General features: G+C 39.9%; 3 protein-coding genes across 5 annotated transcripts; 1 reads left to right on the forward strand and 2 right to left on the reverse strand.

Annotated features, from left to right (window-relative positions):
* Positions 1 to 1,939: 1,939 nt before the first annotated feature.
* TCEA1 (transcription elongation factor A1) lies at positions 1,940 to 26,660 on the reverse strand. 3 transcript variants are annotated; one of them, XM_033155211.1, is made up of 11 exons: positions 26,334 to 26,449; positions 23,714 to 23,791; positions 18,327 to 18,389; positions 15,759 to 15,864; positions 14,520 to 14,607; positions 10,427 to 10,575; positions 9,391 to 9,447; positions 7,961 to 8,115; positions 7,073 to 7,219; positions 3,688 to 3,759; positions 1,940 to 2,823 (listed from the first exon to the last, which is right to left on the reverse strand). In XM_033155211.1, exons 3-11 carry the CDS (start codon positions 18,351 to 18,353, stop codon positions 2,815 to 2,817), a joined length of 810 nt encoding a protein of 269 aa, XP_033011102.1. In that variant the 5' UTR covers positions 18,354 to 18,389; positions 23,714 to 23,791; positions 26,334 to 26,449; the 3' UTR covers positions 1,940 to 2,814. The 3 variants fall into 3 exon arrangements, with proteins under 3 accessions (XP_033011102.1, XP_033011101.1, XP_033011100.1); XM_033155210.1 differs by lacking the exon at positions 23,714 to 23,791 and having other exon boundaries at positions 10,427 to 10,572; positions 26,334 to 26,660; XM_033155209.1 differs by lacking the exon at positions 23,714 to 23,791 and having other exon boundaries at positions 26,334 to 26,659.
* Positions 26,661 to 31,042: 4,382 nt separating this feature from the next.
* Positions 31,043 to 43,435, reverse strand: LYPLA1 (lysophospholipase 1). Its single transcript, XM_033155212.1, is given in 10 exon segments — positions 31,043 to 31,170; positions 32,597 to 32,773; positions 33,350 to 33,451; positions 34,632 to 34,651; positions 34,654 to 34,704; positions 36,202 to 36,269; positions 37,897 to 37,944; positions 39,600 to 39,665; positions 40,986 to 41,017; positions 43,240 to 43,435. Coding segments are annotated over 10 exon segments (687 nt in total). The 5' UTR covers positions 43,309 to 43,435; the 3' UTR covers positions 31,043 to 31,116.
* Positions 43,436 to 45,869: 2,434 nt separating this feature from the next.
* Positions 45,870 to 53,267, forward strand: MRPL15 (mitochondrial ribosomal protein L15). The gene is made up of 5 exons (XM_033155213.1): positions 45,870 to 46,021; positions 47,343 to 47,491; positions 49,183 to 49,348; positions 50,438 to 50,561; positions 52,809 to 53,267. Exons 1-5 carry the CDS (start codon positions 45,905 to 45,907, stop codon positions 53,144 to 53,146), a joined length of 894 nt encoding a protein of 297 aa, XP_033011104.1. The 5' UTR covers positions 45,870 to 45,904; the 3' UTR covers positions 53,147 to 53,267.
* The last annotated feature ends 18,822 nt before the right edge of the window (positions 53,268 to 72,089 follow it).

Raw genomic sequence — 72,089 nt, forward strand, 5'->3', positions numbered from 1 at the left:
ACACCCATTAGCAACTTGCAGCATTCTAGTCCCTTGACATTATCAGTTAGAGGTCTGCCCTTTATATATACCAATAACTTCAACAGAACATTTATACACCTATTCTTTTCATTATACAATATTAAAATTGTATGGACACCTCCAACTAGGACAGTCAATTGATCCTGACCTCAGGTGATTACATTCGCTGCCCTTTATTTTTTTGGCTTCATTAGCAAAAACTACAAAGCAGCTAAATAAATCTCTAGAGAGCACCATGGTTTACAAAATGCTTTAAAATTGTTATTATTGTACTGTATATCAAAACATCTCAAGTTCCAAAAAGAAAAAGCTCCAACTGAGGAAATTTAGGACACAATTTTTGCAGCTTCATTAAGCTTCCCACTGTTTCCCAGTCTGCTAGAAACCTTCATTATGGATCAATATGTTTTATAGATATCAGCAAGTTTACTCATGTTTACAACATATAGCATCTCATCCTCCTCTTTATTACTTGAATTAGTATATTCTGTCACTACAAATGAAATCTTCACATTAATAGTGTAATAGCATTCACATTTTAGCATTTATTTTTACTTGCAAACCAGCACATCTGGGTACATTTTATTCAAATCACCAACACTAGTAATTGTATTATGCAAGCTGTATTTAAACACTGACCTGGGTCACTTCAGACAAGATTTTGCAGCTAATGAGGTTTATCCACATTCTTATACCTGTGTTTAGTATGCATGGAACAAAGCTATTTCTACAAAATTTTGGGAGCTCTTGTTTCAAAGTATCCAATTGAGAAGATCCATTTTTACCAATTAGACCCCTGTAAAAGCTTCTTTTGTACCTACAGAAATGGAATTTAAAGATAAATGGATTTTCAGATTCTCATTGAGACATACTGCATAATTGAGATATACACTGCTGTCCAAAGCCAGCTGATCTTTAAATAACTGTAGGCCCAGGAAGCAAGACAGGAAACAATGGCATACAGTTGGAGCTTTAGGAACATAAATTACATGAATTTCTTTAGTAAATCATAGAATTATAGAGTTGGAAGGGGCGCTGAGAATCATGTAGTCCACCCCCTGCATTGCAGACATACACATACAGGGACTGAATCAAACCAAACATTTATATGCTTAAGTACTGTCTAAACAGAACATAACAGAGATAATCAGATATTGGGTACAAACCAATAATGTTTATCAGAGGTATAATATCTTTGAACATGGAGCTTGTCCCTTACCTACCATGAATGTTCCTAATCTTTAACCTAGTAGTCAGTCATTATTATGAAAGATCTTCAAGTTTCTCCAGCAGTTCAGCTGAAGAGAAATAGCTTTTTATGATGAATAGTCAGATGAGTCTTTTCAGCTATTACATATGCTGCTATAAAAGCTACACATGCAATTTCTCACATGTATCAATATAGGTTACTTGTTTGAACGATTATAATTCTTACTCAAAATTAGATTTTAAAAATGTTTAAAGCACAGTTATAATTTGGCATCAAAAAGCAGTCACCAAAATAAAATTAACAGTCTGAGGAGTGTGCTTATATTTAGGGCTATAAAAATGATGAGACAGAAATTAGCACCATGTATATAATAAACATCTGTCAAATGAGCAAGTTAATGAGTTTTGCTACTGAGAAATGTTAACTTTGATTGAGCATCCTATTCTCTTCAGTCCACATGGCAACATAGAATAGTACAGTACCCAAAAACTGAATTGTGCAGTAAATGAAGTCAAAGTTTGTCATGTTGCTCTTATTGTGAATATGAAAATGAAAAATATTCAATTATCCATTCCATGTCAGTTATTTATCTTCTGATTCTAATCGATTTGTATACTATACCAAAATATAAATGATTGTAAGAACTTTGCTTTTCAGTATTTCCTTAACAGTTAGAGAAATATTCTAACAAAACGCCACCCAAACAGGTGGTGAAAAACCATAATTTTATTTTTGACCTCAGGTCTAAGAAATCAGCAACTCTACATGTAAAAAGAGCTGGTCATTAAGAGTTCACAAGAACTAATACCACTATAAATTTGTAAAGATCTGCTTTACATCTTCAGGTAGGCAGCATACTACAGAGCATCTTTGTTCATTTATAGAATATAAAAATGAAACTAAACAGTAAATTCAAATCAACCATTAAGGAATTTCTCTAGAACTAAATACAATATAATAAAGCACATGCATCAAGACTGCACATTAAACTGGATAGAAAAATGCAAGTTTCAAAAACATAAAAAGTTTGATTATCTAATAGGAGGTATGTGTTTGTTACAAATAATCAGATTTTTAAATGAAGAATTGAGGGCCACTGAAAAAATGGTTTATGCAGTCTAGTCACCCACACAAATCATAGTTTATTATGAGAGTACAAAGCAAAACTATTTGATCTAACACACCAAAATGGTTAAAAAGGAATGTACTATTAAATATGAATTTTATTCTACAAGAAAAAAAATTCAGGTGGATATGCCAAATGCAGAGATACACAACTCTTTGTTCACGAAGTTAAGAAAAAAGCAGTTACCCAAATGTCATTGATAAAAGTTTAATGTAGACTTGCTTATAAAAATGGGGGAGGGGATCGAAATTACACCATACAGTTGAGCTTCCTGGCTCTACAGGCTATTAACTACAGGGTGGCTGTGTCAAAATCCAAAATTTAACTTCAGAGATGTCTGCATGAAAGGAAAAGGAAAGCCAAAAACTTTTGCAGGAATCTAGATGCTTGACCTAGTTCTTAAAGCTAATTATAAAATCCTCTTTCATACTGGTCCAGATTTCAAGAATTTCTTCTTCTAGCAGAACTGTCAAAATAAAAGAAATATTTATGAGTTATATGCATATAATATAGCAGAGTTCTAAGTCACCAGTGAGAGAAAGCAAATGAAGATCCTACATTTTGTTCACATTCTTAACAAGCATGGCAGCAGAACTTTCATTCACCCATTTCCACCCCCAAAGTATCAACACTGATCAACAGAAAGTACATGAAAACCCTAATTGTTTGGGTGTTATATGTGAAAAAACCGTGCAGATTGTGCTGGTGTTCAAATGGTGTGTGTGTCACTTCCACCCATATAACTTGAAAAGTTAAGCTAGTAAAAAATAAGGGGGGGGTAGGTGGGGAGAAAGCATAAAACGTGGTGTGTGTACATTCCTCCCCAATCCATATGAAATCCCAACAAGTGCAACTTACTTCTGAGTGAACAAACTTGAGATTCAGCTTCAAACTTACTTGAGAGTAAGTCCTATTGAAGCCAATGGGACTTCTCAGTAAACATGTATAACATCAGGCTGTCATTTCTAGCTTTCTGCTGTTCTCTCTACCTGGGTGCCTCTTTACCTCTCAAGCAATTCAATGTTGACCAGGGCATGGGGTGATTTCTGGGTTAATACAGACCCCCTTCTACAGTCCTACCCCACCTGGTGGCCATTTTATTACAGATTTCAGCATCCCTTTTCCAACAGAGGCCAAGTGAGCCCACTGAGACCATATGACTGGGCAATGGATTGGCATCTCAAGCCTCTCTCTTTTTACGTCTAGGCTGCAACACTGTTAGCTTATAAATAAAGACACATACCCAGAATGAGACAAATATAGTTCTTTCAAAAATCAGGTAATATAACAGAAATTGTTACATAAACAAAACAAACATCACTTTTTTTACCTTCCATCTGTTTCCACATTCATTACATAAAACAAATGTTGTCATAGGTTCATCAGCACTTCGAGTTTGAACCTAAAAGGGGAGAAAAGAACTCCATTTATATTATGCTACACAATTTGTTTATGCATTACTGCTTCAGCATATTTATTTGGAAACAAGACTCACTGTGTTCAATAGGGCTTACTTTCTGTATTTGTGTTAAGACCACAGTCCAATTCTCATTTTTAACCCAATACTTACCTGTGAGCAAAGACTAAGAGGGTGGAATAGAGGGACAATCTCCCTCTTCAACTTCTTTGCCCATCTCTTTTCTCACCCACTCCATTTGTCATTCTCTTCTTCTACTCAGTGCCCTAATATATAATTTCCCACCCTCTATTCATCTTTTGATAGCTGGAAGCAGATGGCACTATTTTCTTGCAGAAGCTCATTTTGAGTGACACATCATATTTGCCCCAATGTGGGTGGAGAAGGAGTAAGGAGATAAGGGGCCACTGAAAGAACAAGAAGCAAAAATGGTATGCTGTAGTATAACCCAGCCTTGTGTAGAGATGGGAAGGCCTGGAAAAAACTGAAAAATTTTTTTTTTGGGGGGGGGGGAACCCAGCTTTTTCCATTTTTTCCCAAAGCTGTTTTTTTCTGGAAAAATTGAAAAAAATAGTTTGATATAGTTTGAATATTCCACATACTTTAAAAAAAAATTCCTTAAAAAAATGGGTTTGGGGGGAAAAACTGAGCCCCCTCCCCAATTTTTCCTTCTTGTTTCAAGGCCTTCCAGCACCCACACTTTGGAGTTCCCTGCTGATTGACACCAGGCAGGTGCTCTCACTATACTCTTTCTAGCAACTGCTCAAAACATTTTTGTTAGGGCCAGCTCATCTGAACACGTAGAAGCTGCATGCGATTTACTTTCTTTTAACCATTACTGATTTTAATCATCGTTTGAATACTCTTCAATATCTGCTTTTAACTGTGTTTTATCAATTGTTTTGTTTTAATGTTCTATTGTATATTTTTGTAAACTGTTTAGAAGCTCTCTTACCATCATGCGGTTTATAATATATAATAACAAATTCAATTTTAAAAACACACACACTCCTTTTCCTTTCAAACAGAGTTTGAGCCTTAGTGCAACATACTATTCAGTAACCGGATGTTGGTTACTTCTGGGCCTGGCATGCAAAAAAAAAAAAAAAACCTGCCTTACGCTTTGCCCCAGCAGTCCTCAAGTAGAGATGGAAGGCCTGGAAAAAACTGGAAAAATCGGGGGGGGGGGGAGTCCCCCCTTTTTTTCCAAAGCTGTTTTTCAGAAGTCCATGAGAAAAATGACGAAGAGGAAGAGGAAGAAAAAATGGAAAATGATAGCAGTAGTTCAGAAAATGAAATAGAATAAACTGCATGTATATGCTGTATCTTCTGTTTCTTTTCTTTTTTTAAGCACTACTCAAAGGGTAGACCTATGGAGCTTAAATATTGAGGTGAACCTTAACTTTATTTGCTGTTGGCGCTAAGGGGCAAATCTGATTATTTTTTATGTTGATGGTTTCTTGCTTTTTCTGTTGCTTTTCAGGAAAAGGGGGGTGGTTACCTGTTTCATTGCAAGAATAATACTTTTATATACACTGTGTTTCAGGCGATTTGTAAAACTACTCCACACTGAACTTTTTTTTCAATTTTTCCAATATTTCTATTTTTTCCGGGGGGAAGACACCAGGGAAAATCTTTTTTTCCTCATGACTTCAAAATTTCCAGAAATTTTACATCTCTATCCTTGGGTGCTGTGTCAGTCCAAATGGCTTTGATTGCACATCATCAGCATATATCTGAGGGATTGCTGTGGTGGTAGTAGGACAAGGCGGGTTTTTACAGAATATATAAACTCCACTCCTAAAATTTAATATCAGAAATACTAAGCCTCTCTAAAAGAATCACTTTCTCCACCTTTGGTCCCCACCATGCATTCAGCTCTCACCTGTGGCACCTAAAAGCTGCCAGCATGCAACAGCAGCCACATCCCGGGAATGGCTTTGACTGGCCGGCTAAACCAGGTGAGGGTAGCCAATGGGTCTCAAACCCTTGGTGAGTTAGAGATTTCCCCTGCATGCATGACAGGCTCCTGCAGATTGAGCGGAGGAGACCAATAGTGGGTCCAATGGTCAAGAAGACTGTTTCTGCATGTGCTGTCATCCTGAGAAGGTAGCCCATCTAGGAGAAGGAAAATTCTGATCCTAAACTTCCACTGCCTCATGGGATATCTTCAGGAGAAGAAAGGGCTAAGGAGTAAACCCTACACAAATCTAGAGTGGAGTCTCTAAGACGGTTGGATGGCACCTAGTATGCCTCCTTCTGGTAACTCCTGCAGCCAAGCTGGTGCCAAATGTATTGCTCTGCCTTCCTTTGGACCAAATCAGTGAGGCCGCAAGAGGTGTCTTCTTGTCTGGACAGCCCAGGACCTCCATATACACTGCCCAAGCTTGTGCCCCAGAGAGGTCACTTTGGTGCTGTTAATGCCGTGGTTTGACCTCACCCCCGGAGGTGCACTCAACAAAAAAATTGATGCAAAAAATTATGGAAGTCTGGCCAATGGTGAGAACTGAAAGGAAGTACAGTCCAACAACATCTGGAGGGCCACAGATGTCCTAACCTTGTTTTAGAGGGACCAACAATTTTCAAGCAGCTTTTGAGAGCAAAGGAGGTGGATGGGTAAGGGGAAGATGAAAAGGCCTAATGCATAGCAAGCAACTAATGCACAGTGAGCGTCTCTACCTAAAATAATACCCTCTTGCTTACCTTACTGATTTCTACTTCCCTCAGCTACTTGATGTATTCAGCTACCCACCCACAAACTAGCCCCAAGGATTCTACTATTCATATTCCATTTTAATGTGAACAGCACTTCATACTCCAAGGCCCAGGCAGCTCCACATATCCATAATATCTCAACCATTTATACTTAATAAATTAAGTAAACCAGTTCCAGTAAAACTGAATCACCAGACAACAGATACTCTGAGTCACACACTTTTACAAAACATAAAATAAAATCCTGACAGCATATCATGAGGAGCCTTAGCTGCTTCTACTATTTAACTATTTCAATAAGATCTAAAAAAAAATTAATAATTTGTAAGGATAAAGAAGTACCACCTGTAAACACATATACATTTATGGCAACAACCAAAATATCAAGATTTACTGCTGTAAACTTTGACCATCATACACTCATGTTGTTATTTACCCAAGTACACACACAGTCTCCACTGTCTAAGCACAATCGGCACTGCTTTCACTGCTCAGATATGCAATCTTTCATAAGCAAGTCCTGTTGATGGTGAATGTGGTGAGGTTATGAAGGCTAAATGTTGGAGAATATCACTTGCCATACCTGGGTGTAAGTACAATTCTTCTTTTTACATTTGCCACATGTAAAGAGATCAGTCGGAGTTCCTCCTGTTTTAGCCATTTGATGCTCTCTTATGGCTTCTTTGGTAAGATTTTTTCTCATCTCTTTCAGTTCATCACTTGCCATCTCCTGTAATAAGGGTACACAGAGAGATGATGAAATAGGCATTAAAATGTTTTTATTGTACTTACAACTTTCAAATACAAATTAAAGGCTACTTATTGTGTTGTGTGTGGTATCCAAAAGTGTCTGTCTGCTGATGGAAGGAATCTGCCATAAGAAAGGAGGGAGGCAATTTTTGGCTAGTCCCCTGTGCCCCATCTGGAGGGCTCAGCTCCATGAGAATTATCCTGTATGTTGTACAAGATCACAAGATGTTTTGGGGGCACCAATATGCAATTGCTAGGACTGATAGTGTATAATTTTGCAGTGCTGTCATTGTTATGCAATGGCATCCAACCTCATTCTTCATCTTTAAAAAATCCATAGAGAGACATGGTACATCTGAGCAAGTGCTTAGCTGTTGTTAGAGGGTGGATTAGGGATGACAGATTTAAGGTAAATCCAGACAGCACACAGGTAGTTGCTAGGGGATCTTACTCCTTCAGGGAGGATTTAACCCATTTGGACAGAACTAAAAACATTAATGCTTTGCGGAAGATAAGCCACACATAAAAGACAACGTACCTTTGCCTACTCAATCCCAACATGCAGACAGTATAGCTAAGGTATTGTATTCAAGCAAACATCACTGTTTGTTGCTAACATTTTTAGTACATCAAAGTATTTTGTTTCCAAAATATCCAGCTCTTAGTTGAATGGAATTACACTCTAATCATAACCATGAAAATCAAAGAATGAGCTACTTACCTCTGCTGTCATTTTAGCAAACCTGTCAGGAGGTATATTCCCACATAAAACGTTTTTCCTTAGATTAGGATTCTTAGTGTCCTTAAGATTTGCTATCCTGCTGCGTACCCTATTTTTGTATTTCATGTCTGTATTTTTTAGTTCTTGAAATATAGGTGCTTATGAGTTAAGGACAACACTGCAGTCCATTCTTTTATGAACATTTCACCAAAGCTAGCCTTACATCTATATGTGTTCCTTTCTTTGAACTGACAAGAGCTTCTTAAAAATACAATACTGGTCTGCTGAGACTGAAGGTGAATGTTAGAACACATGGCAAATATAATTTTAGTCCAGGAATATAATCTTAGCGCAGCAGAGTTTACCACAAATCTGCAGATACTAGGCAAAGGTTCGAAGGATGCTTCTGTACAGCTACTTCACTGAAATGAATGAAATTTGCAGAAGGCGAGTGCTTGGCAAACTGCACCCTTTACAAAGTCACGATTATGGAATGCCCGGCCTGGCACCTAATTAATGTTATTTAGTAAAGGTGAAGGGACCCCTGACCATTAGGTCCAGTCGCAGACGACTCTGGGGTTGCCGAGGGAGCCAGCATACAGCTTCTGGGTCATGTGGCGAACCAGAGCAGCAAACGGAAATGCCATTTACCTTCCTGCCGGAGTGGTACCTACTTATTTATCTACTTGCACTTCGTGCTTTCGAACTGCTAGGTTGGCAGGAGCAGGGACTGAGCAACAGGAGCTCACCCCGTAGCGGGGATTCAAACCGCCAATCTTCTGATCAGCAAGCCCTAGTCTCTGTGGTTTAACCCACAGCACCACCCGCATCCCTAATGTTATTTAGTACCAGGCAAAATCCTTTCTGTTCTCTCATAGATTTTCAGGTTTTTAACATCAATTATTTTAAATTTCTTGATTTAATTCTGCATTCCTTTAGTTTTTATGTGTCGCTATTCTCTTGTTTGCTGCTTGATAATTGGCTTTAGAAGCATTTTATAATTGCTTAATGTTTGTATATTTGTTTTTGCACATCTTATAGTGTTTTTAATGTATCTATTTTTCCTTTTGCCAGTGCCTAGATTTAATAAGTATAAAAATAAGATTTCATTTTAATACATTCATTTTTTATGCAGTGTTATCTTTAGGCTTTATATAATGCTTTGTAAAATTAAAAAGGAGAGGTCATTGTTCCAGCAGGCTTTTACTCAATAGTATAAAAACTGACACAAGAGTTGGCTAACATAGTTAACTATATTGCCTTCTGCATTCAAGGTGGTTCATAAAAAGAATTAAAAGTCTCAATTAACAATAAAGACAATCACAAACAATTAGAGGCCCCTGTGGATCACAAAAGTCAGAAAATATTTTAAAAGGAAGCCTAGTGAACCAAAATAGATGGTAAAAAACTGATTGGACAGATAAGGATATCTTCTTCAATCTGAGAACCCAGCTCTTCCTCATCAGCACCAATAGCAATATAATCATCTGAAAGAGAAAGTGAGTTGTATTACTATTAATATGTAGTAAAACATTTATTCAACACATTTCTCTATCACCCTTTATCAAAATTTCTTCTAGAACACTTAAAGTGCACAGTCGATCCAAGATGGACGCGATGGACAACACCCCTCCCGACCGGAGCCAAAAGGTAAGCTCCCTATATGGCGCGGCGCCGCGTTGTAAGGCTGCAACGAGCGAACAGCAGTGCTGCTGTTCGCTTGCTGCAGCTTTAAAACGCGGCGCGGCGAGGCTCCGGTGCCGGTGGGGGGCGGAGTCGTTTCGCGCCCGCCATTTTGGATGGCCGGGCGCGATCCGACACCGCCTCTCCCCACCGGAGCCGCGCCGCGCCGCGTTTTAAGGCTGCAATGAGCGAACAGCAGTGCTGCTGTTCACTTGCTGCAGTTTTAAAACGCGGCGCGGCAAGGCTCCGGTGCCGGTGGGGGGCGGAGTCGTTTCGCGCCCGCCATTTTGGATGGCCGGCCGCGATCCGACGCCGCCTCTCCCCACCGGAGCCTCGCCGTGCCGCGTTTTAAGGCTGCAACGAGCAAACAGCAGTGCTGCTGCTCGCTCGCTGCAGCTTTAAAACGCGGCGCGGCAAGGCTCCGGTGCTTACAGTGGTATCTCGTCAGACGAATTCGTCTTGCGAAAAAGAGCCATAGACAAATTCGTCTCGTGAGTCAACTAAAAACTCGCAAAACCCTTTCGTTTTGCGAGTTTTTCGTTGTGCGAGGCATTCATCTTGCGGGGTACCACTGTATTATATGAAGGCTTGTCACAAAGCGCATTACCCGCTTCCAATGGACATATATGATAGAGAGGTTAGTTATATTCATCTATCAAAAAACTACCTCACCACTCACTTGGTATTTACATTGCAAAATAGCCGTACAACTACAACTGCAAGTAACACTAGAGAGGAAATGTTAAGCAGGATGACCTGTAAAGGTGGTAGTACAATCCTTACCTCCTGTTTTGAGAGCCGCCGCTAACATTTCTCGGCATTTCATCCGTACAGAATCTGATGTGCTTGGAGCTCGAGGAAAGGAGGAAATAAATGATTCTGACGAAGCATTAGCTTCTTCTTTCTTACTGCTTGAGTTGCTGCTGCAACTACTAAACAAAGAAAAATATTTTGTTTTAATATGGTTTCATTGTATTTCTGCAATGTAACTGGTCTTTGGTCAGTTTCTCTTTCTCTCTTTATTAAAGTATTTTATTGATTAAAGCTGTTTTCATTATATGCAAAAAATATAAAGAGAAAAAAGAGAAAGGGGGGGAACATTAAACATTAAAATGCAAATAGTAATAACAATGGAAATAATAAAAGCCATCAATGCTCAGAGTTGTGTCTAAAATATGAAATAGAGGTTGGGGCATAGCTAAGTACAGATACCAAAAAATAATTTTAAAAAATGCAGTATTACATAAAGCAGTTATTAAGGCAGTTTCATTACCGAGCACCCTTTAGCACTAATTATATGCTAGCCAAAATATTAGAAATGGCTTACATATTTTAATACTCTAATCTGAATAGAAATAAGAGGTGGCATTTGACACAGTTCCACAGAAAATCTTATTTTTAAAGGCCTCAATCAACCTTGTTAAAAGTTACAGTAAGTATTGGCTATGTTTGACTTATCATGAATGAGCAGCGTATGCTAGTATACTCACTTTCGACCCCTCTCCTCCCTGGCACAAGCAACTAACAGAAGCCTTGGCTTCACATCAGTTCAAATCATTGCTCATGGTTTGTTTCTCTCCAAAACATAACTTGAAGGCAATTGCCAATCTGGGCTTCTCAATCACTAGTATTGGTTGAGATGCCATGGAAGGCCAAGGCTTGTGGTTTGTTGATCCTGCTCATGCTAGAAGAGGAGTGCTTCAGCAGCAACTGGTTATTTACCATGTCACCTGAATGCTGCCTGTGTTAAGTCACAAATCAAAATGAAAGACAGTACAGTGGTGCCTCGCAAGACGAAATTAATTCGTTCTGCGAGTGCTGTTGTATAGCGGAAATTTCGTCTTGCGAAGCACAGTCGGAGGAAGCGCGGTTTGACGGGGGGGAATCGCAAAACGTTTTCATTTTGCGAGTCATGTTCATAGGAAACTTCATCTTGCGAGTCACCCTTTCGTTAGCGAATGCCTTTCGTCTAGCGAGTTTTTCATCTAGCGAGGCATTCGTCTTGCGAGGTACCACTGTACTACCTAATGTCTGAGATGTTCTAGTTTGAACTACTGAAAAGAAAATGACACCAAACAGACACACAAATTATAGCTGACATAAGTGCAAAGAACAATGCTAGACTCCACTGCGCTCACACAAGTAGCAGAAAAGTGACTAGATGTATTCATTTTGGAATTTATTCTGTTTTAAATTATAGCACAAGACAAAATCTACATTATTATCTGTATTCCAATAAAAACTCTCAGTTCTCATAGTTGTGTCAAATATCAGGATATTATATTGTGTATTCTAATGCAAGAAGTAAACTAAGGTATAAACAGGGTAGGATCTATGGCAGCCTTTACCTACCTGGTGCTCTCTAAATGTTATGGATTACATCACCCATCAGTGCCAACCAGCATGGCCACACTAGGTAGGGCTGATGCAATCTGGAGGACATCAGTTTGGTGAAGAATGGCCTATAGTCAGTTCATAACCTTTGTTATTCACTCATATATCCCAGTTCAATGGCACAGGATTTCTGCTTTCCCTAGTATTAAATATATCTGCAAAGGTTTTAAATGTATCTAGTATTAAATGTATCTACAAGGGAAAACAAATCCCCCTCTCACAATTAACTTCTGTTATTTGAGACTCCCAGAAAGCATGGTTAAACCTCAGGATGGCCCCCTTTCTGGAGCAAACAGGCAGTCAACATCTTCAATTGCTTCTCCACGTGAAAGCTTGCTCTACTCTCTCAGACCAGAGCAAACACTACCTGTCCACTCCATACTAGAATATAAACTAAACTCTTGAGTGACAATAAAAACTACAATAAAAAGGTAGAGAACAAAAGGGGGGCACTCTCCACCACTCTCACATGTGTAGTGAGGCAGAACCCTTTAAAAGTCCCATGTACTGGTCCTGAAAGAAAGAGAAGGGTAGAATGCCCTTTGGGAATCCCAGAAAAGAACAAGTCACAGTAAGAAAATTTCTGTTTTCTCTTCTGGTTCCTGGAGGGCATTCCTCAACCTTGGGATGTGAGAGTGATAGTATTTCAGGATGATCTTTCTTGCAGACCAGCACCCTACTGTAGTATAACTTTTTGCACAACCCCTCCTGTAGTGCAAGGGGGCCTCTCCAGAGGTGAACTTGGGGTTGCCATGCATACGAAAAGTGGCATTTTGGGAATGCGGGCCTGCCGCCGTGCCTGGCTCTCGCTTTAAGATAAACTTTCCCTTCATCCTCCTTTAAGGGGCTATCTAGAGTCCAACGTGGATTTATGCTAAGTGGTAACCTTGATATCAATCCAGCGTTTAAGGATGCTAATTGTCAGACTCTTGTGGGCTTTTGTCAGACCAGGATGGCTGTTAACCTCAGCTGTGGGCAGCGGGTCTGCCCAAGAAACCAACTATGCGTTCTAGCCGGAGGGCAGAGCCAGGGAACAACTTTCTTTATTTTAGCTGAAGTCTTTTCGTGAGTATGTTTAGCCAGTCATATTTTACAATGTATTTGTTTTCTGGTTGTACTCTTTTCTAAGAAACGAGTAACCTTTGTTTTTTAATCTTTAGTTTTAATAAACTTTTGAACTATAGTTTTGTTGTCTTGTTTGCCTTTGGTTAAAGTGAAGCTGAGTCCAGCGCCTAGCCAACTCGGACCCTACCAGGTTTTATGAGTGTTATTTGGCTACACGGTAAAGTGTGCCAAAGTGTGAAGTCTGGGTAATTAAGGTAGAAGTGTGACTGAAACTTCTACCGGGCTTCATAGAAGGGAAGTGGTGGTAGCCTACTGTGCGTTTTGTTTCTGCTAAGGGTTTCTGCAAACCTCCTCTGCATTGTTTAAAGCTCCACTGGGCTCAAGCGGTGGATAATTGGCTGGAGGGGGGGGTTGCAGGATTCCACTACACCTCCTATCAAAGACTGTCTGCAAATGCATGTCTTATAATGCTTTGTAAATGTATTATAGTTGTTGTCTTACAGACATTTTTAATGAAAAAATTGCCCTGGAATGTTGTTAATGCAGACACCCCCACAAATAGTATACAGTGAAAATGGAAAGTTCCAAGGATGAACTTCTGAATTGTGACATGGCCTCTCTAATGCATGTGTCTAAACCTGCCCTGGAGCTGGGTCTATTTTCCTTGTCTTTTGTAAGGGAATTTGACTTTAGACTAGGCATAAGAGGCTCTGTGTGACAGATGGATAAGTCCATTTGATTGCCTAGGAGACCTTCACTCAGTTCATAAATCTGGGAAGAAGATCCCTTCCCAGTGAGATCAGGAAAGGAGTGGTGAGGTACTCACCCACTCTATTTCACATCACCTGTCTGTCTGGTGCCAAAAACATGCTGTGCAGGATGGGCTCTTCCAGGCCTTCCCATTTCATCTCACTTGACACTGCTTGGTTGTGAGGCATGGTGCTGATAGGCTCAACTTCCAGGCATTTGAGTGTCTGACTGAGTGGTCATGCTTTGTCCCCTACCTACCTGATATGAAAGTAGAGGGAGTCACCTGCTGTGGCACCATGGTCCCCTTTCCTGTAGCTGCAGCATTCTCAGCAGCTGTGGCAGAGCTGTAGCTCATTGGTGACACAACTTCGTGCAGTAAAAGTTCCTCTGGAAACCACCAGCCTGGCAATGTGCTCCCTGTGACCATATGGTTTCCAGAGCTGCCTGTCTAGTACATGCTGGTCAAAGATGGGAAGGTGGAAAGGGGATGCAAGAACTTGAGAAACCAAAAATATATGAAGGTTGAGTTTTCAGGAGCTCTAACTTAACCCGACCACTCTGCTCGCTAGGTAGGCAGGGCAGTCCATTTCCTTGAATAAGCACAGAAGATGTTTACCCTGACCATCTGCTTCTTTTCTACCACTAACACCAAGGGTGAAAGACGTACCTTTCTTCTCTTGCTTCAGGACTGTTTTGTGATGAAGAAGCTGCTTCTTTTTTCTTTTCTTCAGAATCCTTATCATTTGCTGGTCCATCTGAAATATATATTTATAAATATATACATATACATACAATATGTATCATTTATAGAGCAAAGTGTAAGTACTTAATATATATTATCTCAGTAATTCATTCAACTACCATGCAAGCTAAGTCCGTATCACCTAAAGCACAGAAAGTGAGGTTCCAAAATAAATAAATAGTAGGTAGTTTAATAAAGTTTCTATATCAGTAAAGTACTTTCTTATAAGACCAAGTATGCACTTTATTGGATGGCCCACAAATGTCATAACTTCAAATCACTGTTGAAGGTTTGTCACTGCTAATCTATGGGTGTTGCTATTCTTGCAGTAAAGGGGTGGAGGGCATAGAGAAGATCAATGACATTCATATAATATAATGGCCTAATCCTAGACAGAACAAGAATATGAAGAGTCACACTTTGAGTCAAGGCTGTGGTATACATGCCTATTTCATCACCTTAGAGGAAAAGGGTAATCTTAATCATGTATTATATAAAATCTAGATGAACAATTATAGATTTACAGTGTAAATGAAGCATGAAAATATCTTCTATATCTAGACTATTTTTAAGATGCTAAATGGTCATATTTTATATACTATTAATTTGTGCTCTACAATTTTAGTGAGAAACTTATATTTTGACTGATATAACCAATGTGATGTGATGTATATAAATATATAGCAAATAATATAAGAAATTTGCCTGCTCTTAATTGTTTTCACATTCCTCAATTTATGTATTTATTTTTTGAATAACTTTTTACAAACTATCCACTATTGGTTTCTACAAAACAGTCTGATGTGCAGCTATACATTAATATATATATCTCATAGTGTTATTTTCCTATTGTGCAATCTTTCCAAATTGTCCAATGAAAACCTCACTGATACTGTAGAGCATTCTCAATAACATCCAGCTTCCACATTCCACCCACAACCATGTCCCCTACCCAGAACAACCAATTTGTTGCCAGGTTATTGCCAGATTGTTTGTATTCCTTGCCCCATTGCAGTGGAAATATCTGTCCTCTAAAAAAGACAAAATGAAGGGAGGGTTCATGTATCAGTTAGTTGGTTTTGCAAGAACGACAGAAACAAACAAAAAATCTATTATTCTGTATATTAATCTGGAAGTTGTAGAAGGAAAAAAAATCAGTTATACCTAATAACTTCTTCCATGACTTAATGAGAGATTTTGCTAAGGATGTAACTTCTTCATCTGTGCTTTGCTTGCGTATTGCATTCACTGACATTCCAATTCTTGTAGACTGAAACCAAGCACAAGTATCAACACTCAAAAGCAGGTATATATATTGCGATATTTAGAACCACTACAAGGATTTCAAATACAATTGAGAGAATACAGAACTGCATGGAGCCATCAGATATTGGGCAAAAACAGCAAATTATTTCCGAAGTAATTTAATTTTTTTAAAGCCACAGCCAAACATTCTATTTTTTCTATTTCAAGAATTCTCCACATATACAAGGACCATAGCTGTCAACTTTTCCCTTTTTTAAAGGGAAATTCCCTTATTCCAAATAGGATTCTTCGCAGGAAAAGTTGACAGCTATGACAAGGACTGACATAAAAGAACTGTTTGCAGTGTTGATATCCAAGGGAGGTTAGCTAATATTCTTGCCTCTAGGGCTTTTGCCCTGTCTCTCTTTAATTAAGATCCTCTTTGACAACTACCTGGTTAATTAACAAGCATGCCTTTAAGAGCAGCAGAAGTGCATGTTTTGCACTCCTTGCTGCAAGCCTTCAAGGGAAATTATTTTAAGAGAATCTGGTTTACTGCAAGGAGAAAGCCTTGATGGAATTTTTATCTGAAATTGTTTTTTAAATTGTTTTCTAATTGTCAGAAACTGCTGGTTTTAGAATATACATCCCTGTTGAATATGGAGATAGTTTTAAGTGTTATGGAGGCAGGTTGATCATAAGTAACCTGACAATATGGTTCTAGAACAGCATCTGTTATAAAGCAATACATTAGGCAAGTGCTTTAAATACACCTAGCGCAAATATATCCTGTCAGATACCTTCTAAGCTAAAACTGTTAAGTGTGATTTCTAAACTTAGCAAAGGCTTATAGATCTAGATGATTTATAGATTTTTATAACTACTTGAGCCAAAGTCTTCACACTAAGAGTTACGAATTCATAAGCAAATCCTTTTCCTTCCAAGAAAATACACACACCGAATATGGATAAAGTCCCTCTTCAGTGCAAAATTACAAACAATATCTTTCTTTTCAATGACTTCAAACTATGGGATAAATAGTTTAACAATCCACTTTTAAGTCTTATCAATGAATACTTTTTATACTACTATACTTTTACATGACAACTGAATATATATTTTTAAATGCAACTAGACTTCTGTAGCATAACTTCCAAGTTTAATGTGAGCATGGCTAGATGACTGAATGATACAAGTTACAAATAAACTTTCATTATAATTTTCAAAACTTATATTTTATCCACGTATAACTGCTTGCCTTAACTAATCTGAAAACCATGGGATGGGAAAAAGAAAAAGAAACCTATGGACTACCAAGATTTATTTTGTGATTTTGTTTTTAATCACATTTTGTTAATCATCTTCACTTATACTCCAGTCAAGCAGTGTTAAAAGAGTACTACTGCCATCTACAGTTCAGAGAGCGAGAGAATGAGAATTGAACAAACTAGGCATAGTTACAGGTAGGTAGCCGTGTTGGTCTGCCGTAGTCAAAACAAAATAAAATAATTCCTTCCAGTAGCACCTTAGAGACCAACTAAGTTTGTTCTTGGTATGAGTTTTCGTGTGCATGCATACTTCTTCAGATACTTCTTCAGAAACTAGGCATAATGTGCATTTGTTACAAGAATTTTATTTTCATTTAATCATATTTTCAGACTGCAACTCTTATTAAATTGGTTCCATTTTAATCCTATTCCAACTCTAAAAGCAAATTCAATCATAAACAAAGTTCAGCACCAAATAAAGTAAAAATTAAGTCTAGTAATGGTGAGCTTGCATATATGTAGTACAGGTCTCCTTACACATGTTTTTAAAAGCCTCTTGTCTGCTTGCCTCTGGCAAGAAAGAATTGCCTCTAATGCAGCAGAAAAGGCTTATGCAAGTTTCTCTCAGGCTGGTGCCAGCTAAATAAAGAAAATTCACATCCTGAATTTCTATCATAAGATGTGATACTATGCTTGCCATAGTCAATTTTGATTTAAAAAAAAACTTTTACATGCATTTTTATCAAGGCAACTTGGAATGCATGTATATTGATGTTCAGCTTTCTCCTTAAAGAGTAACATTTCTGATACCCAGGGATAATCAGTCATAGAGATTCAAGTACCTTTTATATGCAACAAATATGCAGCAGCAAAGTAATTCCACTAACGTGCATGTACATTCCCTTCTACAGGAACACATTCCCTTCCATAGGAACAACAATCTAAAGTGACTACAGAACTGAGGTGGAAAACCTCTGACCTTCAGGCCAAACTTGGCCCAGACCAGGCCTATCCTTCTGATCTGTGAGGCCATTTTGGGGAAGACATGCCCATGCAGCCGCCACCTGACATCATATATATGATGTCAGGTGGAGGCTGCATGGGCATATATGATGTCAGATGCAGGGAAAGTAAGGGAAGGCTTCAAAGGAAAATTTGTTTCCATAAGTTTATGGTATAAAATGTATATAAGAGGTACTGCAGCATTGGAAAGACATACCTGTAATAACTCCAGAGTCATGGGCATATTCTTAAGTTCTTTGAGTAAGTCAAGAGCCCCAGCCTGTAAAATATATTGTAAAAAGATTCAGTATGCATATTCTCATATACTTAAAAGAATATTTACTATGAAACACAGCAGTTTTATTCAACGCTAGTTCCACAATATGAAAACACTTATGATAAACCTAAACACTGATAGATCAGCCTAGATATTTATTTCACAAGCATCTAGGAGCAACTGATGGTTTCTCCAAACAACGTTAATCTGACTAGTCAATCTTGAGTTGGAGGTTCACTTTTTTTGTGAGGCAAGCAGTTGTTAGGATGCTTGTTAAATAACTGCACCTTCCCACTAAATCCTGCACAGAATTAGGGTCATTGCTGTACCTCTAGGTTATAGTTAATTACAAAACCCACTTAAGCAAAACTTTGACTTGGCATTCCCAAGGCAAATACAATTTAACTTGTGAGCAATTGTTCCATTAAATTTTCACCAGTTTTAATGATATAGTTGTTGTTTATTCCAAATTTTATTAAGTGCTAAAACTTTAATTTACTTTCAAAAGGGGTAGGAGGTGAGAAAATATATTTTACTGAAGCAGTCATATGAATATTAGATTCTACCTATATTTAATATAGTTAGTAATTTTAAATTAATATTTTGAAATTAACTGCAAGCCAATCCCTCAAGAGTACTGAAATGAGATTTTAAGAACACAGCACAGTAAGATCAGGATTTTTCATTATATAGTACAATTTGCACCTAAATCAGATGGGCTCAACAATGAAAGTTCCACTTTTACATCAATTAATTTGGGCTCTCAAGCTAAAGGCAACAGTTATCTGTATTATCACAGATTAAAAGCAGTTATGATTAGCAGAGCACAGTTATGCATGCGATTCACTTTACTGTACTATACTAACCTCTCTGCTACTAGCTTACTTCTCTTTAGACACCTTCTAAAGAGAAAGGCCACTAAAAGTAAGTAAAGGGTATGTAATAAAGAAGTGGAATATATTGTGCCAGGCTCCTGACAAAACAGAGACATCCTAGCAACTAAGGTCTCAAATGAAAGTATAATAGAGCCATGGGGAACCACCAACAGAGACTCCCCCATCAGTGAGCAAGCAGGGATACAAGGGATGAGGTAGTCCTTTTAAGCACTCTTGTTATGTGCTGAGAGTAGTCTGTCCCCATCAACAGTCTAGATACAGCATTCTGCACCAGCTAGAGCTTCCAAACCATGGAGAAGCATAGTCCCACCACACAGAGCACATTGCAATGATCAAGTATGGATGTTATGAACACCCTTGTCAGGTTGTCCCTGTTCAAGAACAGTCATAGTTGGCGTAGCCGCCATAGCCAGTAAAAGGGGTTCCTAGTCACTAAGGCTACACAAGTCACAAAAGACAAAGATGGACCCAAACCTATATTATTTCAGAGGCGAGTAATCTCATCCAAAACTGGAAAATGGTCAATATCTCAGACATAGGAACCACCCACCCACATTACTTCTGTCTTCCAATGATTTAAGCTCAGTTCAATGGGGCTTACTCCCAAGTAAATAGGTACAAATCCATCTAAAACTTGATTTCTTAAAGGTTCTTTAAAAAGGTACTGCCCCTTTCTCAGCTTATTAGAATTTGTGCAACTAAACATAATCAAATATTTGAAGTTTTAATCCATCTGTTTACAACTGTGCAAACAAATTTGTCACAAAAATAAATACTATCATTTCTAGTAACTTATTTAATCTAACAAATAAATGACAACTTTAAAATGCAATCAAAGAAAGTATCCGTCCAAATAAGATTCTCTGAATCTTAAGCCTAAATGAAAAGAACAGATTCGAGCTATAGCTTATTGCCTATGATATTTGTAATAATTTACATACAAAACTTAGCATAATACAACTAAATTAGCTGCAGAATGGGCAGAGAGTATTATCTTCCATTGTAATTGTGGAATCTACCTGTATTAGATGATGTAAGAGGCAGAAATCACTCCACTTGTTTCAGTCAAAAACTTGGAAGAGTTGTTTACTGACTTACAGTATAGCCATACAAGCCTGATGGTAGCTTTGTCCTCTCCTGTATTCAACATGCGTTTATGATACTATGGAAATGCTTTTCACTAAGGGATCTCAAAAACTGTAAAACTAATGTAAATAAAAATGTACTAATGAATGCAGCTCAATTCCTACTAAAAGGAGTATGTCTTCCATTGATCTTTCAGAGAAAGAAAAAGAAACAGTATAGATTCCAGAATACAGGCAACGATCAATTTAGGAACATCCGAATGATACGCAATTGTGCACAAGCACCTGTCGTCAAAAGCAAAAGCATTTGACTGTGTCGACCACAGCAAACTATGGCAAGTTCTTAAAGAAATGGGAGTGCCTGATCACCTCATCTGTCTCCTGAGAAATCTCTACGTGGGACAAGAAGCTACAGGTAGAACTGGATATGGAATAACTGATTGGTTCAAAATTGGGAAAGGAGTACGACAAGGCTGTATATTGTCTCCCTGCTTATTTAACTTATATGCAGAATTCATCATGCGAAAGGCTGGGCTGGATGAATCCCAAACCAGAATTAAGATTGCCGGAAAAAATATCAACAACCTCAGATATGCTGATGATACTACCTTGATGGCAGAAAGTGAGGAGGAATTAAAGAACCTTTTAATGAGGGTGAAAGAGGAGAGCACAAAATATGGTCTGAAGCTCAACATCAAAAAAACTAAGATCATGGCCACTGGTCCCATCACCTCCTGGCAAATAGAAGGGGAAGAAATGGAGGCAGTGAGAGATTTCACTTTCTTGGGTTCCATGATCACTGTAGATGGTGACAGCAGTCACGAAATTAGAAGACGCCTGCTTCTTGGGAGAAAAGCAATGACAAACCTAGACAGCATCTTAAAAAGCAAAGACATCACCTTGCCGACAAAGGTCCGTATAGTTAAAACCATGGTTTTCCCAGTAGTAATGTATGGAAGTGAGAGCTGGACCATCAAGAAGGCTGATCGCCGAAGAATTGATGCTTTTGAATTATGGTGCTGGAGGAGACTCTTGAGAGTCCCATGGACTGCAAGATCAAACCTATCCATTCTTAAAGAAATCAGCCCTGAGTGCTCACTAGAAGGACAGATCCTGAAGTTGAGGCTCCAGTACTTTGGCCACCTCATGAGAAGAGAAGACTCCCTAGAAAAGACCCTGATGTTGGGAAAGATGGAGGGCACAAGGAGAAGGGGATGACAGAGGATGAGATGGTTGGACAGTGTTCTCGAAGCTACTAACATGAGTTTGGCCAAACTGCGAGAGGCAGTGAAGGATAGGCGTGCCTGGCGTGCTCTGGTCCATGGGGTCACGAAGAGTCGGACACAACTGAACGATTGAACAACAACAACCTGTCGTCAAGCCCCAAAGTGTTATAAAGACATCATAAAAGGGGCAGAGCAGGGGATGAACAGAGCAGGGGATGAACAGAGCAGGCTTACACACACTCCACTGATGCAAGCTGGAATGGAACCACAGTGTAAAATGAGGGTTGCCTGTACGTAGAAGGTTTGTAACAAAATAAAGCCTGTGTTGAATAAACAGCAGGAGTTTTCACTGTTCAACCTGACCTACTATCTTCTGAAATACCAAATGAAAGATTGTGATAAGGGAATGTTACTTGCAGTAACATGACAAACAAACTAAAAAGTGTGCATGAAACTATTCTCTTTTACCTTGATGCTTAAATAAAGATAAATGCAAAGCCATATATTTATTTGCAATAATAATAATAATAATTTTATTATTAGTTATACCCCGCCCATATGGAAACTTAATGCAAGAAGCAGTACTGCGATTAAGGAAATATATACCCTGTCTTTCACTTTGGGGGATCCACAAGGTAGTTTATGTGAAAAATGAAAACAATTCCAAAGCAATGTTACAAATACTCAATAGATTTTTCTCCAAATGCCTTGGTAAGTTCCTAGAAAGGGCATGTCACCAGGGAATATGGCAATTCCAAAAGACAGGTCACACCAATGAGAAAGCCCTATGCCTTGTGACTACCAGATAAGCTTTTGTGGTGGTGGTAGTGTATATACAGGTGAAACTCAAAAAATTAGAATATCATGGAAAAGTCGATTTATGTAAGCAATTGTTTTCATTAGCTACTGGAGTTTAATATATGAGATAGACTCATGACATGCAAAGTGAGATATGTCAAGCCTTTGTTTGTTATAATTGTGATGATTATGGTGTACAGCTGATGAAAACCCCAAAGTTAAAATTGTTAATTTGGGGTTCTCATTAGCTGTACGCCATAATCATCACAATTATAACAAATAAAGGCTTGACATATCTCGCTTTGCATGTCATGAGTCTATCTCATATATTAGTTTCACCTTTTAAGTTGAATTACTGAAAGAAATGAACCTTTCCACGATATTCTAATTCTTTGAGTTTCACCTGTAAGGACTCAATACATGAGCTAAGCACACTTGGGGATGGGGCTCATATTTGTCTATGAAATACCTCCCTAGACTTATCTGAGACCAAGTTCTGTTGAACTCAGAACTTAGTAAACATTCAGAGAACTAGACAGTAAGACGGTCTTAAGTTAAAAGAAAATTCAGAGGCAGAACAGATTTTTTCCCTCTAAAATCAACAGAATCTAAAATTTCAACCAGAAACCAGAAGGATTTATATCTGAGGAAACTTTTTTTAAAAACTGTAGCTTTATGCCACAGTCCCAAATGTACTAATAATCAAATTCCAATGAACAGTGCGGGCCTTACTCCTAAACTAAATTAAGATTGGGATGCAATAACCAAAACAGTTTACACAAGTAGTACTGCACTGTAGGCAATCAACATGGAAAACATGCTCACTTTTAAATAAGACTGCTTGAAATAAAATGCTTAATTCAGTCATGACTAATTTAAGTCCCATTCATTTCAGTGGTTCTGTTCTAAACCTGACCTACTCTGGATCAAACCCAATAAAAACAAACAGTATAAGAACTGCAGTATTTGCTAGACAAATATTTATAAGAAGGTTTTAGGAATAACATTATAATTTCTATAGGAAATCAATTTGTCATAAAACTATCATAGGCGAAAATAGTTCAAAATTATTTTTAGAATCAGTCTTTATAGATTAGGTTCCATATTCAAGGATTTGAGAAGTATGGTGCCATACTAGATATGAATTTGTACAACTGTTTTGTAATTTCAATCCTATACATGTCTACTCAAATGCATGTCCCACAGAGCTAAATGCGGCTTACTCCCAAATAAGTGAGTATAGGATTGCAGCTGAATGCACATGTAAAGTTGTTTAACACATACTGGCTCCATACCTTATAAGAGGAAAAGCTACTGCTTACCTTTTTTCTCTAATCTTACTCAACTGCTCTCGATTTTTGAAAATCCATATGTGCAAAATTACCTCTGCCAACTTGCACCTATTCATTACACAATAAGGTAATTTGTTACACTGGTTATACTACAGAACAAGCATTGATAGTCAGAAATATAACTTGCAAGGTTTGGTTTAACACAAGTATACAGTTCATGCTGATATGATTTTTTAAAAAGTAATAGTATTTTGATGCACACTGGGCCTGAACCAGTTGAATCTGTAGGTGTGAGATGTGTGGGTCAGCAGCAAGAAACTCCCATCGTAGGGCTTGGAAGAATACAAGAGGCCAGGTTATCCAACCCCAAATCCATAAGAATTGTAACACATGACTGTTCCTACAACATCACTGTGTACTGTACTCACTTACCAAGTTAATGTGGCATACATAATCAGTAACAAAGCCTTTAACACAGCCCTGTATCAAGCCTCAAGTAGTGTTCCGAAGGCATAATTCACCAAGCAGAGAAAAATATATGAAGCTGACATCTAAAATATACCATCTGAATCAAAAGTATTATCAAAGATAGTCAAATAATGTTTCTTAATAGTTCTACAATGAATCCATATTTAGAATAAAGCTATAGAATTTCTGGAATGGTTACAGATAAAATTAATTTTACTTAGTAGCACAGAGGCACATTTAGATGTAAGGCTTACCAAGTTATTCCTTCTGAAGACTAACAAGGTTTAGGTTTTACGGTAAAACTCATTTTATATATTTACATTTTTAATCGAACACATTTTTAGCCCCACTCACTACTTTAGGAAACATGACACTGGCCAGACCAGGGTTACCATTTGCAGAAAAAATATACAAATCTCTCAAAGAATCTTCACCAAGCCTAGTGAAATTTATCTTCTCTGCATATGACCAGCCAAAAAATATTAAAATACATGTGCACTAAAGAATACTGTGATATTCCAAGGAGCTGCTATAATTTAAATATTTGAGGAAGGCATAGACCACTTTCAGTGATGATGGAATGCCTCCCCCCTGAATTCACATGGCACTATTACTATGAAATTAGCTGGGAACTTTTGCCTGTTTCACTTAACTTTTATGGACAACTGCCCCAGTTCTCTATTTTTAAGAGTGAGAATCATGTTGATGTAAATTTCATTTTAAAATGTCAAATGTAAGGTCCAGTTTATTGAACACACTTTGAGTGATACATTTTCATCAACTGACGTGTATGCAGAAATGTCCACAGAAGTTTAAAAGATAAAATAAAGCATAGTTTAATATTCAGGTGGAATCCTGTCATTTATTTATGGTTTTATCTGCCTTTTTAAAAATGGGACTAAAGCTTCCCCACCGCCCCCACAACCACACTCAAAGGCAGTGAGGTATAAACACGTGGTATGATATCTAGCAAACCTTTCCAAAAAGATGCTGAAACTTACAAGACACATAAGCCAGTTAAAACCAATGCAAACTAGCAATTATTGTCCCATTGGAAAATGGAATCAAAGGTGGAGACAGATACCCAGAAAACGTATACCTATTGGGGAGGTGGCATGTTAACATCTTTGCTCCCCCAGCACCTCCTCCTGCATCTGCCATCAAGGCCAGGACAGTGAGAGGCAGCCGCAGCTGACCAGTGAATCATATTCTGAGTCTATGATCTAGCTGAGATTTCTGCATTGCAGGGGGTTGGACTAGATGACCCTTCCAACTCTATGATTCTATGACTAAGTCCTGGGCTGTGTGGGAATAACACCTGGTCGCTTCAAATGTCAGTTCCAGAACAGCATTTGATGGGACACCAGAGAGCAACCAGGGGAAACAGATACACCTTTGCCCTGCTGTAGTATTGTAGCCTTGTTTGCTTTGTTGTGTTTCGAATATATTGCAAGCTGCCTGGAGAATTCATTTGAGTAAGCAGAGTATAAATACTCGTATGATAAATATACTGTGTATGAATGAATGAATCAACAAACAAACAAATGAGACTCATAACATATTTTTGCATCCTTTCTTCTCAGATCTGTGAAAAGAGAAAGAGTTCACCCTTCTGACAACCAGCACCACATTTTTAAGCAAGTATACCATGGCTACCAGCTTTGACAAGAATACGGGGCAGCCTCCGGCGAAGCAGTCCCGTGCCATAATACACCACAGGAAAGAGCTTTACTTCGTGGGTCCCTGGACTGCCAGTTCTTTGGGGGGCAAGGATCCGGCTGCTCCCCAGGAAACGTCGCCCGTGAAAGTGCCTTGTTTTGACGTACAGTGCCGTCACCAGTCGACAGAGCCACCCAGAGGAACGGCTCCATCCGCCACACTGGCATGAGGGCGAAGCGAGGTGCTACCCTCCTCCTCCTCTCCCCACCCACATTCCGAAAGGTGACAGTTGAGGCCTCACAAAAGAGGATCCGCGCGCGAAATAAGCCGCCCCTCAGTTCTCCCCCTCGGGGGAAAAAAAGAAAAAAGGCGGGCGCCCAGCTGAGCGCGAGGCGCAGCTGATTGGCCGAGCGGACGTTCAAGCCGAGCGCGCGAGGGGCTCGATGGAACCCCCCCCCCCGACCCCGCTCTCACACACACATACACACACCGGCACTCGGTCCCTGCCGGCTCATCGCCTCACCGCGTTCTTTTTCTGCACCATCTTGTCCATCTTCTTCGCGATGCGAATGATCTCATCCTCGGCGCTCATGGCGACTGCCCGCGGCGCCTACGCTCCACGATGTGCGGGTGATGGGGAGCGAAGTTCAGCCGCCGCCGCGAATGCCTAACGCTGCCTCGGCTGCTGCTGCTGCTGCTGCTGCTCCGCAATGACTCCGGCGCCAGCAAAGATGGAGCCGCCAACCCACAGCCCGGGCCGCTCACAGCACATAAACCGGCCTGACCCAGAAGCGACAGCTCGGCAGCCTCGGCGCCAGGCTACGCTCATCAAGCCTAAGCAAAGAGAGCCAGGCGGTGCTCGGGAAAGCCGAAAACATCGATGGGAGGGGAGGGGAGGGGAAGGTGGAGCTTCACCAAAGCTCAAAAGCTGCGCCCGCCCAGCGGAAATGGCGGGACACTGTGGGCTGCTTCTGCTGCGCTTGGAAGAAAATGTCGCTTCTCCATCAGAGAGTCGGGATCAGGAGAGACTGTCTGGGAAGGAACCGCAAGAGAAGCAGATGATCTATTTAAAGCACACACCACCCCAAGAATCTCTGGAGCTGCAGTTTGTTAATGGCGCTGGGAACTGTAGCACTGCAAGGAGGAAACTACAGTTCCCATTGCTTTTATTTTTGGGGTGTGTGTGGGAGGAATGCCTTTCAGATGTAAAACTGTATGGTGTGTACGCATCCCTTGCCTTATGATTTGCCCTCATGGTGCTTAATCGGGATGGGGTCTTCCTTTGTTACCCAGGTATAAGGCACAGAGGGTGGGTGGCCTGTAAGCGGAGAGGTCGGTGTGGGATGCGGGAAGGTTTCTTCAGCTCAAAGTCCATTTTTTAATATATATCGCCCCCGCCATTTACTGGATATCGTACCTTTGTCTCGCCTTCCAGCATTTTCTAACTACTACAGGGATTTCCTATCGTCAGTTAAAAATTATGCTACGCTTTTCAGCATGTGCTGCCTAAGCATGCAGAACACCATAGGAAAGGCTTTCTGGGCAGTGAATAAGAGCTGTTCTTAGACCAAGACAGTTTGTTACAAGTAGCCTGTGCTCTGGTGACATAGGAATTGGATTATTGCTGCAGAGTCAGGTTGTTAACTTTGGGGCAGCCAAATTGGATCATTTAGCACCAGTATCTTAAAAGGTCCAATTTAAGCTGCTGCTTGTTTTACAAAGTCCTAAATGACTTGGAGCCAAAATACTTGCAGGAACATTTCTACTAATAGTTACCGGTATTTCTGAAGTCTACATTATTATTACTCAGACATCGACTGACATTTTTATTTTACCCAAACTTTTATTGCTTAAAAAAATAAATACTAAGCCCTTAGCAGACCACCCTGGATGGGAGAAGCAGGTTTGCCGCTTTGGGGTGCTCCTGGATTCATCACTATCACTGGAGGCTCAGACGGTTTTGATGACTAGGCATGCCTTTTTCAGCTCCAGCTAGTTTGCCACCTATGATTCCTTTTGGACGGAGATTCTTTGGCCACTGTACTCCATGTTCTGCCAACTTCCAGACCGTATTAGTGCAGTGAAGATGACGCAGAAACTTCAGTTGGTCGAAAATGCAGCAGCCAGATTGCAGGCTGAGGTTCCATTTAGGTCTGATTTAACCCATTCTAAAACAGTTGCACTGGTTGCCTTCATTTCCAGGTGCAATTCAAGATGCTCACATTGGTCTTTAAAGCCCTAATATCTGAAAGACCACCTGCTTTTAATATTAACCTTATCTATTGTAGCGTCAGTTATCACCCTACAAACATTGCATGCCTTTGCAAGCAGTTAAAGATCTTTCTGTTTATTTACTGACTCTTACTGCAAGATTTATTTTTTATTCTTGCTGCTGTTGTTCCTGAAATTATTACTATTTAGATAGTTAACTGTATGGATTTCAGTGGGTGGGTGGGTGGGTACACACACACACATTGCAAATGGCTTTGCGATTTATAAATGAAAGGTAATATTAGGTTCTTTTAAAAGACGAAATATTCCCTTCTCCATCTTTTGCTTTACTTTACATATATAAAGTCTGCAGCCTTTATTCTGCTATCAAGAAATGGTTCATGTACTGGTTGTTCAGAGTTTATTTCACAGTAACAGAAAGGTTACAATTTTCAATTACAAGAAAGCCATTTCAACAAGATTTATTTCTATAAACAAATATAAAATCAAGATGTTACCCTAACTGTGTATTTCTACAACTTAGGATAAAAGAAAGCCAAATTAAATTTGTTTATAAAATATCCCAGCCTAAACATATGGCTTCATTAACATCCTATACAATACATTCTTAAAACTATATTCATTTGAGTTTCAATAGCACCTATTTATAAAAAGATGCATTTTGCAGTTTAATGAAGTGCAATACACCTCACTAAGGCAAACATTTAATTAACAGATCTAGAATAACAAGTTAGAGTACTGTACTCCTTCAGCAATTCACTGCATTGACATTGTACAATACTTAAGGGAAAAATAAAGGCTACATCCTATCTTGGTAAAATAAAGTCATTAGTTTTTCCTTTGATGCAGCATTTAGGCTGTAATATACATACAATATAATTACTATTTATCAGCAAGTTGGCAATTAAGTATTTCATCTAATACTGGATATCAAATTTTGATTTGACAAAATGTTCCATGTCTATAATTTCAAAGTGAACTAAATGTGTATCTTATTGGAGTACTACCATTTTTATTTCAGTAGTTTCACACGAGTTGATAAAACATGAATCTAGTCTAGCAAATCAAAACATCTATTTTCACTACTGCTTAATAGAACGTATCTATTTCATTGGAAATACTTTTTAGCAGACCAACTTCTGTTAAAGCAAGGTTCTGAAAAAAATTCACACATTGCCAGAAAAATGATAGATTGCCTTTTGCTGCAAGCTATAATTTATATTGAAAACTATTCTCCAGTATAAACAGGACAAGCACTCAGGAGAGTCAAACTGGTTTCATTGAAATCCTGTGCACACCAGCTCTTGCAGAGGTCCTCAGCACTGAAATATCTTGGAAGGAAGGCTGAGTACAGAAGCATTCACTGCTGTTTAAGGGCTGAATTTTATACAGCAGAATTAAGTGGTAAAGCTGTTCCTGAAATGCATTGTATGAAATGCATTGCATGCAATGTAGAAATCCATTTCTATAAATGGAAAGGTGGCATGTTTCAGTTCTTCATTCAAACTCTCCTAGCACACAGCAAATTAGGGAGACTGCTAAGAACAGTCAAACCTGAAATCTGAACTTGTACAGACCAGGAACCACTTTACTGCCCAATTCTGCTGGTATATAGATGGCCCTGAAGCTACAAAAGGTCCAGCAAGGCTCAAGGAATGTGATACACAAAGCTAGATAGAAGTACTTACAGTCACATTACAAACATCCTCGGAACACTATAACGTCTGTAACTTAATAAATGCTTGTCTTCGTGCACATATTACTGTGTTGGATTGTATTCCTACGCTTGGATTATATGCATAAAGAAGAGAGATAATAGAAGAAACCCCAGAAGCTGCAATTTCAGCATCATTAAGAATAAGTTATGTATCAGCAGTGTAATGCCAAGGCAATTAGCAAAATAGTGGAACTTCAGTGATGGCCTGGAAGAGAGGGGAAATGTCCAAACTTTTCTACATATTTATGATTTGCACTACCACCAAATCTGCAATACTGCTTCTGAATACATTAGATGAAAATTTTTGAAGCTGGCTATACAAGTTACTTACGAAGCTTCGGATTTTATTTGTATATGTATAGATTAAAATGCAATAAGGTTTGGCAGGTTGAGCAAGGGAGAATATTTTATTTCTCAAATATTTGCCATAACTTTAGGGCAGCGGGGAGATACTAGTCTGACAAAGGCTTAGTCTGAAACATTTTAAAACAAAAAGTCACACTGTTGTGCTAAGTGTGCAAAGAAAAATGAGTCCAATTACTTTTCTAGATCCACTTGTCTATTACATCAGTGGTTGTACCACAGCACATTCCTGCTTTTCCTATAATTGTTCATAAAATATATTCTTTTACTTTTAATTAAGAAATTTTACTAGGCTACTTATGAGGATTTGAGAGCTTAAGTTCTGCAACACTTTAGGAAAGCTTATGCTAGAAATTCAATGTATTAAAGATTTATATTAAAATCATATTAAGTGCAGTTGAGTGGGAATCTGACTTAAGAGATCAGGTGCTTTAAGTTTTCAAAGTAGCTTGACACACAGGGAGGTGATAATACTATATTTCATCAATGTGCAGGAATAATTAAAGACTGAGCAACAGTCTTCTCTTGCTCATGCAATATTATTGATTAAACTTGATCTTTAAGTATATATACTTATCCTACCACTGCATGCTTACTCAGTTTTACATACTGCATATTGTATGTATAATACATGAATGCCAATTTTGCAAGCAGTAATAAAACAGGTCTGGAACATAAACTGTTCTCATTTAAACCATTATTTTAAAGACGAGGTATTCAGTTATGAAGAGACAAATATAAATTTGGAGCAATCAAGCATGGAGGAGTATACCTAATTATATTCTGACATGCTTTTCCTCTGCCTTGTAGCTACACTGCGGCCAGTGAAGTTTTGAAAAGAGCATTACTTCTCAAAGTTATGTGATCTAGTCTTTGCAATACAGTTAACACTGTAGGCACAGAAATACTTTAGAAATGGCTGCATGAAAAGGAACAATTTAGTACAGGTGACAACTGCTGCTGGTGCATTTAACAAAAGGTTTCTCACACAGTTTCAGTCAATTGGAGGTAGTTGCTTGTCAATAAACTGCTTCACATCCATCATTTCCTGTTAAGGGGTAAAAAAAAACAGTGATCTAGTTTAATTACGCATATTGCAGGAATCAATACACAATAAAACCAAGCATATGGCTGGATTCCTTACAATGCAAAGTCATTCTTACCCTGGAAAACATTCTTTTCCATTCAACCAAACTTGAAATACGAACTGTCATTTTACAGTACTAAAAAAGGAAGTCCCACATACAGTCAGCCTGCCATTGTATGTGCACCGTTTTGGACCAATACTATAATCCTATACCCTTTAGCCAAGAGTCTTTCCAAACTGAGTGTTTGTGGACATGTTGGTGTGTTGGCTGCAGTGTGTAGATGTGTCACGCAAACACTCCCCACACTCCTTCCAGGGCTGGAAGTGATTAGTTTAAACCTCCGGTGTGCTAGTAAAACTGTATTACTGTGTTGCAAAATGCTGCATGTCTAAAAAAGTGTGTCACCAACATGAAAAGTTTGAAAAGCTTTGCTCTAACCTGTGAGCCCCATTGAACTTAAAGGTAAAGGGACCCCTGACCGTTAAGTCCAGTCGCGGATGACTGGGGTTGTGGCGCTCATCTCGCTTTACTGGCCGAGGGAGCTGGCTTTTGTTTGCATGACTAAGCTGCTTCTGGCAAACCAGGGCAGCGCACAGAAATGCCGTTTACCTTCCCGCCGGAGCGGTACTATTTATCTACTTGCACTTTGACGTGCTTTCGAACTGCTAGGTTGGCAGGAGCAGGGACCGAGCAACAGGAGCTCACCCCATTGCGGGAATTCGAACCACCGACCTTCTGATCGGCAAGCCCTAGCTCTGTGGTTTGAACCACAGCGCCACCCACGTCCCCCACTGAACTTACTGGGACTTATTCTGAGTACAGATGTATGACTGACTGCATTGCATATAATGTCAGCAGGTTCCATGCTAAGGAAGTCAGAATTATGTTGCAAAATACTGGGTATTTGGTTGGTTTAATTCACTATACCTGAAAATGTGGTATTACTTAGAAAGAGGAAGTGCAGGACAATGTTAGGTCTATTACAGTTGTATCCTATCCTTCAATTGTATCTATTGAGTTTTTTTAAATGTTTTAATAAATTTCAACTAGTTCTTGAAATAAAATTATATTGTTACAATTGTTTCAAGGCCTTATATACTAGTACAGTGATACCTCGGGTTACGGACCCAATCCATTCCGAGGTGTTGTTTGCACCCCGAAAAGTCCGTAACCCGAGCAGCGCGTTTGCACATGCAAAACTGCACAGAATGCTTCTGCGCATGTGGTGAAACCTGGAAGTAAACACTTGTGACTTTGCCGCGTTTGCAACCTGAAAAAACACATCCCGAAGCGAACACAACCCGGGGTATGACTGTATGGCTTAAATGGAAAACAAAGAAACAGAACATCACTTCAGATGATATCAGTATATTGCAGAACAATTACCTCAATACTCGAGCTATGCATCATGCCCGAATAAGTTTTAAAACTTATGTTGCCAGGATTTAACATTGTCTTTAGTGTCTGAGAAGTGACGGAACCAAACATAAGCGGAACTAAAGGATCGCAGTCACCATGGCACTGGAAAATGGGAATGTCTCTGTTGACACAGTTGATAGGACCCTGTCAAAAGGCAATACATTAGAACATTAAGAGGTGAAAGGTATGCACAACTTTTTATTTTAGCCCTCCAAGCAGTTCACCATCCCTTTCATCTCACTGCTCTATGACATAGGTTAGTCTGAGTCACAGTGGCTAGGTCAGCATCATGAAGTCAACACTCTGGCTGGATGGGAAAAGGAATCCGGAAGGCACCCCACTGGCTAAGCCTCTCATACTAACACTTTAAGGAAAATATCCTTTTCATGTGCTGTTCTAGTGAAAGGTGCTGAAGAAACATCCAGCTGATATCACAATACCTTCTTTAGAAATGCATGGAACCTGTTTTAAGTTCTTGGGTTCATGAAATACTGTTTATATTTTTCTATAGTCAAGATCTAAGAGGGGATAGAGGCATGGAGAAAAGGACCAAACAGAATGCTCTTTAACTTGCTATAAGCTGCCTTTATCACTGACTGTTATAATTATGCCTCTCTGTCATGAGAATTGAATGCAGAAATATAAATGGAAAGCTTTTTTTAATATAACCATAACCAACCTCAGTTCTTTTGAATTTTAGTAAAGCAGTACACTCACTACCTGTGGAAATGAGGTCCGCAGCGGAAGCCAACAGCTGAGTGCTACAATACCCCCCAGCTTCTGATTTGTTGTGAGAGCTGTGTACAATGATAAAGCTCCTCCCTAGTGAAAACAAAAAGAGCACTCATTACTGCAATTACATATTAAAATATGCTCACTGAAAATGCTGTAATTTCAACTAGGCTTCCCTACCAACATTTAGAAACTGGTCAAACAGCACATCTGCATTTTTATATTCTAGAATCAAACACATAGATCTTACATTAATAGTTCTTCAAAATACAAGGCAGACCTCCTTGAGGCAATATGTTCTCCACTACCCCAACTCTCTTCAAGTGTGAGCTGTATTTGAATCTTTCACTTCCAATCCTTGGGCCGATTGTAAAACATTTGTTTTCCTATGGGCACTTCTACAAGGACCTTTAAGCATGTTGGAGTTCAGGTGGCACAGCTCCTTCCTTTCATTTGGGATAAGAATGAGCAAAGTGGCTGGGTTTGGGGACACTACTGAGGAGATGCAAAGGGACAGGTATTGGTTTTCTTAACAGGCAACTGACATGTCTGTGAAACTATGTATTGTAAAACTCTACTTTAAAAACAGCAAATCTGTCTTTGTTTGCATCTTGCTCTAAGCAGTCCTCTGCTGTACACAGCAAATGCAACCATACGAACTCCCATGCACAAGATCCAAACTTAATTAAGCATATTCGTCCTTTACGATAGCTTGAGCTCCAAGGGACCACTTCATCTCCTGTACCTCATGCTGTTAACCTAGAAATTATAACATTTACAAGCCATATAAAAATGATTGACATGTATTCTTTAGTGGTTGTTCCACAGATTGTGCATTCCTGTATCAGAGTGCATGCAAGATCAGAACATTCCCTAAAAGGTCTGCAAGGTAGATTTCAGGTAGAACTATCAGTGCCAAGAACATATGTAACTAACTTTTGTTTTTAGCGTATTTAATGAGTTTGAAAATTGCTACTCAACCTGAGCTTTGAGGGAAGGTAATAGGAGTATGTCCAATCCACAAAACTAAACTCCAGGAAAACTTTATGCTGCCAAATGCTAAACAACTATGATGAGCATATGCACAAGAAAATGCCACTAAAAATGTGCTGTGGGTCTTTTGAAGGTCACAGAAAAAAATGGTAAGTGGGAAAACTATCTAGAATTCTATGTTATATGGTAATAATAGCAGGTGTGTCGTACTATAAAAGTCACTTTCAACTTACACAGAAATGGTGCTAGATGTAAAAAAAAAAGTAATTGGCTTTACCTGAGAAAATCCTCCCAAATTATTCGTTTGAGGGTATTTCCATTCCTTACTTCTTGCTCAATAAGTGCTTTCACTGCAACCATAAAAAGCTAACTGTTAATGGTCATCACAAAAAGTAGACAATTGACTGTCATGGAGAGAGCCACTGTGGGGCTAATAGGTAAAGATGAGACATTAGTCCAATTATCCAGCCGCAGGCATAGCTACAGATAATAAATCAGAATCTTCTCTTCTTGCTAGGCTATAAAGCCTCACCTAAAAGACTACCTCAGGACGAGGTAAACAGGCAAAGATTTAAATACACTCCTAGCATCAGTGAAATTCTACTGATTCTTAGGTGACAAATATGATTCCATCTACCCTAAAGTTATGGGCCAAGACACCTTCAAGGGGGTGAGCCATTTTCCCATGCCTTTCTACTGTGTCTGCTTACCTGTACAGTATATACCAATTTTTAACCTAAGGCTCCCAAAGCAGTGAACTTATATATATTAATACAAATACTGTAAAATATATAATAAAAGTGGCAAGCTATCAATAAATTTGTTTATCAATCAAAACAAAACTGCATAAGAATTGAGCCCCAATACAGATCATGTAACAGATTTGATTATGACTAGGTGGAGTGCATTGGAGGTTGCAGAAATCTCCCATTCTGCTTTGGGTTAGTTGTGGGAGCAAAGAAGTCATCAGAACCACCTTGTCAGGGTTTATTTTCAAGTTCAAATTACTTTAAGACTACTTGTCTGCAACCTACCTATTGTCTGCAACACAAATGATGCAATTGCAAGTAGAAAAGGGAGAAGAGAGGTGAGAAATAGAATGGTAATTCAAAAAGTTGAGTGACATAATGGGATACAGCCCCTGGTCAAAAGAAATGTCCTGGCTACATGCCACAAATTGTGGCAACAACCCATTCTATTAAGATTGCAGTCATTCTGTGGTTTGGATCAGAATAGGAATAGGGGCCCATTTTTTCCTCAGAGGACTGAATTCCGCTGGGGAAAGTGGGCTATATACCGGCACTGGGAAGGCCCAAATGTGCAGGGTGACCATACACATAGCTTTGGCACTAAAAATTGGCTCCATTTCTCACTGTACAACACAGAAATGCAGCAAGCTGCTCATGAAGATGTAGTTGTAAACACCAGTTGCTGGGAAGCACAAGAAACCACTATTGCACTCATGTCCTGCTTATGAGCTTCCCATGGCATCTGGCTGGCAACTGCGAGAACAGGATGCTGGACTAGATGGTCTGATCAAGAAGCTCTGCTCATGGAGTGAACATAACATTTAAAAAATTCTTCCAATAGCACCTTAGAGACCAACTCATACCAAGAACAAACTTAGTTGTCTCTAAGGTGCTACTGGAAGGAATTTTTTTTATTTTTTATTTTGTTTTGACTATGGCAGACCAACATGGCTACCTACCGGTAACTGAACGTATCTGAAGAAGTGTGCATGCACACGAAAGCTCATACCAGGAACAAACTCAGTTGGTCTCTAAGGTGCTACTAGAAAGAATTTTCGATTTTGTTTTGAACGTAACATTGTTATAGATAGAACATACCATTCTCTGATGCTTGCTTAATCCCAGCTTCATCTTCCTGTGAATCTGAGAGAGCCAAGATATCAAACCTTAAATGAAACAATGTAGATAAATTTAGTGGGAAAGGTTTTTAAGCACTACCTGCTTCCATTATTATAACACAATCAGGAAGTGGTTAAAAATGTAATCCATAGTGTTAGCAGAATAAAGCCTTTTTCTTTATGCTGCAATATAAAAAGGGATTTACTGGTCATGATGGTGACAAAACCTTTGGTACTGAAAGTTTGTGTCTCTAAACTGTCATATGTCAGATGAGGACTTGAGAAACGCCGCTTCCAAGGAAAGCAAGCAAGGTAGCAGCTGGACCAGAACTAAAAGCTTACATGGGCTATAGCAGATTTAGTCAACGTGTTGCCCTGCAGATGTTTATGAACTACAACTGCCATCATTCCTGATCATTAGTGATGCTGGCTAGAGGTGATAGAGGTTAGGCACCCAACAGCACTTGAACTACCACTCAACTACAGAAACAGCAGGAGTTGTATCATCAAGACAAATAATTGAGTAGTAAAGGTTTTGGGAGACTATGGTGTAGCAAGCTTAAATGTTAGGTGACAGTCAACAGTAGACTAAGATACAGAACCTGAGGGAAAATAGCCAGAGTATGTACAGGCATGAAAGACAGCCAAGGAAAGAAGAGGCCAAATGAACAGGCATAGAAAACCTTACACAGGGTCTTAGGGATCAAAGCTGAATGCTTCTGGCAGGAAGGGATTGTTGGGGAGAAACAACAGTGTCTGCAAAGAATTGTGGCTGAATGAATGCAGGATGGAGATCAAGGATTTGAGGAAACAGTTGGATGGATGGAGTTGAAGAAGGGAGAGGCAAGCAAGAGGTAGGGTTAGCTATACTGATCACTTTTTCTGGTAACGCGTCTGAGCTTTTAAGCACTTTGTGAATGATTATAAAATGATATAGCTTTTCTACCACTAAATCTGTGTGTAGGGAAGAAAGCTGCCTGTCATCCAGCTTTTAAAAGTCTTAAGAGCTCCAATATAGGCAACTCTGAACATGAACATGAGCTTTGAAACAAACCACAGATCAGATCCAAACCAGAGGTTATTGTGTCTTTATGATAAAAGGCGCATTTATGATTGAAACTAAACAGCAACATGTGCTATATAGAGGAATACAAAGCAAACTCTGAACAAGGCCATGTGTCAGTACCCCAATTCATGTGAATGAAAGGAAACACTGGCATAATGGGCAGCAATGTGTTTGACTATGTGCTCCAGGCATCCCCAACCTTGGCCCTCCAAATGTTTTGGACTACAATTCCCATCATCCCTGACCACTGGTCCTGTTAGCTAGGGATCATGGGAATTGTAGACCAAAACATCTGGAGGGCCGCAGGTTGGGGGATATCTGTGCTAGACTAAACATAGGCCTCTTCCTCTTTATGAGCTGTAGTCCACAGAAAAGACACAACTGTGACCATAGTCCATTATATCATACATTATGTGAAATTAAGGTGACTATAGGTTCAATCAGTGTTTATTGCATCCATGTCACTTCCTCACTTTACTATGTAGTGACCAAAATCAACCTACTCCTTCAATATTCCTCCATTTGGAATAAATAACATTGTACGTTCAGTGAAAGAGAATGCAACAAACCTAAAGAAAATGACAAAATTATTGCAAATCCACTACTTACCAAGAAGGCATAGCCATGTTCATGTTTAAAGAAACTGGCATAACTGGCCTGGAAATTGGGGAGAAAGATTTATTTAAAATTAACAAAAACATTCAAAACAACCATTTTCATGTGTTTCTGTAATATGTAACTCCTGATAACTCCTGATAAAGACCATATAAAATAGGCGGACCTCCTTAGAGAGAAACTTTTGTAACTGGCTGAGACAGGAAATGAAATTTTCTGACCCTCTTACCCCTGCTCAAATACCTGTCATTTCTTGGTCAACAAATATGGTGACCCATCACATTAGTGCTATGTGAATCATGTACATTTCTCCTCCTGTGCTCACTGACACACTGGGAGCCAATAGATCATTTCCTGGTATTCACACATTCTGTTTCCCTGTGTTCCTTCTATCATGAAACAAAATACATGTTACGGACCTATTATTTCCCACCTTTTCAACCTACCAGTCCCTAAATAAGACTAATACTGAGCATTTTGATCCAAGACTTGGGCATAAAGGGCTTTTTTCCATTCCTGAAATTGGTTGGCTTACTTGGACAAGGCAGTATAATATATAACTTAGGATTCACCATGAAGATTGTGTGTTTGGGACCCACCTTCAGCCCCACCCCTTCATTGAAGTCATACTCCTTGTTTTGAAGTTCTGTCAAGTGGTACTTCCCAGGTGGTCCCAAGCCACCATTTGGGAATCAGTGTCCTATAATAAAAAAACCGTACATACTTAAAAGATACATGGCAAAGCATGGACTTAATGTGGGATATTGAAGATTCTATCACTTTAAGTCATAAGCTTAATGACTTCATTTATAGCTCATGTTCTCTTTGAAATTCATTTTTGTGTATCTGGGAATGATCAAAGCATGGTTTTTTCAGGCTCACACCTAAATTACCTTGGTATTTCTCCAGTCTCTCTCTAAAGTGTCATGCTGCACTCTGCACCACAACCTGTACAATGTCTCAAGTTATTTAAGGATATTCCACAGGAGAGGAAATTCTAATGTAATCCAGAGCCCCTGTAATGATAAAACCTAAAAATGTTTCAGAAGGAAGCCCCTAGGCACCTGCATTTCCCTGCTACCTTGTATTTCCTATTGTTGTACCATACTGTTAGCCACCCTGTGCTTCCACTGGGTGAAAGCGTGGGGTATATGGAAACAAACAAATAATACAGCTGGAGAATCTCTTGGATGCATGCTGTTGAGCCCCACAAGCAGATTTTTGCAGCCATCTGGTCATCTCAAGCAGCTAGAAATTCTAGATGCAGGTAACCAAGGATTTGCCTTCTTGTCTGTAATGCTGGATGTGTGATGGAAGGAATCACCGTTCAAAAACATGACAGACAAGTGAAAGGAAATTGTGCTTACTCAAATCACTGCTTGCTTGTTGGGAACTGCTACTCACTACTATCAAACAAGCAAGTGGTTGGCACATGAAAAATCTCCAAAAGACCAAACTATTAATCAGGGAATTAAAACTGTGCCTTTATGTTGTGTGCAATTAACTGAAATCACGGAAATATGCTTAATAGAAATGAATTTTTAATTTTAAGAAGAACCAAAAAGCTGAATATACAGCAACTCTTTGTTTCTCAAAGAAAACATTCAGGCCATCTGTTACAAAACATGTAATTGCCATCTAATTTTGAAAATGGGGTTGGGGGAAGAACACTAACCAAAAAGGATTAATATACTTACGCATGTGGGCAAATATACTTATGTGTGGGGCTTCTGATTCCAGCAAATGCTTCTGCCCACCCATGCCTATTAGAATACAGACAAAACAAAAAAGCTTGTCATTTAAAATCTTCCAGTTCATTTAAATACACCTATCTAAAGTCATTACTTATGTCACAATTTAGCATCCTCTTTTTAGGATATAAAACCCAACACTTTAAAAGGAGGGTCCATTTCTATCAGGATTTATTTTTAAATTTGATTTAAATCAGATTTCCAATTCTTCAATGTTTAGATCAGTATAATTTTGCAGTTTATGCTGGCTGTAAGGCAAAGATTAGGATTCAGCTTCAAGACTGAAAAGAAGTGAGACAGTAATGCAAAGCAAAAATTATTGCTACAACCAGTTAAACTGCACATGTGTTAATTAAATGTTAATTTCAAAATGTAACTTTTGGTAACTAAGCCCCACTGGAACGAATAGACATTGGATTGAACTGTATAAAATAATTACTTTGTTGGGAAGCACAATGTGAAATAAAAATATTAGAAGAGGATTCCTGTTTATTCTTTTCTAGACTAATTTCCAGCCATTAACTTAAATCAGGTGGCAACCTGCATGTAAGTTTAAAAGGATACATTCCATGGCACTATGTAAACCAGTAAACACATTTCAAGCACTAAATTGATTCTTACCTGAATCTTTACACCCCAAACCATACATAGATTCCTTCCCTAGCCAGGAAAACAGGGGGAAATGAATGGTGATGGGGAGAAGCCCAGCCACCAACCAGGTACCCTTGGAATAACAGGATCAATGTTGGGGGGGATGTTATTTCTCCCACCAAAGTTGTTGCTGGAGACCTATGCTTTTCCCACCCTCCCTCTCCCTATGCAGGTGGATGAAGAGATTACTCTCTCTCAAGGAGAACAAAAATGAAGGTGTATATTGGGAAGTGTTGCCCAATAAATAGTCATGACTGTTTAGTCATTGAGAGAAAAATAAAGGATAAAACTCCTGGCCACCCTGAGCTCAAGGTGGGGCAAGAAAGGAAGGTGGGGTGCCAAGCTAGTTCTACAGGATTAAGGCCACTCCCACTGATAATACTAACAATGCTATATTGTTGTATCATGGCATGTGCAAGGGAAGTAAAATGCAGAATTAATATTTTTTAAAGTAATAAAACTAGTCTGAAAAATCCCAGGATATAGTAATCCTGTTCAGAAGTAATGGTATTAACATATGGAGGTTGAGCACTGAGTGCACATAAGCCAGTAATAAGCTGTCATGGGGGGAGCTGGTGTAGATTTGGCTGCAGTGAGAATTCAACACATAGCATATTCTCTATGTAGCAAGCTGCATTTTCAAAGGCTAAGATCATATAACAAGCTAAATATTTCACTTACCCTGTATCTCCTAATCCATGAAGAAATATGACCTAGAAGTTAACAGCACATTAATTAGACCATTTATTTTTTTAAAGATTACATGGTACAACATTTGTTGAAATGTATTTGGTAGTTGAACTGTGAACCACATTCACCTTGGGCACCTGCTTGAGGTTCACCTTTTTCTTTTTTCACAATGAATCAATCATGTATGTAAACAAGTCATTCAAAACTGCCTTTGCACGGCAGCTCTCCATGCAGCAACTATCATCCTGAGTACTGGATGACCATGTTGATCAGTTCCAGTGTTGTGTTCCTCTGACCAAAAAAATACAGTGGACGCTCGGGTTGCGAACGTGATCCATGCGGGAGGCATGTTGGCAACCCGCAGTGCTGCATCTGCACGCGCGTGGGTTGCAATTTGGTGCTTCTGCACATATGCCAAAACCTGGAAGTAACCCGTTCTGGTACTTCCGAGTTCGGCGTGGTGCGCAATCTGAAAACGCACAACGTGAAGCAGCTGTAACCCGAGGTATGAGTGTATAGAGGTTACAATTCTATATATCCTTACCTGGGAGTTTGGTGGGACTTCCAAAGAATCAGGACTGCATTGCACATATTTTAAAGATAAAAGAATTTGGGGTGGAGAAAACCAGTGCAGCAAGGCACACAGAAACTGTTCGACATACAGAGCAGTCACCTCACAGATCACTGTGTGTGGTCCCTCCTATGCAAAAGCACCTATGAGAACCAAAACCCATTTTGTATTAAATTTTGTGTGATCCTGTACTGGTTTGACCTTGTAGTGTGAGCTAGGTAGCAAGTTTCTGAGCTGGGAGCAAAGCCAGCAATCTCAGAACCACTTGGCAAAAAGAAACTGCATGCTGGTTGATGCTCTGGTGGTTCCATTTTTACTTCTGCCCTCAAAATAGAACTACAGAATAAAAACAGAATCAAACTGGCCACTCATATGTCTTTGAAATAAATTGTTGTTGTTTCTTCATTTCTTTCCTTATAATTAATGTTTATTTTGTCCTTTCATTTTAAGCCTTTCTATATTCCTTTTCCTTATAATAATTATGAGTCCTCGGGGATATAGGGCCCCACCAACGTAATTAGCAGTAGCCTGTGCTGCTCATCAAGTTGTTAAAAATAGTAATTTTTAAAACCTGACAGATATCCAGCAGCATTAAACCACATTTGAAACCTTCATAAATCAAACTATTCATTAGAAATTCTCACCACCTAAGCAAATAAAATGCTTATGTGGGACACTCCTGCATGGAAACTGACACCAAAATAACTCACATAGTTCTACTTTGCGCTTCTGGTTTTTCTGGTGCAAGTGTTCATATTCCAAACACTTTTGAAAGAGACAGCAAAAGGTGATGAAATGTTTTGTTGCAGCCAAGTCTCTCAACAAATGAGAGCATGTGCTGGCTTCCCAAAGCCTTCTCAGCAATTCATCCAATTGCTGTGACATTCGGTTGCGATTTTCTCACCTGCCCACACAGGATTTGACACCAAGGCCGTGAAATGAAAGGTATTTTTAGTTTTAGCACAAGAAATTACTACTTAGGGTCTTGCTCATAAACTTGGATTAGCACTGAGGCAAGGAAAGGACCCAAGCGGCTGCACGGTCTTAATTAGATTTTCAAGCGCAACAACGCTTTGTTAGGCTCATATTGTGAAACCCGGCGATATTCGATTCTGAGCTTGGCCAGATTTTGCTTTTCTTCCCTGAAGAGGGAGGACGGGGAAGAGAACGCTGTTTGGTTTCTGCAAGAACTGCTTGCAGAATATGCATCTTTACCATATATCAAAACTGTTGATCCACCGCGCGTCTGTTCATATGGCGTACTTAACATTCATCACAGACTTTAAAGACTAAGCCCGGCTACCTCGAACAAAACCCAGGACTTTTACCTACAAGGGGGCGGCCGGGGGGCCGGCGGCGACTGAGGTGCGGCTCAAGGGCATTACCGCCCACCGGGAGACAAGCCTATCCAAAAGCCAGGCCAGGGGCAGGAGGTGGGGGGGGGTGCTTAGTCTTACGGCACTGATGTGGGCCCTCCGACTCCAAAACAAGTCGCGCTGCGTTCCGCGGGGCTTCCTCCCAAAGAGTCAGTGAGTTTAGGAGTGGGACGCCCAAGACGCCCCCCCCCGCCAGCCCCTGCCTGGTCAACTCTTTCCCCCGCCTCCCCCCCTCCTAAAAAAGACCACCCCCCTCATTACGAGAGGCGCCAGGCGCTGCCGCTCCTTCTTCACTCACCGCGGCGGTGGCCTTTCTGGCGGCCGGGACGATGGCTGGCAGCGGGGCAGACATGTTGTTGCCGCACATACACGACTCTCCGACCCGCAGGGTGGGCGGGGGGAGGCCGGTGAGAAACTGTCGCGGGGAGGGAGGAGGAACGGGCGTGGCGGGGAAACGGATTGGAAGGAAGAAAACGGGGAGGAAGCTCGCCCGGGCCCGCCTTCCCCGAATGCTACGTCAGCGGGAGTGAGCGAGCGCACGCCCGTGCGTGCCTTTCTCTTGCGTGTGGCGTCAGCAAGCGAGGGCGGCCGTTAAAAGGAGGGTCCTCCCACAAGCGTGTAGGCCTCTTCGGGGCCCTCGAACACCTGGTTTGTTTCTGTGGGATGGATTCGCACACGGGTGGGGGTGTTGTTGTTGTTTTTGAAAAAGCACCACAACGGCTCCTGCTCAGCCTGCAGACAGGGTTTCTAGGTTATTATTGGCGCCGCGTTTTGTTTTCTTCTCTCAAATGGATGGGGAATGGGGTTTCGACTCCGTGGCCCGCAGCCAGGAATGATGGGAGTTGTAGTCCAAGCAACGTCTGAAGGTTTCCCCTCAGGTCGTCGTCGTCCCCCCCGGTTTTCCCGCACCTGCTCTACAGTGGCCGAAAAGAAGATGGAAAAGGCAAACCAAAAAAACCTTAAGAGATACAAAAAAAAATAACAAAAAGTCTTCGCTTTAAATCTGCCAATGAAATCCAGAATATTGCCGTCCTACAAACAAAAGGAACAGAACAGCCCGGACACCGCCTGGATTCCTGCTGTTTAAAACTCTGGTCTTTATGTAAGAGTAATTTTAGAGGTTTTAGAACTGCCTCGGTAAAGTTTTTCAAGAGCAGCATATAAATAAACAGGGAGCTGAAGAACTTCTTTATTTTAATTTGTTTTTTGTTTGTTTTTTACAAACTTCAATGAAAATATTAAAAACATTTACCAAACAGAGTGTTTTCTTCCAAGACACTTAACATGTACAGATGTTAAGGCTGGTATGCAGTCATCTAAATCAGTGTTTTTCAACCTTTTTTGGGCAAAGGCACACTTGTTTCATGAAAAAAAATCACGAGGCACACCACCATTAGAAAATGTTAAAAAATTTAACCCTGTGCCTATATTGACTATATATAAAGTAATTTTTCAATTTTTCCCACGGCACACCAGGCAACATCTCGCGGCATACTAGTGTGCCGCGGAACAGTGGTTGAAAAACACTGATCTAAATGGCATCAAAATAAACTTGGGAAATCTTTTACATTACAGATTAAGCTCACATCCACAGGGTATACTGTACGGCTGTTTTTTAAATGTTTAGAAACATGCAAATACAAAGATTTCCCGGGGGGGGGGCTCCCACACACAAAGTAAGAACACGAGTTCTTTATTGCTGTCTTGCTTCTGGGTGGTCTTGCTGGTGCCTAGCACTCAGGGCAAAGCTTTGGGGCAGAAATCCAGGGCCCAATCAGCAGAATGAGCAAGGTTGGCTTGCCACATTTTGAAATAAGTGAATACTTTCCCATCTACAGAGAAGTAGGATTAATAACATTTCAAGTGTAAACTTTCTCTTCAGGACTGTTAAAGTGGTATAAAACCATCTTTGAGTGTGATTGTACCTTTCTGCAGCTGGTGAAAGGGCCTTTGCAGCAGTGGAGCTCTGAAATGCCACCCACCTCTTGAAAACCAGCTGACACCAACATTGGCTGGCTTTTTTCTGCTAGCTAGACTTATTTCTTCATTCAGGCTTTTACTGATGTGGTTTCTTGACACAGTAAGGCTGTAATTATACCCCCCACCCCCGGCTGCTGCCCATTTAGCTGGGAGAAAGCCCAGTGGGTAGACATTAGGAAGGATTTCAGCTGAGGCTACTGATTTTGTAGTAAGGACGTATGACTGACTTTCTATTGTCATTTTTTATTGGAATTGCATTGCTGTTTTGACTGGAATGGTTAGCTTGGTTTTATATTTAATGTACTCCACCCTAGAACCACTTGCGGTTCAGAAATGAAATAAATGATAGTGACAGTTTTTTGCAGGAGACTATTATTAATATTATTATTATTGAATTTATATACCGCCCTATACCTGGGGGTCTCAGGGCGGTTCACAGAATATAGTATGGTAAATGTAGAAATCCAAATGCAGCGCAGCTGTGATCTGGCGGTGGTGTCAGTGTGCTTCCGCCTACAACAGAAGCGAAGTCTGGAACCGTTGTGATGCTCATTCCATTGAATTCAGACACGTTGTGCTTCCCCTCTCTCAAAGCAATGGATAATAATAATAATAATTTATACCCCGCCCATCTGGTTGGGTTTCCCCAGCCACTCTGGGCGGCTTCCAACAAGGGATTAAAAATACATTAAAACATCAGTCATTAAAAACTTCCCTAAACAGGGCTGCCTTCAGATGTCTTCTAAACGTCAGATAGTTGTTTATTTCTTTGACATCTGATGGGTGGGCGAGGTACCAAGACAAAACGAGGAACCGGGATAGGTGCCTCTCTATATTTCTTTTCTCTACAGCTACAGCATGGGGTGATGGTGTATCTGCGCCGGCGCAGAGCCTGCTGATTGGTTCTCTTTCTTGGGCTCTCCCGCCTCGCCGCCGCTTCCTCACTACTGAATTCATTGCCCTTCGCTCGCGCCAGGGGAGCAATGGCAGCGCGGGCTGGAGGAGGCGGAGGGGGCCGCGGCAAGGCCTTGGAGCTGCTGCGGACCTTGCCCAGGGTCAACCTCGCCAATCTACGGCCGAACGATGGTGCCCGGTGTCGGGTGAGTTGGAAGCTGGCGGGTGAGGAGGGAGGCCTTGCCTCGCTTGACGCTGCAGCGCTGTTAAGCTATTCTTCTTCCCTGCCTCTGCGCTGTTAAGCGATTCTTCCTCCCTGCCTCCCCTTATTCAGTGCCGCCTGCCCTTTTTTTTGATAGGGTCACGGGATTCTCTAAAGGGACCCAAAAGAAACGAGGAGCATGTTTAGCTTATTTCCCGTAAGTGGCCCCCTTGTGTGACTTCATTTTCTGCACATGGTGGTGACCTTAGAAGTTACAAAAGGATGCCTGTGTGCATATTTTTACTGGACCCAGTCATATTGCATCTAAGTACACAATATTTTACCTAGAACCCTGTGGCATCATAAAGTCTGCTCAGTTTATAGTGCATGATATTTACTAGGAATGAGCCTGCTTCATCTGAGGCATATGTAATTACAAATCTTACAGATATATGTATATACACACACAAACACTAATATTTAAAAAGCTGTGACCAGTGTCTAATGCCCATATATTTCAGTCATAGTTTTTTAGCATTGTTACCCTATTCTGTCCAATTCCCATATTCTAAAAATACTGAAACACTAGGCTACATAAACACTATACTTTTAAAGCACATACATATCCTACTTAGGAGCTGTAATTTGTTAAGGTTGATAGGAATTGTAGCTCTGAGGGGTAAGCTACACTTCCCAGGATTCAGGGGGCGGGCATGCTTTAAATGTTTGGTGTGTCTTATGAGAGAGTAGTTAAAGTCCTTAGAATGTATGAAATCTGGGGAGCAATTAAAAGTAAGCTGACACCAAAAGATGGAAATAATCTCTTGCTCACAAAATCTTATGTCACAATATACTAGTTTGTCTTTTTAATGCCATGGGACTTTTTGCTGCAAGGGCTGGAGCTTTTCCAGTAGGATGCATGATTTGTGGAATAACCAATCAGTCATTTTTTTCTGTATGTAGCAGGGAACCCATTACAAATTGTGGGATTTATTTTTAGACTATTATCTGACAGCTTCCATACCTCTACCTCTTTCCTATTCACTTTTCTATACCACTCACCTTGCTGTGAATTATGCAAATTAATGGGGTTTTATTTTGTGGTATGTTACGAAAAGTCAGACCTTATTTCCTATACATGCTTACTCAGTACAGTATTAAGTATCACTGTATTCATTGGGGATTTTTTTCCAAGTATGTGTGCACAAGATTGTACAATCTTCAATGATTTTTTTCAAAGGGGGGGTACCTGTGTCACAAAACTCTTCCACAAATAAACTGATTATGTGTTATGTAACAAACTGATGTTTGCCTATTTCCTTTAGGAAAAGACTCGGCATGAAAAGTCTCAATGGAGGAAAACAACTCACAGAAGCCAGTGGAAAAGAGGAACTCGTCCTCGATTAGGCTTTGAAGGAGGTCAAACTCCATTTTATCTAGTTATTCCAAAATATGGCTACAATAAAGGTCACCAGTAAGTTTGCTTCCATGATCATTTTCTTTTTAAAATGTCTGTAGTCAAAAGCACAATCCAAACTCCTAGCTGGGAACAGTGGGGTGGACTGCTGCTTCCAGAGTCCTCCAGTTGTGGCAGTGAAGACAGAAGGTGGAGGCAGGAGGTAATTTAAATGATTTTTGCTGCACCATCTCCAGACTGGTGTAGTTGAAAGGCACAGATTGGGGCCATTGTTAATAGCTGGAACAGCTTTCAAAATCAATAGACACCACTATTTTAGGTCCATTAATTTCATGAGTCTACTCTGAGTATAACGTACTTGGATGTAGCCCAGGGTATATGACATTGGGGGGGGGGGGTTGTGTCTTTTTAAAGTAAACCATGGTACAGTATCACTACATGCAGATATGTAGAAAAACTGAAAAGCGCTGCTGTTTAAAACATATGCATATATTTAAGAAGGTAAAGGTAAAGGCACCCCTGACCATTAGATCTAGTCACGGACGACTCGGGTTGCATCGCTCATCTCGCTTTACTGGCCGAGGGAGCCGGCATACAGCTTCCGGGTCATGTGGCCAGCATGACTAAGCTGCTTCTGGTGAACCAGAACAGCGCACAGAAACGCTGTTTACCTTCCCGCTGGAGCAGTACCTATTTATCTACTTGCACTTTGACGTGCTTTTGAACTGCTAGGTTGGCAGGAGCAGGGACCGAGCAACAGGAGCTCACTCTGTTGCGGGGATTCAAACCGCCAACTTTCCAATCGGCAAGCCCTAGGCTCTGTGGTTTAGACCACAGCGCTAACTACGTCCCTATTTAAGAAGGTAAGGCAGAACAAAGATGAGATTTTTCATGTCTGTGCCTAAATTGTTGAGAAATGAAGAAGAAACTAATGATTTATTTTTCCAGCCTCTCATGGGGGAAACAGAATTAGCAAAATGCTCTTTTGATTCAAATTACTATTTGTTCCACCATTCTCAAATCTCAAATCAGACCTGAGGTGCCTAGATAGAAGTAGGGTGTTACTTGATGCACCAGTCATAACAGATGATGAGGTTGTGCATTTCACTCAACAGCAGAACTCTACTTAGTTTTAATCTGGCACTGTACTTGGTTGTGTACAGAAGTGAGATCAATTGGTGCCTAGCTTAATCTTTTGCAGCTAGAGTCAAGGAACACTGTTAATAATGCTATCAGCAACAGGATAAAAGCAGATTGGAATCCTATTATAAGGAAGGAACAAGAAGTAAAAGTTCTATGACAGTATGTGAATATTTGGCACGTGCGGAGACCATCCATGGTCCGGAAAACCTATATTGTTCGTGCAAGAGAGTGTGTGTATGGAGTGAGAATCTCTCCACCCCAGTTCAAGCAGTCTTTCCCACATGCCTCATTGCAACCAGTATGGCTTTTTTTTTTAAGATAAAATTCAGTGGGATTACTTTCCAGGTACAGTTGGGATAGGGAACCTGGTACCCCCCCCCCCCCGAAGTTGTAGGATTTTCAGTAGTGTGGGATTAAGGGTACTATAGTCCAGCAACATCCCTGTGATGGATATCTTGGGTTGCACCCTTTGCACTTAATCCAGTAGTAGAGCAGATTTCACTCACTTCAGTGAGAATTTCACAGGAGGAGCTTTGCAGTGTATTTTGTGCTTAGTATATTCTCATTAGTTCCGAAACTAAAACAGTTTTCCTTTGTTTGTGCAGCCTCAGGCGCCAGTATCCGCCTCTCACTCTCAAAAGGCTACAGTACCTGATTGACTTAGGTAGAGTTGACCCCACACAACCAATAGACCTCACGCAGCTGGTAAATTCCAGAGGTGTAACAATACAGCCACTCAAAAGAGATTATGGTATCCAACTTGTGGAGGAGGTAGGTCTGTAATGCATGATATTTTAAGCCATTTGGTTTTGGGCATGTTCTGGTTTTTTGTTTTTTTTAATAGCTGAAGACAAGTAGGTATCACTCCACTAGAGAGCAGTATACGATATCAGCTTACTTGGTTTTGTTTTGCTGGGTAAGACACATTCTTAAATAAATCAGATTATTTTAACAATGGAAAGCATTGAAAAATAGATGAAAATAGATGAAAGTTAAATCTTAGTTTGGTGAATAGGAGATGTTTGATCAAAATTCTTTGTGTTGTCAGGTCTTGCACGCAAGTTTTTAAATGTAACATAGATTCCAGAGATGAATGCAGCAAAGTGGGTGAACATTATAAAAATAAATTCAGAGTCCAAAGATGCAACTCATTCCTGGGCCATATGGCATTTTGGATTTGCATAAGCAATCTGCTTTTGAAACTCCAGAGGATTTCAAAATCTGTTTGTTGTATGTTAAAGGAGTCTACTTTTAAATAGCAAAAGAAAGCAGCCAAATGGTTTTTTCCCCCTAGTCTTACAGCTACTTATGTGAAAGCAAATGTTGCATCCTGTCAGCTTGACTTGCTGGTGTGAGTAATTCAAAGCGAATAGGTTTTCAGTCTTTTTTATATAGAGATGTTTTTGATGAAATTCTACATTCTGTTGTAATGGCAAATGCTAAATAATTTCTGTGATTCTAATTCTGAAAGGAAGTGGTGAACCCTACTGAGCATCAATCTTGAGTGCAGCAGGGTAACTGGGCTCCACAAAACAGCATCTTAGAGCCTATCCCATGTTTCTCAAGACAAATCCCCAACTCTCAGGAGAGGATTTTTGAAGGGGTACAGAGTGTAGGAAGGGATGAGAAAATTTCTTTCTGTTTGAGTTACACTGGTTTGGATACCAATATAAGGTATCCTTTGCTCTCTGTCTTTTGATGAAGAGTGATGAAAATTATGTTATATTCCATGCACTTGAACGCCTGAGACCTATAAAAGGTTTTTAATTCTCTGCTGCACATTATAGAGCATGATAGCTGAATAATATGAGCCTCAGTTGATCTTTATGTGACCTAACCACTCTTCATGTGAACTTGTAGGGTGCCGATACATTTGCAGCAAAAATTAATATTGAAGTGCAGATAGCATCTGAACTCGCCATTGCTGCTGTTGAAAAAAATGGTGGCGTTATTACTACAGCCTTCTATGATCCAAGGAGTTTGGGTAAGAATTCTCACTGCCTCTGACTGTCTAAGTGTTCAGTATTTTTGTTTCAATTTTTATTTTCATTGCAGCTCTTTATCAGCATATACAGCTAGTCTTTTAGATGGTTCTTGAGGGCAACCCTTGCATGTTTTAGCAACAACAAAACGCAGAAATGAGCTATGAGCAGAATTTCACCTGCCATTTTAGCTGGGCTGGTGTAAAGGGTTGGCATTCTTAGGCCTGCATCTTGCTAGAGAGCTCATACAGAAGACATGGATCCCCCTGCCCCTGCTGCTCTATCTCCTTTCTCTTGCTGCTTGAGTGAGCAGCAGCTGGAACAAGAGGAGGAGGGAGCAGTACTTTTCTTGCCCTCTAAACAGTTCAGTCATTCAGGCTGAGCCCAAAAGAAGAGGGCAAATGAATGGCCGGCAGTTATCTGTCTGGAAATGGTTGTTATAGGTGGCTTGTAAGCAACACAGATATATTAGCTGTGTTGAGGAGGAGGTGGGCCGACTGAGCAAATCTTGCCCATGGACCCTTCCTAAACCTGGCACTGGCACTGCATGCTTTCCTCATCAGCATGGCTTTAAACAAACTCGTGTGTTAAAATTGCACTAGGGTCTCTATTGTCCCCACCCTCCCATCAACCTTTCACTTCACGTGTTTTGATTGCCTGCAAATCAGAGACCATTCCTCATTCAAATAAACTCCTGAATTTAGTCTATTGTGCCTCCATAATAGAATTCCAGGTGCTTCCCTTTTGCTATAGGAAAAGTAACTTCTGGAAAAAGGTCTTGCCTACTGAGCTTTTTGCCCTTTCGGTCCTGTAGATTTATGTGATTGCTTTATGTGAAGACAAGTTCTATGTAGGCAGCTACTTGAGCTATTAATAATATAATAACAACAACAACAATAATAATAAATTTATTATTTGTACCCCCAGCCACTCTGGGCATCTTCCATCAAATATTAAAATACATTTAAAATATCACAGTTTAAAAACTTCCCTAAACCCTATTAGCAGGGTTGGGAAACAGAATCTTCCTCAGCCCTGTCAAATGTCACTACTGAGGACGTTACCTAAAGTTAACATTGCTTTTGATGTTAATATATGGAGAAGGCATTATAGTACCCTGGACCCAGATCGTTTATGGCTTTAAAAAAAGTTATCCAAATTTAGACCAGAAACAAATGGATAGCCAGTTAAGGTCATCCTGGATTAGTGCTTTATGAACTCTGTGGTCTGGTCCAGCCGTCTGCATTTCATTAGAATAAAAAATGTTTCTAAAGGCTGTTCCATGTAGAGCACAATATGGTAAACTAATTGAGACATTAATAGGGCATATAAGACGGGGGTTAAGCCCATTTTATCACAAATGGGTACAATAGATTTGTCAGCCAGTGCTGGAGAACAACCCATCCCTGTTTAAAACTTGCTTTGGCAATAGAAGTACTTGCAAGCTATGGAGAGGAATGTGATTCCCTGTCCAGCACAGGCATATTTCCCCATATCCAGATCAAGTGGCCCATTTGCCACCAGTAACTCAGTCTTGTCTGGATTCCGCTTCGGTGTGTTCACCGTCATCCAGGCAGTTTGGCCAGTTTCCCTATGGAAAATAAAGGGAACAGACTTCATGTTCTCTATGCTTGACTTCATGTCCTCTAATTGCTATAGATGAATTCTGATTCAATACAGAAATCTGCTGTTGCGTAAACCTAATGGGCCCAAATAAGTTAAGCGGCACTTTTTCCAGATTAATTCTGAATTTTGAATGTCATTCCTAGGAGATTTCCCCACTAGAGGTATAGCAGGTGTATATAGTTTGGGGCACATTAAAAATTAAAATATTTATTTCTAAACCACCCTCCATCAGTTATGACCTAGGGAGGTTTACAGTCAAACACCAAAGCATTACAACATTAACATTCAATCAATAATTTCAATCCAATTTATAACCATATAATCAGAGGAGCTGACATCTATCAATTTGTAGCTGGTCTCCAGAGGCCTAGAAGGAAGAGCTAGGTCTTCAGCCAGTGCTTAAAATCCACTTATAATCCTATAATGACTGTATCAGTCTTACCTCCAATGGAAGAGTGTTGCATAGATGAGGAGCCACCACAGAGAACGCCCTATTATTCACTCAACAGCAGGATGTAACCTAAAGAACACAATATTTATACTACACCCACCTTTCGGCAATGAAATCACAAATGCCGGAGTAGCTAATACTGTATCTTTTTGTTCCATTATTTTGCATATAGGTATTCTTTGCAAGCCAGTGCCCTTTTTCCTACAAGGCAAGCCTATTCCAAAGCGAATGCTTCCTCCTGAAGATCTTGTCCGTTACTATACAGATCCTAGTAATCGTGGCTACCTGGCTGATCCATCAAAGATTTCAGAAGCAAGGCTAGAGCTTTCCAAGAAATATGGTTATGTCTTACCAGATATTACACAAGATGAACTCTTCCAAATGCTGAGCACACGCAAGGACCCCAGGCAGATTTTCTTTGGCCTTGCTCCAGGTTGGGTGGTAAACATGCCAGAAAAGAAAATTCTGAAACCAACAGATGAGCGCTTGCTAAAATACTACAGCTCATGAATGCTCAGGTTGGAGGCAGCTGTTAAAAGAACTTGATACACCAAACTGTATTGTCACTATTTTATATTAATACACAACTAGTCACAGTACAAATAAAATAATAAAATGTTGACTGTATAATCTGTTTCTTAAAAATTTCTCCTTTATGTGAGATAAGTTGATTGGTATCAGGATTTCCTTCTGAGTATCTAATAAATGTGCTTTTCACCTGCTTACAATCTACTTTACAGTGTACGTATACATACAACACCATCCTTTAGCTTATGCATTTGTTTCTGGAATCATATAATTAAATATTTTGTTTTAAAATAGTAATATCTGCAACTATATGTAATAATAATAATTTATTATTTGTACCCAGCCCATCTGGCTGGGTCTCCCCAGTAGGCATCATAGAGAAAACTAATCAGCTGGCACATATGAGCCTCTGAATTCCTCTGACTGGTGTTGTCTGCTCCCTTTTCCCTTGTCCCACAGTCACCTTTCTCAAGCTTTAAAGCGTGCTGCAGTGCTGTCCCTACTTTCTCTGCTGGCTCTTTTGCTCTGATCCACTTGTCAAAACTACTAGGATGCTTCTTTTGATGTTTCAGCACAAAACTCTGCTTGAACAAGGAGCTAACCAGATGGCACAGAAGTGGATTATACATATATTTTTCAATATATGAAGAAGCCACAACTCATTCTAAAGGCAGGTTTCATATTACTATGCAGTATAATTGTGTTAGCTGTAGATGTGGATACATCAACTATACTGAAGCAACTGAACTCTGGATTTTTCAGTAATAGTCATGTCAAACTCCCATGCCTCAGCAGGGAGTTAGTTAGTTCCATGGTCCGGGGGAAGGCATAGCAGAAGCCCTGTGTTGTGTGCCTACCAGATGTATGAGAGATGTGGATGCCCTTGAAGAGGGCATGTTACACCTGCAGGTTTTGTAAGAACTTTTTAAAAATCTGCCTGAATAATCAGAGCAGCTTTTTTTTTGGGGGGGGGACACAAGAAATTCAGCCTTTGTTAATCCCGGTACAAAATGGTCTGATCTGTGTGTGTCAGACCAATGTGCAGGTTGAAACTTAAAACAATCCAACACATTTCCTTTTCTTAGAATGTTGCAACACAGTTTTTAAATGAATCAAATGTATATATAAATATTTTGGAAAGAATACTTAAATAAGTATTAGAAATTTGCTTTAAAAATAACTTGCAGAATAATCCCCCAAATGTAACAGAATTATGGGTAAAAACATGCAAAAGTGCCAGGCAGTAGTTCCACACACCCCTTTTTCATTGATTAAACCTTTTTAGTTGAGTAATGGTGGCAGCCCTTTGAATTGCAAGCTTTGATCTCCTTGCCAAGTGCCAGACATGTAGTTTTTGTAACTTCTGTGCCAAAGTAGGCATCTTTCTTTAGGGTAGCACCTTTTGCTAAAAATAAAGGCCTCCATTTAAACCCAGCACATAATGTAAACACATGTTTCATTTTAGAGCATCCTGTTCTGTATCCTGATGATTATTGGGTTAAGAAGTGATACCTCTTGTTGTTGCTGTGCTGCTGGTTTAATTTGGAGAATGTGGGGCGAGGGGAAACATTTATTGCTTTCCCTTATTTGTGCTACAGTCTTCTTGGCTTTTTTATGAATCAATTCACAATTGTACTCTGGAAATGGACACATTCAACAGGAAAGCTACTAAACTGGCAGCAGGAGAGGAAGTTAGTCATCTTAATGAAGAGTGGAAGACAAAAGTGTTATATTATTTGTATATTCTAGCTCAATAGGTTTTTCATTTCCACTCAATTCTTTTTAGTAGGATGAACAACTTGGGGTGTGTGTGTGTGTCCTTAAAAACAAAACAGCATACTTTGGCTAGTGCTGTATTCTAAATAAACCTCAGGTGAAAGGGAAACTCTGATGAAATGATAATGGGGAAAGAATGAAAACAGGAAACAGATGTCTTGTGACGTGCACTGATTGGATAGTGCTTATTTATTAAGCACCATCTTAGTCACAAGGCAGCTGTATCCTGACACCAATATTATAATGGTATCAATACCTTAAGAGCCAAAACAGCCACGTTCCACAAAATCCGGTCATTTTATTTTATAAAGGTGATCCTGTAATTGACTTACAATTGGAGGGGGCAGTATTGGCTAAACACACTGCCTTTCTGAAATTCAGCCCACCAGTAATACAGTACTACACTTTTTACACTTCTTGGTATCTTATAATAGTAACTGTTTTATTTACAAGTTTTAAGTTCAGCAACACTGGAGAATTTGCTATTCATTACGTTCTCTCATGAGACCAACAAAATCTTAGGCAGCACAATAACAATTTTTTTCAAAGGAACAAGGGTTCTAGCAACAAGGTCCCTACCGCTCTCTAAAAACTACTCTTTCCTACGTTGCTCTGAAATGTTCCAAAATGCACCTAAAGCGAAGTGCATTTTTCACATGTTCAGGATGATTCGCTGTTTTGGCTTTCCTGTTTTGTCGCATACACAGAAATCTTGGAATGCCAAAACAGGAAAGGCACTTGCTCACTTGCCACTGGAGAAAGATTTCATTTCTGGCAGGTAATACAAGAGGAATATTTGCACAATAATTTAAAATTTTCCTCAGGTGGAGGGAAATAAGCTTGCGTCCAAAGCTGCAAACGCTGAAGAAAGATTTATTTTGCTTTCAGGTAAGATTAACTTTGGTGCTACAGCTGAGAACCTACTTAAAATGACTACCATTGTGTATATTTAAACGAAAGCTGTGAGAAGCCTGTTGCTGCACGGCAGGAGTGGGGAGCAAGTGGCCCACTGCCTAAGTTCCTGGGGTTGGGGGCACTTTTGGCACTTTCCCGTGTCAGCGAAGGGAGGCACCTAGGGATAAATCTGATGGTGAACCAGCGACTCTCTGAGGATGTGGAGGTGATAGCACTGGTGTAAACAAACCTTCCAGCTCTAGCATCTATGGGGGAGTACCCACCTCCTTGCCCAGTCCCATGTCCCAGGATGTCAACTGAGCAAATAGCTGTGCTTGCCCTGCTCTTCAAAATAACAGTGCAGGGGACATAGCAATTGCTGGAACGTCTGAGCTTATGCATAGCCTTGTATCATATCTCTGCAATGCCTTGTGACTTTGTAACCTGTAGACCCATGTTGGGACGCTGTACTGACTTAAATAAAGCATTTAAAACTGCCTACTGTGGTGAAAGTTCGAATTCCAAGTCAGGCAGGGAGAGCCAAGAGTCTGAGACGGTGCAACAGGCAGAAAAATCATGAAGTTGTCTTCCAAAACCATCAACAGTTTGCAAGTGGTCCAGGCGGGTTGGTTGGGAACCACTGTTATATATAATATATTTGTAATATGTGAGTACTGGTATATCCTAGTTATTTTTGCTTGGGTGGCCATACTCAAGAGTAGGCCCATGGAAATCAGGAGACTTAAAATTAGTAATAATTAATGGAAGTCAATTGATTTCAATATATTTACTTGGAAGAAAAGAAAACTATGTCAATACAGCATTAAGGTCCACTGATCACCCAAGTAACTAGGGTTAGGATTGCAGCCTAAACTGGATACCACCCTTTGCTTTTATGTTGCTTACTACTGATTTTAATCATTGTAGTTCCCCCCCCCAAAAAAAACCCTCTGTTGTGGCATATGCTTTGGCATATGCATTTTTTTATATTTTTTGCCCAACATGTGCTCAAAGTGGCTTACAGTAATAAAGAGGGATGGGGAAATAAAGTTGCAATGATTAAAATGAGCAGTCAGCAAGATGCCAGTAAACAAAACAACATGAGTATCAGCCAGTCAAAATCAGGCCTCTGAAAGGAAATGGCATCATCTAGATTCTAGAAGATTAAAAAGAATCATCTAGATCTTCCAAAAGTAAAACAAAGAGGAATAATTCCTTGGTTCTTAACAGAGGTCATTCCCCTCAGCTGGATGTAGAGCTTTGAGGATGTTGTGGTTGGGGACTTCTGTAAAAACAACAACAAAAAAAGCAGGAGAACACTAGGGGGTGATATTACACTTAGTTTATGGTGGGATCGTGTTCTTAAAATCAGTTAGAGGTAGGTAGCCGTGTTGGTCTGCCGTAGTCAAAACAACACAAAACAAAAAATGGTCTCTAAGGTGCTACTGGAAGGAATTTCTTTTATTTTTTATTTTCTTAAAATCTGTCATTGTCCACTCCATTAGCAACAAATTCAGTTTCAGTGCCTTATGAAAGAAGGATTGTAGAATGTGTACAAATACATTTTGACTACAAATACTCCAAAAGATATTGACTATTTATTAAAGGGGAAGCAGATTGAAAAGATAAAATAATTTCAGGGTGGGGGCATGAAGTGAGGGAAAAGATGGAGGTTTATGGAAGCTAGTGGTTGAACAAATGAGAATCTTACTGTTCTGAACTTCCACCGCTATTCTCATCATAAGATTTACAGTCTTTGAGGGTGTAGGACACAACAAATAACCCACTTGATCTACATTCTACTTTCTGGTGGAAATTGCCCAAAATTGAAGAGCTCTGAAGAAATTAAAAAGATGGGATTAACTTGGTTAGAATTTCATCAACTGAATGCCATCTTTGAAAAAAGATAAAAGATCAAAGGGCTTTGATAATGAATTATCCAATCTGGAGAAAGATATCTTATACAATAATCAAAAGACTATCTAAAATATATAGATTACTGATAACCTGGCAATTGAAAGATGAAATTAAAAATATGATGAGAAAATGGGATCAGGACTTAGGTCACGTGATTGAACTTGATAAGTGGAAAGAATTATGAACAAAAAATATAAAATTCACAGCTTGTTATTTAATAAGAGAGAATCTTATGAAAATGCAATACAGGTGGTACTTGACCCCTGTAAAGCTGGCAAAAATCAATAAAACCCATAATAATAAGTGTTGGAGGTGCAAAAATCAAGTAGGAACCTTGCATCACATGTGATGGGCTTGCCCAGAGATTTAAAAAATCTGGGACATGGCCTAGGAGGAGTTGAAGAAATTATTAAGAACTACGTTTGTAAAAAATAAAACCAAAGCATTTCTCTTGTGAATTCTGACAAACAATTTCCCCAAAGAAAAAATAAGACTATTTCTCCATGCTACGTCAGCAGCAGGAGTATTGGTGGCTAAATACTGGACGGAGGAACACATACCCACCCAAGAGGAATGGTTGTATAAACTGAGCGAGTACTTGCAACTCGCGAAGCTGACAGATATAATAAGAGACAAGTCAAATAAGGCAGTTAAGAAAGAATGGGAGTACCTAAATAAATATCTGATGAGCCAAGGTTCAGCAGTGAAGACCTGGTTGTGTCTAGAATAACTCAGCAAAGGCAAAAAGTTCCCTGATACCAAGATGAGGGATGTACTGAAATACAGATAAGTGGGTTTTAATTAGGAATAATGAACTGTTGTGAGACTGATGAAAGTCCAAAGAACAAAAGAATATGAATACCTAAGAAGTGTCAGCTTCATAGGAAAATAGACAAATCAGGTTCTACCCTGAGTAAGAGCACGTGTTGCGATCGGGACCTGGCAAGACACATCCCTTCCTGTGGGGGTGGGGCTGGTAGCCGGCCTTAGCAGCTATAGGGCAGTTAGGAGTTACTGGGCAAAAGTAAATGTTGCAACTTGTGATGGACAGCTTAGCGTCCTATATATTCCTCTGCACGCAGGGTGATCCTTCTCTTGGCTTCGGCTGCTGATCACCCATCCCGCCCCCTTTTTTCTTAGGCCTCTGTGCTTGACCTTGCAACTGCCTGTCATGGGGTCGTCTACTTTGGGGCAGGAGCCCAGTAGGAATTTGTCCATCTGGCTGATTGGCTGTTGCCTTTTGGTTTTGCCTACTGCAGTAGCAACTTGTCACAACTTGTAAGGTTGGCGGTTAGGCATTGGTTCCTGTGTGGATTGCTGGATTGGGCGGTACCGATCCAGAATCATGATGATGCTGGGAATTCCGTTAAAGGAATCCGGCGACTCTTATGCTTTGTCCGAAGCCCCCGGTAGGGGTTAGGGCCGTGGCCGAGTCCCCGGGACCATGGGGAGAGGGAAGCGTTGCTTCCCCCCGCTCCTTAACTCTCCTCAGCGGCATTCTCCCAATCGCTGGTTTTAGGCCAGCCTCTGTCCCGGTAGGATGGTAGTCTGAACCAATGCCTATGCAACCACTCACCGAATTTGTATTTAAATAAAGTTGTGGCCTAAATTATTGCCAAAAACCCAAACAAAAATTATGTCTCCTGTGTCAAGTCAATGGGGGGTCGCTTGAGGTCCTCGATACGCAATATGTAAGAGGCAATTGTTTAAAATATATGTGCTTGGTTTGCAAAGTCTTAGCTTAATAATGAATGAATTAATGCTGTTCTATTTATGATTTTCTTTTATCTTCATTAAGATTTAACCAAATTAGATTATGTAATTTATTTAGATTTCTGCTTTTCTTCTTTTCCTTTTCTGTAACCTTTTAAAATTTCTTTCCCCTTTTTCACCTTTGTAAGTTTTGATTTGTATGTACAGTCATACCCTGGTTTGCGCATGTTCGAGTTAAGAACGCCCGCAACCCGGAAGCATTTCCAGAGCACGCACGACCCCCGGATGTGCAGAGCGCTTCTGCGCACTTTGTGCATGCGCAGAAGCGCTCAAATCGCGCTACTTCCGGGGGCTTTTTGGGGGGTTGGGCGTTCGTGTTAAGCACGCCTGTGTTATGTAGCGCGATCTGGAACGGATAGTCTGCGTAACACGGGGTACCACTGTATTTGCAAAATAACAAAAAAACAAAAAAAAGATTTACAGTCTTTGAGGGTGTAGGACACAACAAATAACCCACTTGTTCTGCATTCCACTTTCTGGTGGAAATAGCTGTGGACTGTGTCCTTGCAAGTCATTTAATCATTTAATGATACCATATATTTTTTCAGAAGCAACAATATTTCATATTTGGACATAATCCTTTTTCTCCAGTCTGAGTTGGGGGGAAAATCATACTGAACAAGCTCTTGGAGATTTAGTTTGACTGTACTCAACAATCTTGGTTTTCATTGCAGTAGTAAAATAGTGATAACTGGGAAAGACTCCTTCAGCTTACCTGTTGCTTGATCAAAGAATCACAAGCCTAGAGATCACCCATTCATAAATTGTGCATGAGACTGTGCTCCCCATCTGATACTTGTACATGAGACTTATTTCAGGGAGGAAAACGACTCTTCAGAGAACAGTTTTGTCAAGGAAGCATTCAGCATGCCTTCACCTGTGTTTGCAAGGATAAAATGCTCCATTCGGGGCTTATGCCAGAGGTCAGTATCATTAAAACATAGGAAGCTACCGTATACCAAATCAGGCCATTGATCCATGTAGCTCATCAATATCTGCACTGACCAGCAGTGGCTCTCAACTGTTTCATACTGTTTCATACTGCAAACTTCACACATCCATCTGGAGATGCTGAAGGTTAAACCTCGTACATGCACAGCAGCCTTAAACCTCCTACATGCATAAGTTACAGCCTTTTTCTTGCCCTGCCCCACATTCCAGTATGGAACCCAATGCAAATCTCCACATGAGAGGAGTAAGACGAAGGAGCAGTAACTTGCACACACCTTGTCCTCGCCTTTTCTCTTTCCCTCACTTCCTCAGAGGTGGTTCTTTCTGGGCCTAGAGGGACTGGCAAGTGAATCGATAGCAGGAGGACAGCAGACAACTTTGCCCAGGGGAACTTCAAAACCAGGAACTGGCACTTCCCGCATTTAAAATTACCATTTCAGTGCTGTCATGTGTGGTTTCAAACTGATCCAAGCTCATTGCACTTTCTCTCTTCCATTATACCACCCCTGTAGCACAGTCTAACTAAGGCCACATGCCCACCCTAGATTTAAAGCATTGTGCTATCACTTTAAGCAGTCGTGGCTTCCTCCAAAGAATCCTGGGAACTGTAGTTTGTTAAGGGTACAGAATTGTTAGAAGCTGCAATGGCCAGAGTTCCTTGTGAAGGCATTGATTATTAAACCACTCTGGGAATTGTAGCTTGGAAGAGATAGAGGTCTTCTAACAACTATCAACACCCTTAGCTCCCAGAATTCTTTGGGGGAAGTCATGACTAGTTAAAGTGGTATGAGACCGCTTTTAATATATGATGTGAATGTGGCCTTTCTCTAATAATGCAGCACTTCATGAAGAATGATGGTCACTCCTCTGAATTGTTCCCTGGAAGCCAAGTCATGGAAGAAAGGACATGCCCTGCCCCCTATATTTAGGAAATCAGTAGTGGGCTTCGGTGTCTCAGATTTCAGCAGTGCCCTGAGCAATGCTAATGTTCATCACCCTCCACCTCTCAAACTCTGTTCTACAGCACTGTTGTGGCACCCCCTGCAGTGCAGCACCCAATGCATTTTCAGCATTTGATGTAAGAATACCTGGCTCCTACCTCTACTCTTAGTGCACCTGAAACAGCTAAGGACAGCTTTCCGAGGAGCATGTGTGCATTTGGCATGTTAATATTTAACATAGTAAATTGTAACTATGAAGGACAGGTCTCTTAACTGGTGTTCTGCAGATAATAGTGTTTGCTAACTCTGAAAAGGTATCTGAAGAAGTGTGCATGCACATGAAAGCTCATACCAAGAACAAACTTAGTTGGTCTCTAAGGTGCTACTGGAAGGAATTTTTTTTATTTTATTTTTTTTTTTTTAAGAATTTTTTATTTTCAGCAAATAAAATACAGACAAGTTGAACATACAATATTTTACAATGTTACATAAAACTCCGTCGAGTTTTCTGACTTCCCTCCTTCTTTTCTCTGGTTTTCTAACTTCACGCTACTTCCTCGCCTTTTCTTATTTCCTTTTGTTTTGCTAACTTGTTTTCCTCACTTTATCTTAACATGTCATCCTAGTGCAAGAATTCTGCCAACACCCGAAAGTGTTACCGAATTTTACAGTCATTCATATAATCTAAGAATTTACCCCACTCCGATTGAAACCTTTGGTCTCTTTGATCTCTTATTCTCCCCGTTAATTTAGCCAATTCTGAATATTCCCATAACTTTGCTTTCCAATCATCCACCGAAGGTAAGTCTTTTGATTTCCAATATTGCGCCAAAAGTATCCTTGCTGCTGTAGTTGCATAAAGGAAAAACCTTTGGTCCTTCTTTTTTATCTCATTTCCAACTAAGCCAATTAGAAAAGCTTCCGGTTTTTTTATAAATGTATATTTAAGTATTTTCTTTAATTCATTGTAAATTACTTCCCAAAACTGCTTGATTTTATCGCATGTCCACCACATGTGGTAGAAGTCGCCGTCCTTTACCTCACATTTCCAGCATTTCTTATCGTACCCTCTATACATTTTTGCTAGTCTTACCGGTGTGAGATACCAGCGATACATCATTTTCATGATGTTCTCCTTCAAGGTTATGCAAGCAGTGAATTTTATGTGTTCACACCATAATTTCTCCCACATTTCAAATTGAATGTTATGACCTATATCTATAGCCCACTTTATCATTGTTTCTTTAATTTCTTCATCTTTTGTGAACCACTCTAATAAATAATTATACATTTTGGATAATAGTTTCTCCTTTCCTTCTAATATTTCTTCTTGGAATTTTGATTTCTTCTTATCGAAATTGTGTTTTCTTTTATCCTCATTAAATAAATTATACACTTGGTGGTATTGGATCCACCCCGTCAGCCTTTCCGCCACCTGATCATAGGGTTTAATTTTCCATCCTTTTTCTGATTCAATTAACAGGTCTTGATATGTTATCCATTTTTCATCTTCCGTGTAAATCTTTTTTATCGTTATTATCTCTGTGGGTGAAAGCCACCTGGGTGTCTTTCTTTCTAGTAAGTCCTTGTACCTTTGCCACACCTCATATAATGGTCTTCTAAATATATGTGACAAAAATTCTTTATGAACCTTCGCTTTGTCTTGCCAGAGATAGGAGTGCCAACCGTATCTATTGTTAAAGCCTTCCAGGTCTAGCAACTCCTTATCTTCCAGCATTATCCATTCTCTCAGCCAGACTAGGCAAGATGACTCATAATAAATTTTAATATCTGGCATTCCAAACCCCCCTCTTTCTTTTTTGTCTACCAATAATTTATGCTTAATTCTCGGGCGTTTGCCCTGCCAGATAAATTTTGTCAAATTTTTCTGCCACCCTTTTAGCTGGCTCGTTCCCCTAATTACCGGCAACATTTGGTACAGAAACAAAATTCTCGGCAATACATTCATTTTTATACATGCTATTCTACCCCACAGAGATAAATTTAATTTGTTCCAAATTTCTAAATCTTTTTTAATTTCTTTCCAAATTGGTTCATAATTATCACTGAATAGGTTTATATTTTTTGGGGACAACCAAATTCCCAAATACTTGACCTTTTTCACCATCATAATACCATACTCTTTTTGTATTTCTTCAATTTCCTTCTTGTCCAGATTCTTAACCAGCATTTTCGTCTTTTCCTTATTTATCTTTAAACCTGCCAGATTACCGAACTCCTCTATCACTTGCAGCATTTTCCCCATACTTTGTAATGGATCTTCCAAAGTCATAACCAGATCGTCCGCGAATGCCTTAACTTTAAATTCCCTCCTGCCGACCTTCACTCCTTTTACCTCTTTTGTATCTCTTAATTTATTCATCAGGATTTCCAAAACCATAATAAAGAGAAGGGGTGATATTGGGCAACCCTGCCTTGTGCCTTTTGTAATTCTAATTTTGTCTGAAAGTATTCCGTTAACCACTAATTTCGCTGTTTGTTCTTTATAAATTGCCGTAATTCCCTTTAAAAAATTTTCTCCCACCTCCATCTTTCCTAACACCTTCAGCAAAAATTCCCAAGATACATTATCGAAGGCCTTTTCGGCATCAATAAAAATTAGCGCTGCCTTTCTATCAATTTTCAAATCCAAATATTCTATCAGGTCCACAATTGTTCTTATATTATTTTTCATTTGGCGACCTGGTAGGAACCCATTTTGATCTCTGTGAATTACTTTATTCATAACCTTTTTAAATCTATCAGCCAATATGTTTGTAAATAATTTATAATCCAGGTTCAATAGGGAGATCGGTCGGTAATTTTTCACATTCGTCAGATCTGTACCTTGTTTGGGGATTACTGTAATATAAGCCTCTTTCCATGAGTTTGGTATTTTTCCATTGGTTAGAATCCTATTCATCAATTCTAGCATCCTTGGAACTAGTTGTGGTGCCAAGTCCTTATAATACCTAGCCGATATGCCATCAGGGCCTGGGGCTTTCCCCCCTTTTAATTTCTGTATTGCACTTTTAAGCTCCTCTTCCGATATTGGAGTATTCAATTGATCTTGGTCTTCCTTTGAAATTTTGCTTGGTTTATTTTTCTCCAAATAACGGTCTATTTCTTCATCTTCCTCCTGCTCCTTCTGATATAAATTCTTATAAAAGTCTTGGAATACATTTCTAATTTCCTTGGGATTATCTGTTATAACTTCATTCTTTTTAATTTTATTTATTATACCCTGTTCGTGTCTTCTTTTCAATTGCCATGCCAATAATTTCCCTATCTTATTTGCATATTCAAAATTTTTTTGTCTTAACCATTTTAACTTCCACTCAATTTCTTGATTGATCATCGATTCAAATTGGTTTTTTAGCAGCTTTATACTCTGCTTCAATTCTCGGTTTTTTGGTTTCCGAATTAGTTGCTTTTCTTTGTCTTCCAATGTCTTCAATATTTCTTCCTTCTTTTTTTCTCTTGCTCTTCTTATACCAATATCTTGTGAAATCATGAAGCCCCTCATCACCGCCTTACTGGCATCCCAAATTGTGTTTAAATCTGTTTCTTTATTTGTGTTCAATGCAAAGTAGTCATTCACTGCCTTCTTTGCTTTTTCAACCACTTTCTCATCATTAAATATGTTCTCATTCATCCTCCACCTACTCTTGGCACCTTCTCCTTTTAGTTCCATATAGATGGCATTATGATCCGATAAGGTTCTTGGCTGGATCTCTATTTTGTTAACTTTTGAGACTACTCCCTTGGTGATCCAAATATAATCTATTCTTCCTGAGCTTTGGTTGGGCTCTGAGAAGTGCGTATACTGTTTCGTTATTGGGTGTTTGTATCTCCATATGTCTATTAAATTTAAATTCTCTGTCAACGTGAAAAAAGACTTCGGTAATTTCCCTTCGGAACCCGTGCTTCTAGATGATCTATCGATTGCTGGAGTTACCACCCCGTTTAGGTCTCCCATTAAGATTTGCCTTTGATCAACATGTTCAAGTAGGATTTCCTCAAGTTTTTTGTAAAACTTGGCTTTCTTATTGTTTGGGGCGTATATTCCTACCAGCAACAGTTTCTCACCCTGCCATTTAATTTGTACGATTATCACTCTCCCCTCCTCATCTTTATATATTAATTTGGGTTCCAACTTATGTTTTACATAAAAAACCACCCCACGCTTTTTCTTTTTATCCACTGTTGCAAAATCCAGACCCAGTCTTTTGTTTATTAATATTTTCCTATGTTTTTTGGCAATGTGAGTTTCTTGCAAACATATGACATCTAATTTCTTTTTAATCAAAACATGTTCAACTTTATTTCTTTTACATTTATTGTTTAGACCATTTATATTCCACGATTGAACCTTTAAAATCATGTCTACTTTCCGATTTTATGATTTTGCAACTTTCTTGTCAAATTCTTTTAGGTATTTGCGCTGTCTTCCTTTTCTTCTTTCTTCTCTTCTTCTTCTTCTTCCTCTTCTCCTTCTTCTTCACTTTCTTGTCCACTTCCTTCTCCTTCTCCTTCTTCTACCTCGTCCTCTTCTTCTACTCCTCCTACTGCTCCTACTTCCGTCTCGCCCTCTACTGTTTCTCTCCTCCTCTTTCCTTTCTTATCCTCCTCCAGTCCCAACTCCTTTGGGTATCTTCTGGTGAATTTCTTTAATTCTTGCTCACTCTTGATCTTATATCTCTTACTTTTGAAGTAAAAGGTTAATCCTTCAGGAAATTCCCATCTAAAGCTTATCCCTTTCCTTCTTAAAATACCTGCCAGCGCATGGTATGGTTGCCTCTTGTTTAAAAATCTTGTTGGGATTTCTTTATAGATGATGATTTCCCTTCCCCCTACTATCAACTTCTGCGAGTGGCTTAATTTCAATATTTCATTCCTGATGTCCATCGAGTTAAACATTACTAGGCAGTCACCTGGCAGTTTTTTCGCTCTTGCTTTTGCCGACTTCACACCTATTCTAAAGGCGTTCAGGATTGAGTATTCTATAATTTCTTGTTTGGTATCTAGCCATCTGGCCAGTTCCACCACTAATTTTTGTCTAATATTTTCATTGGCTTCCACCGGAATCCCACGAAATTTGAGATTAAGCTGTTTCTGCCTCAACTCTAACAGTGCAATATTGTCCAGCATCTCTTCCTGAGCTCTATTTAGGTCTCCAATCTCTTCTTTTACTTTTTCTGTATCTTTTTTTGATTGTTTAACTTCTTTCTGGACTTTCTTCACTGAATTTTCTATCGTCTTGGATTTAGTGGACAGCTCTTTTAACTGTTCTGTTAGCTCTCCCACTACTTTCTCAAATTTCTCATCCATAGATTCCTTCAGATCTACAATTTTTTTCTCAATGTTCTGCTCACTCTGCCTTATTTCTTTTTTAATTTCTGCCAATAAACCTTCCCACTCCTTTCCTTCCTCCTGCTTTGAGGGCCTTCTATCACCTGGCGTTGCGCTCCCCTTAATCCCTTTCATCTTATTACAATAACCAATTCCAATTTTAATTCAAAACCTGATATACAATGATTATTTTCCACCACCAGGGGGCTCCAATCTCGTTCACTTTCCACTCAGTCCTGCAGTCTCATTTAGGCCCGAAGGTGGCGCCAAATAGTTATTGGAGAGCGTCTATACTCGAATCTACAGTCCCTTTACTTTACTTTCGATTTCTTTGTTCACCAGAGTCTTAAAGATACTTTCAGTTTCTTTGTTTCAGTCTCTTCTCCTCTCCCGCTACTTTATAACCTTCCAAAGACAGCAGATCCCCTAAAATCCCTTTAAGTCAGTCATCGGAATACAAAGACAGTCCACAAAAGACGAAAAACAAACCTGCAAAATAAAGCCCCTCTCCCTCCCTCCTTAAAAGCTCCCCCAACAACTCAGTCCGGCGACTATTTCTCTGCTTCCCTTATAGTGTTTCAAACCAAATTAGAGCGGTGTTAATTCCCAGCGTCCGATCAAACGATGTTTGTAATCCGAGAGGTCGTTACCCCTCTGCTTGAACAAAAGCCAAGAATAAGGTTATATTTCTTCACGTCGTCTGCCGGTTATTCTTCCTGCGTGCTGGAGGGGGGGGCGTTCTTCTCCAAAGATATAACACTTCTTAAAGTATGCTTTAAAAAGTACCACAGAGCTATCCCAGGATCAAAGGTGGCTTTTCTCTAGCTGTACCACAACGTCTCCCCTTTGTCCTTTTTTCAGCCGCGTCGCGACCGCGTCTCAGCGACAAGCCAAACTTAAAGTCTCTTTCTTAGAGTCTCTTTCTCTTTCTTACTTTCTTTCCCCCCCCACGGGACCTTCTTGGTTTCTGCGATACTCTGCTCTTTCCGATCTTGTTTTATAATAGTATTTTAATCCACCCGATCTGCAAGCTTCCCGGGCGGTCAATCAAAAAGGAAAGTTACTCACTTTGCAGGAACGTTATCTTCTAGACGTCTTGCACAATCATGCCCAGCGCCATTTTCACGCCAGAGAAGAGACGGACTCCCTTTTTGCGTCTCTTACTCTCTACCCAATTACACACTTAACCGTTCTCGAATTAGGAGCAACTGCGATCTTTTTCGTTGCCCCGATCTTCTTTTGTCTTCTTTCTTTTGTTTTGGAAGCGGGCTGCTTTCATCTGGATCCCGAGGCTTAGCGCCACTGGGGGGGTGCGATGTCCCCGTCTTGCGTCTGCTTTCCGCCCTTCTCCCAACGTCTGCTCTCAAACCTCGGGTTCGGGGCGCAGCTGGCGACGCTGCCGGGTACACTGGTCTTCAAGGTAACCCCCCTTGAAGTGATCGGGTCCGCTTAGCCTTTGCGCGACCCCTTTTCCCCCAGGTACGCCTGGAACTCCCAGAGGGGATATTCCACGATCCTGCGATGGCCGCAGCTCCACCGGAAGTCGGAATTTTTTTTATTTTTTATTTTGTTTTAACTATGGCAGACCAACACGGCTACCTACCTGTATCTGAAAAGGGAGTTCAAGAGATATTTATTTTGATGGTTTCCAACACTGTGATAGGTGGGGAATACCCCTTGAATGAAAAAAAAATGGCCTTGTTACGCTAGTATTTTAGGAGAGCACTGATTACCGGTAATAAGTCAACATTTGCTGGCGGTAGATGGATTTTTACTCTGATCCATCAGGGCTCTCCTTATATCCGTACAGAGAAAACATATCTACTCAAGAGTAAGTCACACTGAGTTCAATGGCACTTGCTTACTCCCAGGGTAGGGGATCGCTTCCATAAAAGTATTAAACCTTAAGTGCTTATCTTAGGAGGCAGGAGATAGAGGTTGAACAGCAGAAATGGAAAGCGTTGAGCTGTTTTATGCAGTCTGATAGAGGGTTTTGTTGGTTTATTTTATTAGTAACTCACTTACCTGTGAAATTTCCTTGTCAACACTCATGAATATCAAAGTACAGAGCAAATGATAAGCTAAGACAACAATTCAAAACAATATATATATAAGAAAATAAAGCTACTGTAGGAGAACAAGAGAAGACTGCAGAGATGTTTAAAAGACGGTCACATGAAAAGTCTGGATGAATAAAAGGTTTTCCACCCACTGCCAATGGGTCACATTTGCTAAGATTTCTTTCTCCAAGTCTAGCTCTGTCCAGATGTGAAGTGGCTCTCTCCCCCCTTACCCCCCCTTGCTGTCAAGTTTAGTAGGAAATCTACACAGCAACAGTGAGAATGTTTATTGTAGAAGGGGAACTTTTGCCCTCTGAAGTCACCTCCTACTAGTCACCAGTAGATTTCTGATATTCTATCACAGGAAATTCCTGGTGGCCCACAAAAGCAGTCCCCTGAGTGCAGCTGCTGGTCTGAAAAGTCCTGTGCTCATATCACAACCGTGAAGGCTCCGCCATGTCCATAGTGGGATGGAGCACCTGTGCCTTGCAAAATCCAAACCATATCTTTTCTCAGACAATGATAAAAATGAACTATAGAAGGGACAAAGGTCAAGTGAGTCCTTATTGTGCTGAACTTCATTGAAAACAAAAAAAGGAATGTATTAGAGGATGTGCTTTGTCTCCTATAAGGTACTATAGGATTATATTTAGGCTTCATGTCTTTGAAGAACAGGGTAACTCAACTGTATAATTGCTGTTCTTGGTTCTAGTGAGGAAGTTATAAGTCAGTGGAACCAGAGCAGGAAAAATTAGGTGATGACACATAATAGTTTAGAGACAGGGCCTTGTTCTTAATAATCAATTTAGCAGTTTTAGCTTACAGCCTTTAGTTTCTACATCCTGTACAGCAGCAACAACAACAACAATCATCAACAACAACAACATTTACACATAGCAAACATAGGCTGTGTATCAGCTTTTTCTCAATTTGCTTGGCTCAAAGCTGGTTTTGGGGAAAACACCTCAAGAAGCAGTGTTTCATAAGAAATGACAGGAAAGATATGTATTGTGATTAATGCTATGTATACACCACTTCCCAAACCAGAGGTTGGAGCACATTGGATGCAGAGTAAACAGGAGTGTGTAACTAGCTCAAGTTGGCTCACTCGTTTGCTTGAGGACACACAATGAGCACATCGCCTAGCAGTGTTTGAACTTAGTTTCCCAGCTATGCAACTATTTCAAGTGGTGTTCATTTAATGAAAGCAGCACACTCCCAATGAAGTGAAGAGCCATCTGAAGTCATTCCAGCACTCAGCCAGTTTAACATAATGTATTATATAACTGGAATCTGCCATGAAATGGTGCAGTACAGAGTGCTCCTATTCACCACTCCATGCAATACATACATAGTTTTATTTGCATGCTGCCTTTTCATAGTTCAAATGATGCTCAAACCATGTTCCAGTCATTCAGCCATATTCTTCCCCATGATGCTCCCTTCCATTCCAGCCCCTCCCCATTTTATATTCCTCTCCCCCCCCCCCCACACACACATCAGTCAATCAATATTCTGTGGTAACTGTACATGCCTAGTACAGTACTCAATTGGCTCTTTTTACAGGTTTTCCCTTCTTAGAGTTTTTTGTTTCATAAAGATTTTTTGTACGTCTGCAAACCTAGGTTTCCCACCTCCTCTATGTAGTCTCTTACACATGTTTGATGTAGTTTGGGCTACATAAACAATGACACTCAAACCTGAGCACCAGGAATAGAAGGAATGGTGTGCTTGATATTGTAAATGGGGGTCCTAGTGACCTTGGTCCCCCATGCATGCACAAAAACTTTCTAGGTTCACTTCACCTATTTGCTTCCACTAGACCAGGGATGGGTAACCTGTGCTAGATGCTCGCAACCCTGTTGAGTTAGAAGGCCCATAACAGTTACGTTCTATAGGTGGCCTCCGGTTTTATGCTGGTGTTGCTTCTCTTCCCTGTACAGTCTGTAGGGAATCTGGACTGTATGTATTTCCACCTGTGTCACAGTATCACTCAAGTCAACCAGTTGGGATTGACTTTGTTGCAATGGAGTAGATCTGGAGACTCTCTTGTTTTTGCTGCTGCAGATTAATATGCCTACTCCTCTTGCAGAGTTTAGGCACGGGAGGCTGTCAGGGATTTTATTTTTTTTAATAATAATTGCACAACACAATGCCATACAATATACAGGATGCAAATATCCCAAGGCACCTTACACAATGACTCTAACAAAAAAAAATCCCCATTAAAGGACCAAAATAAAATGCTCACATTGTGAAAGTCATATAGCCAAAAAATAAATAAATAAAACAGTCTGTCTTTATCACACTATAGAGTTTCCTGGGGAAATCTTTCCTGGGGAGATGGAAGTGGCTTTATATACATTGAAAAATCCTCGAAGCATGTAGCCCAGGATTGCTCCAGACTATGATAAAATTCCTATGTGGAAGTCAAATCTACCTGTATGTAGAAAGTTTAATGACTCGCACATGTAGATTGACAAGTGTGATGGTTCTACATTTACATCAGTGTTGTCTACATTGTACTGTATGCACTGGGTAGCCCCAGCTAATTGTATGTGCACAATTTATTTGCATTTACATTACATTTTACATTATATTTTTATCTTGTCCTTCCTCCAGTGAGCAGTGCACAAAATCCTCTTTTTCCTCCCATTTTATCATGCCAGCAAACCTATAGGCAAAGACTGAGTGACTGTCCCAATGTCAGTTCAGCAGGATTTTGAACCAGAGTCTTCTCAGTCCTAATTCAAAACTCCAAATGACTTCATTACACTGACATGGAGGATCATAATATAAGAATGTTTTTGCTTTTGTGGGAGATCATAAGGATAAACAACTGAAGGGTGATATGATGCCTGTGGCTTACTTAATACAGTATCTCACCACATTATAAAAATAAAAAAGAACTCTCAACATAAGTCAGACAAAGAAATTTGATTTTATCTATAACGGAGGCTGGTTGAAGTTGTGGGACATGTGTCTTTTGAGTTTCTGCTCTAATAGCCTGTTTTAAAGATACCTTGATGTTGATAACTTAAGCCCTGGTCATGAAAGAAAGAAAGAAAGAAAGAAAGAAAGAAAGAAAGAAAGAAAGGTAAATGTAGAAACCTACCTCATACCAAGTCAGATCATCAAGCTCTGTATTGTCTACACTGACTGGTAGTAAAATCCCCAGGGTTTCAGACAGGCGTCTTTCCAAGCCCTAGCCAGAGATACTGGGGATTGGGCCTATGGAAGCATACTCAGAAGTAACCCCAT

This window comes from Lacerta agilis, chromosome 7 (genome assembly GCF_009819535.1).
Source record: "Lacerta agilis isolate rLacAgi1 chromosome 7, rLacAgi1.pri, whole genome shotgun sequence".
Classification (NCBI taxonomy): Eukaryota; Metazoa; Chordata; class Lepidosauria; order Squamata; family Lacertidae; genus Lacerta; species Lacerta agilis.

Excerpts from the sequence above, each read along its gene's own strand:
- TCEA1 (XM_033155209.1), bottom strand. The coding sequence starts at position 26,402 with ATGAGCGCCGAGGATGAGATCATTCGCATCGCGAAGAAGATGGACAAG. Across the intron at positions 18,390-26,333 it reads TGGTGCAGAAAAAGAACGCG|GCTGGGGCTCTTGACTTACT; the intron begins GTGAGGCGATGA and ends TATATTTTACAG. Across the intron at positions 15,865-18,326 it reads TGACTCTGGAGTTATTACAG|TCTACAAGAATTGGAATGTC; the intron begins GTATGTCTTTCC and ends GCTTGGTTTCAG.
- MRPL15 (XM_033155213.1), top strand. The coding sequence starts at position 45,905 with ATGGCAGCGCGGGCTGGAGGAGGCGGAGGGGGCCGCGGCAAGGCCTTG. Across the intron at positions 46,022-47,342 it reads ACGATGGTGCCCGGTGTCGG|GAAAAGACTCGGCATGAAAA; the intron begins GTGAGTTGGAAG and ends TATTTCCTTTAG. Across the intron at positions 49,349-50,437 it reads GTATCCAACTTGTGGAGGAG|GGTGCCGATACATTTGCAGC; the intron begins GTAGGTCTGTAA and ends GTGAACTTGTAG.